At 31.4% G+C, this 72,089-nt stretch overlaps 3 protein-coding genes across 8 annotated transcripts; all 3 read right to left on the bottom strand.

Moving 5' to 3' along the window:
* Window positions 1–24,968: 24,968 nt before the first annotated feature.
* On the bottom strand, window positions 24,969–28,872 carry LOC107930619 (AP2-like ethylene-responsive transcription factor ANT). Its single transcript, XM_016862293.2, has 8 exons — window positions 27,823–28,872; window positions 27,142–27,736; window positions 26,969–27,051; window positions 26,780–26,788; window positions 26,605–26,693; window positions 26,395–26,519; window positions 26,215–26,291; window positions 24,969–25,948 (listed from the first exon to the last, which is right to left on the bottom strand). Exons 1-8 carry the CDS (start codon window positions 28,136–28,138, stop codon window positions 25,332–25,334), a joined length of 1,911 nt encoding a protein of 636 aa, XP_016717782.1. The 5' UTR covers window positions 28,139–28,872; the 3' UTR covers window positions 24,969–25,331.
* Window positions 28,873–52,201: 23,329 nt separating this feature from the next.
* LOC107930590 (uncharacterized) lies at window positions 52,202–56,322 on the bottom strand. Its single transcript, XM_016862256.2, has 5 exons — window positions 55,481–56,322; window positions 55,270–55,397; window positions 54,212–54,324; window positions 53,014–53,199; window positions 52,202–52,505 (listed from the first exon to the last, which is right to left on the bottom strand). The coding sequence occupies exons 1-5, from the start codon at window positions 55,864–55,866 to the stop codon at window positions 52,476–52,478; spliced, it is 843 nt and encodes a 280-aa protein (XP_016717745.1). The 5' UTR covers window positions 55,867–56,322; the 3' UTR covers window positions 52,202–52,475.
* Window positions 56,323–57,001: 679 nt separating this feature from the next.
* Window positions 57,002–59,314, bottom strand: LOC107930589 (RNA-binding protein 1). Of its 6 annotated transcripts, none has more exons than XM_041114852.1 (3): window positions 59,230–59,314; window positions 58,390–58,649; window positions 57,002–58,237 (listed from the first exon to the last, which is right to left on the bottom strand). In XM_041114852.1, the coding sequence occupies exons 2-3, from the start codon at window positions 58,609–58,611 to the stop codon at window positions 57,278–57,280; spliced, it is 1,182 nt and encodes a 393-aa protein (XP_040970786.1). In that variant the 5' UTR covers window positions 58,612–58,649; window positions 59,230–59,314; the 3' UTR covers window positions 57,002–57,277. The 6 variants fall into 6 exon arrangements, with proteins under 6 accessions (XP_040970786.1, XP_040970787.1, XP_016717743.2 ...); XM_041114853.1 differs by having other exon boundaries at window positions 58,390–58,646; window positions 59,157–59,310; XM_016862254.2 differs by having other exon boundaries at window positions 58,390–58,646; window positions 59,230–59,309.
* Window positions 59,315–72,089: the final 12,775 nt, after the last annotated feature.

The raw sequence follows: 72,089 nt of genomic DNA, 5'->3' as shown, positions 1-72,089 counted from the left end.
TATGATTGCCAAGTCCCGAGGCGAAGAAGAGCATGTAGTGAACCTCAAGAAGTTGTTCAAAAGGGTAAGAAAGTTTCAGCTAAAGCTTAATCCAGCCAAATGTACGTTTGGGGCTACCTCGGGAAAGTTGCTAGGCTTCATTGTCAGTGAAAGAGGTATCGAGGTTGATCCAGATAAAATAAAAGCCATTCAGGAGTTACCACCTTCGCGCATGCAAAAGGAAGTCAGAGGATTTTTAGGGAGGTTAAACTACATCGCCCGATTCATCGCTCAACTTACCAACCAATACGACCCAATCTTTCGGCCTTTGATAAGATAAAACAATATTTGTCTAGTCCTCCAGTGCTAGTACCGCCAACTCCAGGAAGTCCATTGATATTGTATTTGACCGTGTTTGAAAATTCAATGGGCTGCGTTCTGGGGCAACACGACGAGTCAGGAAAGAAAGAAAAGGCGATCTACTACCTCAGCAAAAAGTTCACTGAATATGAGGCAAAGTATCCGTCCATTGAAAAATACTGTTGTGCTCTGGTTTAGGTAGCTCAGAGACTCAGGCAATATATGTTGTATCGTACGACATGGTTAATCTCAAAGCTGAACCCAATAAAATACATGATGGAATCATCGGCACTCCTAGGAAGAATAGCACGATGGCAGATCCTCCTATCGGAATACGACATTGCCTATGTAAGTCAGAAGTCGATAAAGGGGAGTTCAATAGCTGACTTCTTAACAATCCGAACAATGGATGAATATGAGCCATTGAGATTTGATTTCCCAGATGAAGATTTGATGTGCATTACAGAAAAAGAGGGCGAGTCATCAAAAAAGAAGTCATGGAAGATAAGCTTTGATGGTGCATCGAACGCATTGGGGCATGGGATTTGAGCAGTCTTAGTATCGCCAGAAGGGAACCATTACCCACTCACTGCCAGGCTGAATTTCTTCTGTACCAATAACATAGTAGAATATGAGGCATGTGTCATGGGACTTCGTGCAGTTATTGAACGAAACGTCAAAACTTTAGACGCATACAGAGACTCAGCCTTGGTGATTTACCAAATCCGTGGAGATTGGGAAGTGAGAGATCCGAAACTGGTTAAATACAGTGATCTAATGGCAGAGTTGATTAAAGAATTCGAAGAAATAACTTTTAATTACCTCCCACGAGAAGAAAACCAATTGGCTGATGCCTTGGCCACTTTGGCTTCAATGTTCAAAGCAAACAGAGAAACAGAAATAATGCCTCTTCAAATGAGCATATATGAAGTCCCAGCACATTGTTTCAGCATTGAAAAAGAACCAGATGGACGACCATGGTTCCATGATGTCTTAGAATATATCAAGAATCAAAGGTATCCCGAACAAGCAAATGAGAACGATAAAAGGACAATTAGAAGAATGGCAGCTGGATTCGTTCTTGATGGGGATATCCTGTACAAAAGAGGAAAAGATCCGGTACTCTTGAGATGTGTAGATGTTGTTGAAGCCAGAAAAATACTTGAAGATGTCCACGAGGGAATTTGTGAGACACATGCCAATGGCTTCACTATGGCCAGGAAGATTATGAGACTCAGTTACTACTGGCTGACGATGGAAAGTGACTGCATTAGTTTTGCAAGAAAATGCCACAAATGTCAAATTTATGGCGATAAGATTCATGTAGCCCCTTCGCCCTTCATGTCATGGCTTCTCCATGGCCATTTTCTATGTGGGGCATGGATGTTATAGGGCCAATTTCCCCAAAAGCTTCTAATGGACACCGGTTAATTTTTGTGGTTATTGATTACTTCACAAAATAGATAGAAGCTGCTTCGTTTGCCAATGTGACAAAGACTGCAGTTTGCAGATTTTTGAAAAAGGAAATCATTTGTCGATATGGTTTGCCTGAAAGAATCATTTTAGATAACGCTTTGAATCTGAACAACAAGATGATGAATGAAGTGTGTGAGCAATTTCAAATAAAACATCATAACTCATCGCCCTATCGCCCGAAAATGAACGGAGCTGTTGAAGCGGCCAACAAGAATATTAAGAAGATTATTGGGAAAATGACCGAGACATATAAAGACTGGCACGAGAAGCTACCATTTGCTTTGTATGCATATCGCACATCTGTACGGACATCTACGGGAGCAACTCCTTTCTCTCTGGTCTATAGAATAGAGGTTGTGCTACCCATCGAAGTTGAAATCCCCTCTTTACTAGTTTTAATGGAGTCGAAACTAGAGGAAGCAGAATGGGTTCGAGCTCGATATGACCAGTTAAACCTCATCGAAGAAAAACGTTTAAAGGTAATTTGTCACGGACAGATATACCAGAAGAGAATGATCGCGGCCTATGACAAGAAAGTACGGCAAAGAGAATTCCACGAAGGAGAACTCGTACGGAGAAAGATTCTCCCAATACAGAAGGACTTAAGAGGAAAATGGGCACCAAATTGGGAAGGACCATACGTCGTAAAGAAGGCATTCTCGGGCAGAGCTTTGATTCTCACTGAGATGGATGGGAAGGAGTTACCGAATCCAATGAACTCAGATGCTGTGAAGAAATATTATGCTTAAAAAGAAAAAAAAAGATCAATGTGAAAACCCAAAAAGGGCATCTTGATTAACACAAAAGATTAGGATGAAAACCCGAAAGGGCATTCTAATGAAGCAAACCCGGGCTTAAAGAGCAAGGCGGTTGAACGGTGGGTTAAACAGCGAGACTACAATATTTGAAGCATTTTTCAGTAGCTCAAAATCCTCTACAGAAGCCATGCTCGAAAAGATTCTTGATAAGAAACGTGGAAGAGCTCGTGTGTTGAATATCTAGAGCATCTGTATCCATTGAATGCGATCCCTTTCTCTTTATGACATTTTTTCGTTATCATTGGTTAATTTTCTTTGTTTGCCACATTTGAAATAAATAAATGTGAGGTATCCTTTTGTCCCTACCTGACCATTTTCATGCATCTCATTATGTCGTTTATTTTCATGATAAATAGTGAAATGACATACTCTAAACAAAAGAAATGTTAAGCATTACCTGGATAAGAACTTGATAAGTACAAGAGCCTCAAAGTAAGGACAAAGTTCAACCAGGGGCAAGAGAGCGATAACTGAGAAACGCAGATTGTTCGTGAAGCCTGAGGACGGGTACTGGGCCTAAAGAGAAAGTCAAGAGCCGAAGTAATGAATACATGTCATCGCAAAAATCATGACGAAGAAGGACATACGACAAACATGCCTAAAGCTCATAGCATAATCATGTAGGCATAAAATCATTCAAGACAAACATGTGCATATCATGATAACGTCATGCATGACATATACAGATACTCCAGTAGAGCGAGAAGATGTGATGATAGTTGTACTGAATCAAAGGAAAAGACACCTGAGTTCCACCAGATAACAGGTTTTGGTATTTTGATATTTTTATTTCTATTTTCAAAATTCAACTTATATTACGAGAAATGAGTTGAGCCTTAAGACACGTTGAGGTAATTTTTATTTCTATTTTCAAAATTCAACTCATATTGCGAGAAATGAGTTGAGCCTCAAGACACGTTGAGATAATTTCAATTTCTGTTTTCAAAATTCAACTCAGATTGCGAGAAATGAGTTGAGCCTCAAGACATGCTGATGTATTTTCAATTTCTGTTTTTCAAAAAAAATCGACTCATATTGCGAGAGGTGAGTTGAGCCTCAGGACACGCTGAGGTAATTTCAATTTCTGTTTTCAAAATTCAACTCATATTGCGAGTAATGAGTTGAACCTCAAGACACGTTGAGGTATTTTAAATTTATGTTTTCAAAAATCAACTCATATTGCGAGAGGTGAGTTGAGCCTCGGTTCACATGCTGAGGTATTTTCAATTTCTATCTTTAAAAAAAAATCAACTCATAATGCGAGAGGTGAGTTGAGCCTTGGGGCACGCTGAGGTATTGGCAATTTTTTTTTCTTAATTTATGTTTCAAAATTCAACTCATATTGCGAGAAATAAGTTGAGCCTCAAGACACGTTGAGGTAATTTCAATTTCTGTTTTCAAAAAAATCAACTCATATTGCGAGAAATGAGTTGAGCCTCAAGACATGCTGAGGTATTTTCAATTTTTGTCTTTCAAAAAAATCAACTCATTGCGAGAGGTGAGTTGAGCCTCAGGACGCCTTAAGGTAATTTCAATTTATGTTTTCAAAAATCAACTCATATTGCGAGAGGTGAGTTGAGCCTCGGTTCACATGTTGAGGTATTTTCAATTTCTATCTTTCAAAAAAAAATCAACTCATAATACGAGAGGTGAGTTGAGCCTTGGGGCACGCTGAGGTATTGGCAATTTTTGTTTCTTAATTTATGTTTCAAAATTCAACTCATATTGCGAGAAATGAGTTGAGCCTCAAGACACGTTGAGGTAATTTCAATTTCTGTTTTCAAAAAAGTCAACTCATATTGCGAGAAATGAGTTGAGCCTCAAGACATGCTGAGGTATTTTCAATTTTTGTCTTTCAAAAGAATCAACTCATTGCGAGAGGTGAGTTGAGCCTCAGGACGCGCTGAGGTAATTTCAATTTCTGTTTTTCAAAATCAACTCATATTGCGAGAGGTGAGTTGAGCGTCAGGGCACGCTGAGGTATTTTCAATTTCTGCTTTCCAATTTTTGCCTTTCAAAAAAAAAAGAAAGAAAGAAAATCAACTCATATTGCGAGAGGTGAGTTGAGCCTTAGGACACGCTGAGGTAATTTCAATTCCTGTTTGTCAAAATCAACTCATATTGCGAGAGGTGAGCTGAGCCTCGGGTCACATGTCGAGGTATTTTCAAAGTATGCTTTTTCAATTTATTTTGTCAAAAAAATCAACTCATATCGTGAAAGGATCACATGCCGAGTAAAGAATAAAGATTGGAGCTGATTGAAGACACCAGAACTGTCTCCCTGAAGTTGCAGCGGAGTTAATCGAGGACATCAAATCTTGCCTTTCTGAAGTCGCAAAAGAAAAGACTACAAACCTTACCTCATTGAAGCGATAGAAGAACAGATTGAAGTTGTAGATCTCACCTTCCTGAAGATGCAGTGAAGCAAATCAAAGCTACAAATTTTATATCCTTGAAGTTACATTGGAATAGTTTAAAGCTACAAGGCATATATCAAAAGATGCAATAGATTGAACCAAAGCTACAAGATATGGTGGACTGAAAAGAGATTACATGAACAAGAGAAGCACCAAAGAAGTCAAGACTCGACGAGATTAGGCAAAATTGGCCTTTCTTTGTGTCTTTGCTCTATTCCTGTTATACGACAACGAGCAAGGAGGGGCAGCTGTTATAGGCCAATTTTGGGCCCATTCACATTAAACCCCATAAGCCCATTTACATTACAATACCCAGAGCCCAATAAGATAAACTCAATTACCCATTTACCCCTTTTAACTACCCAAACCCGAATGGCCCATTTACACCCAAATCGCTTGACCCATTTACAACTATTACCCCTAACCCTAAGCTAGCCCAACCAAAACCCTAGTCCCTAAATTCGGCTGACTCAGCCACTTGCCTCTCCTCAATCTCCCATGTTGTCTGCCACCAGCACCATCACACACTCCCACCGCACCTCCAAAGACAGAGGAAGGAAGCAAGCACGCAACAATAGTAAAAAATAATAGTAAAAGAACTTGTAAAGGCTATAAAAGCCGAAATGAGATCAATGTACAGGAGGCGGCGGCGGCTGGCGACGGTCCGGCGATCAGACCGGTGACCGATCCATGGCCGAAAGTTCTCCCTCTCCCTTCTCTCTTCCTTCTCTCCCTTTTTTTTTCTTTCTCTCCTCACCAAATGATTTTTTTTTGTTAATTTTGGCATTTATATAGCCTCCCAAAACGACGTCGTTTTGGGGGCTACCATTTAACCCTAAAACGACGTCGTTTTGATGCGACCCGGTCCAACCCTACCTGACCCGCCTCAGGATCCGCGTGTTTTTGGAAAAGGGGGAATTTGCGCGTACGGTCCTTCCGCGTTTTCAAGCTTTTGCAATCAAGTTTTTTTATTTTAAAATTTGCCCCATGAAGTTGTCGTGCTTTTCAATTTAGTCCCCACTGATATATTCTGTTTTGATGGGAAGGAATATTTGCTATTTTAGTCCTTCCAGGTTATGCGCGTGTAGCATTTTGATCCTTTTTCTTTATTTCTCTTTAAAATTACCCCAAAACTTTACTTTTGTTCAAAATTTAGTCCTTTTTTAGATTTTAGTTTATTTTCGTATTATCTTTGTTATTTTATTTCATTTTAAATGTTATTCAATTATCGTTATTATTATATTAGTGTATATTTTATTTACATACGTATATGTATTTATATCTACATAGTATTTTTTAAATTATTTTATTTTAATATTATTATATTATGTTTAGTTTTTTTGAATTTCTATATTATTATTATTATTATTGTTACTTATTATTATTACTGTTATGTACATATTATTTAAACTATACTTAATATTATTATTATTATCATTATTATTATTATTATATTTACTATTATTATTTATAAATATTAGTGTATATTTTATTTTAATATCATTATATTATGTTTATTTTTTTGAATTATTATTATTATTGTTACTTATTATTATTACTGTTATGTACATATTATTTATACTATACTTATTATTATTATTATTATTATTATTACATTTACTATTATTATTTATAAATATTAGTGTATATTTTTATTATATATGTTTATATATACTCTTTATGTATGGTATTTTTTAACATTATTATATTTACTATTATATTTATATATTTAATATATTATATTTTATTTTCCTTACCTCATTATTACGTCATACTTTCTTTTGTATTTTTACTATTATTGCTATTATTATTATTATTATTAATAGGTACTTTTAAAATTATTGTTTCTAATATGTAAATGCTATGTAAATACTTTTAATACCATATTATGTATGTATGTATTATTATATCTATTTTTATCCCTATTATATTGTTAATACTAGTATATACATTTTATTATACGAGTATATATATACTTTTATACATAGTATTATTTTCATATATCATTATATTTATTACTATACCTATTATTTTCACTGTCATCATTTATTATTTTATTTTAATATTATTATGTATATATTTTTCATATACGTCATGTACATACATTTTTCAATATTTATTTTTATATATATGTATATATTATATATATTTTAACATTACTAGTTATATATTTTTACTATCTTATATATATACTTCAAACACTATATATAGTATATTTCTAACACTATTACTATTTATATATATATATTTTACGTACATACTCTCAATATCTTTATTATGTATATATTCATTGTTTTTATTTCACGTTGGATGCTATTATTACCTTTAATATATCGCATGCATTGTTATTGTTTTAATATTTTTGTCATATTTATTATTTGTTTCAATGTATTTCTAACTCGTTTATTTTTTGTCTCCCGCCCATTTTATATCATTCTATTGTTCATTACTTTAAAGATTTTTATTCATATTTTTACTAATTTCAATAAATAAGGCAATGTTTAGCATTCTGGAACGTCGAAGAATTTTGCCCTAACTTACGGGGTTTCGGTTCTCTCGTTGGTTCTAAATAGCTAAATATCCTTTTGAGTTTTGAAATACACGGATTTCCAATATAAATTAAAAGACAACCTTGTGCTCGAGAATTCATGGTATTGTGTCCTAACTTACGGGATGTGATACTCCGATATCTCGAGATAAGGAAATCTTTAAACAAATCGATTTAAGCCAATTCAAGAATTTTAAAATCAGTATTAATAGAAAAGATCGTATTTCAAGTCCCTTCCCGATTTTTAATTTTCGACATTAAGACACTAACTAATCAATTCGGTACCAATTTTTGGGCGTGTCGAGGGTGCTAATCCTTTCTCGCACGTAACTGACTCCCGAACTCATTCTCTCAAGTTTCGTAGACCAAAGGCCCTGTTTTAGTAAACTAAAATTGATTTATTAAAACAAAGGTGATCCGATCACACCTAATAAAAGATCGGTGGCGACTCCCATTTTAATTTTCACTTTCAAACAAAGTCGATCCTCGTTTTCAAAAGAATGGTTTCGACAGGTATGTTTTTATTCTTGGTGGAGTTGCAGTATCTTAAAAATCCTCGTATGTATTGCCAGAACCACGATAGAATCAGAGTTTATGGCTCTTGATATAAAGCTAAAGAGGAAGTTGAATGGTGTTGGAATTTCTTAGAATATTCCATGTTAGCCAAAGCTAGTGCCAGCTATTTGTATCCATTGTGATAGTCAGCAAATTGAAAAAGCTTAAAACATCATATATAATGGTAAGTCTAGACATATTTATCACAAACTTAATACCACTAAATACTTGCTCTCCAATGGAGTTATTTCGTTGATTATGTAAAGTCAAAAGAAAATATGTAGATTCGCTATCTAAATATTTAACAAGAAAGCTTGTGTATAGTTCATTGAAGGGAATCGACTTAAAGCCTTTAAAAGACATAAAAAAGTGTTATGACGGTAACCCGACCTAGCTGACTAGAGGTATGATCTACGTTCAAAGAGAAAACTAAACTATATAGCACTTTTAGTAGCACTTGAAAATTATTATTTCCTATTTATTCCTACGGTGAAAAAAAACTGCTAACTTGAAAGAAATAATGATGAGTTATGTTATTAATGATCTTCAAGTAATATTTTATTATTTCAAATTATTTCTTATGTTAGGTGTGAAAATACCAAGAAAGGGGTAAATTGAAATTTTCAAAATTTCTTCAAACTTTCTAAATAATGGAGTTATGGGAAGAAAAGTTTGGACAATCAATTATCTACCTCCACTACCTTAGTTTTCCACCACTAATGATTTCTCAATTCACTAAATTTGAATTGATACATTTGAAAGAAAAATATATAATATTTATAGTCCCTATATTTTTTACAAGGATAAGATATAACCTTCTCCTAATTTTTATGACTTAACTAAAATCCTCTAGCTTTTACAAAAGCTCAACTAGAAACCTTTTACAATCCGCTTAAGGGGCATTTGGTGTGCGGAATATAACATTACAACCAAAATCTTATATTCTAAAATGAGATTGCGGTGTTTGGATTTTAACATTCTGGCCATCCAGTACATTACGACGATTTCATAATATAGAGTGTAATCTCATTATAACCTCTTTTTTAGGTAATTTAAGATTACGGGCAGAATCTGAATTTTAAGATAAAATTACCCTCTGTTTTTATTATATTTTAAGACAAAAACCAAAATATCTTTTTTTTCTTCTCTTCCTTCTCATAAGTTTGAAAACTAAAATCCTTAACCTTCTCCAAATTTTAACTCCACACTCTCCTAGAGATTCACCCTCGTCTCTAGTGAGGTAAATTTAATATTTTCAATTTCTAGTTGTGTCTTCATATTGCTTTGTGGTTTATTGCATTGAGATTTTTTTTTCATTTTTCAATATCTGTTGTAGGCTTCATGTTTGTCGTTTGTTGTAGATTTTTTTTCAATTTATGTTGTAGGCTGCAAGTTTGTTGAGTTTTTGTGTTGTTGGTTATTATGAGTTCTCTCGATTGTTAAGAATAATTATTTAAATAATTAAAGAGAGTATATAAAGAGATAGGTAGAAAGCGAAGACCTTGTAAAATAGCCATCGTTACTATCTCTTCACCATGTTGTATTGTTTGTAAGTTTCAATTAAATTTCAATTTTCAAATCCCAAATTGCTTTTGTTAAGAGTTTAATCTATTTTATTAAGAACAATTGCTAGCACATATTCGATTAATTGAATATCATTGTTAGAAAATGAAGTTTGGAGCTTATTTGCTTTGCTGTTTGTGATTTAAATTACCGTTTCGATAGAAAATTTCATTGAAGTCATAACTTTCAATCAAATTCCTTTTTTCTTGACAAGATTTTAGGTTTTTTTTTCTCCAGCAATTAGAATTATAGAATGACTGGCAATTTGGTGGACTTAACTTGCTCTTTAGCATTCTCTCAGTAGTTGACATAAATTATTTGGTTAATGAGTCTATATTTTATAACAAGGACAATATAGTAAAATTTGCTTTTAGGTAATTTTACTTTCCATAAACCAAACACTTGAATATTAAATTCCTAGGCAAATGAACTAAATAAAGTAATCTCACATTCTACTTATACTCTTACATTCCCATAATTCTATTACGGAATGCAATCTAAGATAACCAAACGCCTCTTTAAGGTTTTATACTTCAAAAACCTTAAGTATACTCTTTACAAACAAGGAGAAGATGAGCAAACTAACAATGAACCTCAAGTAGGTGTGTTTGCAAATGAGACTCTAAATACAAAGATTTGAGAGTAAGAAAAGATATTGCAGCAAGCTCTTAATGAAATATGTATAAGAGAAATGATGAAGAAAATGAAGAGTTGAAGTTAATTCCCTTGTGTTTTATGCTTGGATATTTCTCTTTTTTTTTTTGATGTGTCTTTGGCGTGTATTTATACTAAGGGAATGAGTTTGTAAATATTTATAGTCGTTGGGTAAGACTTAGAGTTATTGCATCACTCAATTTGTACATTAACTGCAGTTGCAGATGAACTTGAACTGATACTACTAAAAAACTATAGTCGTTGGAAGGCAATGGTATCGCCACAACTAGGCTAGTACCGATACAACTCCAGAAGTATCAATACTTTTAGGTTTGTTGTAACACTACTATCTAGGGTTTTACAGTTTTGCTTATGTATCGAAACTATGCCCCAAACTTGTTTAAAATGGATTTAAACACTTAAAACATTTTGGTATTTACTAAAGAATATATGGATAAATTCAAATCATTAGAAACATGTTTTTGAGTATTTTATAAGTCTTTGAAATGCTTTAAAACAGTTTGAACACTAAATGACTTAGTTAATATTGTTATACCAAAAACTTGAGACATCAAAATTAACATCTTGCTTGAAATATTTTTATTGTTATATTAAAATTAATAAAGATGAATAGATAAAGTCAATAACAAAATTATTGATTTTTGAAAAGTAATGCTAAACTAGCTTTTATTCAATTAACCAAAGGTTTTCGATAGAATAAGTTCAGTCAAGTTAGTTATAATGGCTACGATAGTTTTGTAATAGGTTAAAATAAATTATGTCACTCAATTATTAATTATAAATTAGCAGAATCAAATCAGTTGTCTTTAGCTATTTTTTAATATATAAAAAAATATTTTTTTTGAGACAATCAACTGGGTTTTATTTATTAATTCCAAAACAAAGCTCAAAAAAGCAAACGGGTTGTACAGTTAAAAGTGAACCTAACCATTAGGCCCAATAACCTAGCAAAAAGAGCATGCCTAGATTACCACATGGGAGCAAACAAGTTCAGTTTGGCAACCCAGCCCCCTTCCCCATATCTCTTTTATATAAAATTTTAATCAAAATCAAAATCTAAGCTTATTCGATTTAATTGACTTAACCGATCAAACCAAATATCGTGAAGTTGATTACATCGATTAAAACCTAAATGGTCAATTAGTAAGCTAAAGTATTATTCTAAACGATCAAATTACATTTTAAATTTTTTTAACCGAATCCACCGACTAAACTCTCCTACAAATAATTTTAGATAAAAAAAATTGATGAAATGGACTCAAAAAGTGGGATGATCATTTAAACCCAAAGTTTTGAAAATTGGACCAACAATGGACTTATGGAGTTATTCTTTACTATCTGAATTGGGCCAACAATGGGCTTGACCCAAGTGCATTGAAAAACAGATTAGGCCTCAACATAAAAGAGGAAAGTTAAATAGACTCAACCCAGTAAAATAAGAGTCCACCAAAGGAAAAAAAAGTACCGGGACCAACCGGTCGAGTGATAAAGAGTTTAGTTCTGTAACCTTTTTAACTCGATCCAGACGTTATGATCGAATTATGAAGATAAAATTAGTCAAAAAAATCAGAAAAAGTCAAAAATGGCTGAGCAAAACTGATACAAGAAGATAAACACATGAACTGCAAGAATTGCATGGATTCAGTAATATGATATAACATTAGGGTTGTACGGTGGAAAATGGAGACTAGACAAAGAGGAGATGTGTTAGAGTCGAAGAAAAGACAAATTTGCAGACAAAATACTCACGGCTTAGGCTTTTAGCAAATGGCATTGTACACCCTATCATATATCAATATCATGGTTTATTATATTGTGTTTTTAAATAATAATTATACTAGCAAAATTGGACTAAAGATACTCACGTTAGATTCTGGACGCTGACAGCTTTGAATGCATATAATAATCCAATATGTATATATATGATCTGAAACATATATATGATCTGAAACTGAGAGGGGCTATTTAGCTATGTATGCTTTTAGCCTTATGAGAAAATAAAAACAAAACTGGCTGCCACAATCTGTACGGAGCATCATCCTCAATCTTGTTCCCAAGCCATTCAATTCATTTTGTTATCATCATTCTCGATAATTTAATTTTTGTTTGGTATAATTCTAGTTTTAGTCCCTTTACTATGTTGATTTTGTAATTTAATCCTTCAAACCCTTTACCTGATATACTCTCGCATAAGGAGGCTTGAACTCACAATCTCTAAGAATATGCAATGTTGTAGGGGCTAGCTATGTTATTACTTAGTTGGGTAATTTTTCAGCTTTAATTTTTCATATTTCATCTTCTTTTTTTCTTTTTTTTATAATAAGGGGCGAAGTCAAGAATTTTATGTTGGGGGTTGGCATAAAATAGTAAAATTTGAGGGATGCAAAAGCTAAAACTTTTGTATTAAAGGGGATTAAATTAAAATATTAAATCTTTGGGAGGAAAAATGATAATTTTCATTTTTACCAAAGGGCTAAAGGACTTCAATTAAATTACTATTTTTTGAGAGGGACTAAAATTGCATTTTTTTCATTTAAATAAAGAATTAAAAATGCTATTATTAATTTGGGCAAACTCCACCCATGGCTACTAAATTGTCATTCAACTTCAAAAAGTTATAAAATGGTCATTAAACTATTCAAAAGTTTTCATGTAGTCACTAAGCTGTTAATTTTATTTTTTAAAGTCTAGTTAGTGAGCTCTAAGCGATGATTCAACAATCGGTACAATGGATCAATGCCTATCAACGAGTAAAAGAACATACTTTATATTCAAGTCGATATGATGGTTAGTGTCAGAAATCGAAGAAAGGTGTTTGAATTTTGATTCACAGTTTCATTATATTTAAAGTTGTTTCATAACTGTAGAACAGAAGTGAAATGAGAACTTTCGATTGATGTAGGCAATGCAAACGAACAAGGTCATGCAACAATGATTTCAACAACCTAGTGACAACTTCAATGAAAACTTTCGAATATTTCAGAGTCATTTTATAAATTTTTGGGCTCCAAGGTCCTACTCTTATCCCTGCACCTAGCTTCATACATGTTCAACACTTTTAACTATTGTTTTTTGAGAAAATATTTGGTGCACTACCCGTGAAGATTTTGGACTCCACAAGCGGGATCAGAGGTTGGCAATTGTTTTATAAGAGTAAATAAATATTTAAAAACTCATTCTTTTAAATATTAATATACTCTCCTTTTAAAAGCGGTAATTAATACGATTATCAATTTAGATATACTAATAAAATTGTAAAAATAAAACCATATTAAACTAAAGTAGAGCAATAAAATCTCAAATTTCAATAAAGGGAGTAAATCAAGAATTAAATTTTTTTTTTTAGCATACAATATTTTTTTATAGGATTACAATTACAAATAGAGTATTAAACGAAGATATGTCCAACCAGCTTCAAAGTAGAATCAATCCAATATAAAATACACTAAACAAATAATCGAAAACAATCGAGCCAAATCGAGAAGAACTAAAATATTTTTCTATTTTACGTGAAAATTAATTTTTTTCAAAGTTAATGATTATATTTTTTAACAATATCATGTCTAGATTCAATTTCAAATTGTCTTAATTAAGATATAATATATTTTACGATTGGATCAAATAGAGTGGATTTAAAAAAAAGGAAAGTTGTTTACCATACAAAAACCATCTCCATTTTCAAGTTTTCTTTTTTCAACAAAACCTAAAAGGAAACACCACCGATTGGAATGTGAAAAGGGGGAACATGTACGAATAGTAATGTCAGGTGCTCTTTAAGACTTTAACATGCATTACAAGCTAAAGAGACACAAGAATGGGGGTGGGACAGTGATACATGCAAGAGACAAAATTTACCTCTCAATGCAGAAAAAAAATTTAGAAGGCAAGTGAATGCAATGTATGAATGAAGATGATGACAAAAACTTGTATATATAGCAGTAAATGACCAGTATTCTGCTGAACCAGCAACCATGTCTGGCCCCTAGGGCCAACCCAATTGGCTAACCTTATCCCTTTATTTTTTTGCTGGTAAAAATATTATAGAGGTCTTTCTATTAAAATTTGAATTACATTTTGATCCTTTTTATTAAAAAAATAGATAAATTAGTCTTTATATATTATATCAAAGAACAAATTGGTCTTTCTGTTAAAAATTTTATTCATTTCTACTATTAAAAATTGGTATTTATACGTCAGTATAAGTGCATGTGGCACAACACGTGTAATTGCTCGATTATTCCATCAGCTATGTCGGTTTTTAGTAGTAGGAATAGAGCTAAAAGTATTATAGAGGCCCCTATACTATAAATCAGATTACATTTTACCCCATTTATTCAAAAATGGATAAATTGGCCCATGTACATTAAATCAAAGAGTAAACTAGCCATTTCTATTAAAAATTTCATCCATTTCTACTGTTAAAAATAAACATGACTGATGGAATAACCAAATAGTTACATGCAGCGTGCGTGTAAAATGGATGAAGAAACAAGTTTTTAACGGTAAAAATGGATGAAATTTTTAACAGATGAATTTGTTTGCTTTTTGATCTAACGTACGGGACTAATTTGCACATTTTTTTAATAGAGGGAGTAAAAGGCAATCCCACCCTCAGTACAAGAGCCTCCGTGTTATTTTTACCCAGATATAGATGAAATTTTTAGTAGAAATGACTAGTTTGCTCTTTGATTTAACATGCAAAGATTAATTTATTTATTTTTTTAACAAAGAAGACAAAATACAATCTAACTCTTAGTACAAGGACCTCCATGATACTTTTACTTTTTTTTGTTACATGTCTTTCTCTCATATATATATATATGGATTTTGGAACACACCCCAAATTTCAAAACTTAGAAAAAATGTTTAGCAAATGAATGCAGGAACTTAAAAGGGTAAACGTAAAAGGATATGCAAATTGGGACCCAAGGTGGAACAATAAATGGTGGCATCAATGTCACTATTCTTCAATATTTGTCATGTTAGGTGAAGTTTCATCTACCACTTCTGAAATTGGTCCTAAAATTTTATGTCCCTTTTAAATTTTTAGGTTTGTGAATCAAACATTTGATGCCATTAAAATCGGCAGTGTTGAAAGAATCTTTCAAAAGAATATTGTCCTTCATCCATGCACCTTGAGAGAAAGAAGACATGAGAAAAGTCAGAAACTCATTCAATTTTGGCTTTTTTCCCCTCCTATTTTGGGTCTAATTTTGGTTTAAGTCCCTCAATTATGCTGAAAATTTTGATTTAATCCCTCTACTTTAAATCCGTTGAATGATTTGGTTATTTCTTTTATAATTTTATGTAAATTTATTATTGGTGGAATATGATTGAGAAGAGAGGCAAAAACCCTTGGAACTTGACGGGTTGTGATCCACACCAGCCCTATAGGTGTGGGGTTTTTTATTTAAAAAAATCGATTTTTAAGAGGGATAGGTTGATTTTTCTATTAAAAATTTTGGGATTCAACTTAGGAAAAATTTGCTTTGCACCATCACGGTATATTTTTTTAAAACGATCCTCTTTTAATTTTATAACTATTTTTTACTATTTTAATTATAATTTATTAATTTTATACGAATTTATTTCATATATTTAAAATTTACTAAATATTTTCATATATATTTTTTAATTTTATAATATATATGTTTGGTCTAATTTCGTAAAAATCAATATATTATACGAAAATTATCTAAAATTTCAAAATAGAATGGGGAAATATCATTGAAGCCATTTTAGGTTCGGGGCAAAATTTTTAAATAAAATCAAGTTTGACACAAGATAGGAAATATAAAAATCGAGTCTAGGTCGGGGCGAGAAATAAACTATCCTAACCCTTTGCCATCCCGATGATGGATTAGATTTTCATGATTACGTATCCGAAAATATTTATTAGGAAAAGAGTTTCATGTCAATCATTTTTTAACAATACCAATTAATGAGAATCTTATCGGTTTACATTTGGGGTAAGGGATGGAAATAACACAATTTAAATTCATATTAAACGGGTATCTGACAAGAGCTTTAACCAACACTCCATATAAGTCAAGACATGAGGTTATTAATTTAAACCTACTAATAACATCGTAAAAGTAAACAGGAAAACCCTAAACCAAAATGGAAGAATTCAAGATAGTGAGAGACTAAAACCATAATTAAACCTTTTATTTTAGGATTGAAACTTGGTGGCATAATATCAGTCCAAATTGGTCACATGAAAAATGTTAGAACTGAAAAAAGGAAAAGTCGAAATCAGATGCTGGACGAAAGGAGCCACTAGACTTTTAAGGTCTCCCTATACGAAACAAGCCTCCTCCATTCACAACATCCCATTATCCTTTCCCTTTCAAATTTTTTGGACAAATTTACATGCACATCCTCAAACAATATAGCTTCATACTCTTAGCTGTTTCTCATGTACGTACCCTAAAATTTAAAGGACCATTTCTTGTCTCATCAATCTCTCTCTCACTATATATATAAATCATATTATAAGAGGTTTATTTATAGCTTTAATGACTTTGAAATTTGGGATTCATATTAATTTTATTATCGTTTAATATATTATTCGGTACTCGAGTTTGACATTTTTATTTAATGTAGTATTTATATTTGATAAAAGTTATTTTTTTTGGTGCTCAGAGGTAACGGTGTTAATTTTTTTAGTATTTAAGCCGGGTTTTAATATTAATTTGATGAAAGGTAATTGCTAATATTATTAAGTTCAAGTTTTTCATGATTTTCTTAATAGATTAAATTTAGTGTTAATTGTGAAATTGTTTGATTGTGCGTTTACTTTTTCAAATTTAGTCCGGTGATAAGATTTAATTTAGGTTTTAGGGTTGATTTGATAAAAGTTAATTGCTGATATTATTAGTTAACCTGAAATTTGAAATATGAAAAGTATAGTAGCTAAATTCCTATAAATAAAAGTATAAAAATTAAATTCTCAATTTTTAAAGAGTACAAAACTTATGACATATTTTAACTTTATATTTATTGATATCTTTATATATATTACATGCATATTATGTGAGCTTTAATCATAGTTTTAATCACTTTGTTAATTGGAATTTGGGATTCAATGTTAATTTTGCTTTTTCTTATTAATAAATCTAAAATGGTAATATTGTTACCTATCCTTAAAGTGATGATGTGAAACGATTAAAATTATGTGAAAATCCAATCAATCTTATTCAATTATAATAAATTTGCATGTTCGCCCAATGCTTATCAATTTAATAGTAGTAACGAGTTATATTATAAATTTGGGTTCATATTAACAAATATTGGGTGCAATGGTAAGGCATATCATACTTCTAATAAGATAACAAAAATTTAAACCTTGAAGACGACATTTTGAGAGGGACAACCATAAACCTTCAACGTGAATTATAAAACAAACTTAAAAGATGCCAAAAAAGCGAATTTATTAATAACATTAGAAAAATCAAATTATATTAAATTAAATATATAAAGATTAAACCTTAATTTTTTTTTGGTTTCCTAAGGTATCCACTAAAACAAGCCCAATGACTAATATTTTGTGTTCTGTAGGCTCATTAAAAGGGTAACAATTGGCCACAAGTTTTAAAGCTGCTTTATACTCAGAGCGAAGATCTAACTTTCGACCACTGGTTAAGGTAGGAGAAATCATTGCCATCTCACTTATCCGGTGGTTATCAAACCTTAAATTTTATCATAGTAAAGGCATTGATATCATAATCTAACCCTATAACTAACAATAAAGTTCAACTTTGTTTATGTATAAAAAAAAAGATAAATATTAAAATTATACATAAATTTTAGTTTGATATGCAAATGTAAATATAAAATAATGAGGCTTTGACTTAATGGTTAAGACAAAGATCTTGAGTCTTTGAGACTCAAGTTCAACTCTCACTTTGTACGTGTGTCATGTGTGGGTTTTGTTTAGTTTTTTTTTTATCTTGTTCGATTATTTCTAATTCTTCTAAGCTGATTTTACATTATAATTTATTAGACATATTTTTGCACGTGTATTGGATTGATAATTGTAATATTCTAAAAAAACAAATTGAAAACTATTTTCTATTTATTTTTATTTTTTCCTTAACCCTATAATTTTTGTTTTACTATTTAGGACAATATTCTATGGATTAGGTTTCATCAGCCATTGGTTCAAACACCAAAACTTCTTTGAATCTGCCGGCTTCATGCAATCAAACTCGAGAGATGGTATGGTATGAAGCAAAATCTACATTGGAATTTTTATTTTTGGGACTAATTCTATTTAGATAAGATGATTTTAGATAAAACCTTTATAATAGTGATGATTTCATGATTCGATTTCAACTTAAATGCTTAGAAAATTTGATCAATGTAGTTGTTTCATATCAATTTTAGTCGGAATGCACCATTCAAATAATAAATCAATGCAATCAATATTTATTTTGTTCTGATTAAAAGTCCAATCCAAACACATCACATCGACCTATTTTGTCCCATTTCTATCATACTTGGAATAGATTTTAAAAAAAAAATTAAAATTTCTAACCTTTTACCGAAACATTATGCATCGGCTGCTATATGAATATTTCTATTTGATATTTGCAAATATTTTTTTATACATACATTAAATATTTTTTAAAAGATATAGATAAATTCAAAATGTTATAATGAAATAGATTGATACAATACAAATCAATTCTGGTAAAAGGACGGTGAGTCCAGCAAGAGGTGAATTGCTTCCTCCGCTCAAATGAAAAATTATCTTTTACTTCCCTAATAAATGATAGAATTTAAAGTTATTATATGATAAAATTATACATTAACCCTCTAAAAAATAAAAAGATTCTTATTTGATCATTTCAAAAATAATAAAGTCATAAATTATTACACGATAAAGTTACACTATAACCTTAAAAAAATATATTATAATTCAATTCCAACACTTAAAAAGAAATTTTAAATCTGTCGCTAAGTCCATCTATGCATTTTGCTTACGATAACATATAATAAAGGTATAATTACTTAAACACTTTTTAAATAGCCAGTAGTTATAATGTGATGAAATCTTTTATCTTATAATTCACCGTCATCGATATTTTTAACCTTTACTAAAAATATAATACATTGCCCATCCAAAAACACTACTAGTAAACAAGAAAATCGAAGGCACATGAAGATCGGAAATCATTCAAAAACATAAAAATGAATGATGATAATAAGCAAAATGGGGTGAATCCAGGTCGTGTGCAACTAAGATTAATCCATTATTATTACTTTTCCAATGTAGTGTCCTACGACTACCCTCAAAGCCACAAGCTTTGTTTTCACCACTCCCAAGCTGTCATCAACAATCACCCCTTTGTAATCATATTTGTTGACTGAACTTAAAGGCGGGTTTTTGTCTTTTTGAAATCTTTCACCCGATAATGCTTATATATTCACTATTTTGCATTAAAAATAAAAATAAAACTTTCCTCCACAAAGAATATCAATCTTTTTGACCATCAATCTCCTTTACTGTCACTTTCTTATTCATTTAAAATTCCATACTCACATTCAAATCCAAATCAAATTTAAAATTTAATTAAAATATTTATTCTGTATGTCATAAAAAGTTTCAGTTCGATTCTGATAACAATAATATTTTAATTTATATTTTATAATCGTTCAAATACTTCGATTTAAATCGATTTTCGATTTTTGTTATTCGGAACCAAAATCTTACACAAACAGTGAACTTTTCTTAGGTTTGTTATAAATCCTTTTATAATAAGCCTCTTTATTTCTTGTCTAATCAAACCTTTTGATTTAATTCCTCTTAGACATGTAATTTTTCAACCCTTTTCTTCAAAAAAGTAAAGGAAGATTATATTTTCCTTGTGATGCAATGGGTATAGGGCATGCTTTTGGCCAAAAATCCAAATGTAAATCACGAAAAATTATTGACAATATCTTCAAACCAACTGGCAATAACCAAACCCTACTTTCTTACAACGTGATTCCTTTCTATGGTTGGTATTTATTTCGACATTATTGAGGTTCTTTATTTTTTTCATTTTTTTAAACAAAACACAATGCTGATGAATTATTCAACAATCTCTGACTTCAATCATAAGTATATGTTATAATATATCAAATAAGGTGGAGATAACATGATGTGGTTTACATTTCAACAATTTAAGTAGGGTGGCGATTGGATACATCGTTAATCATTTTAGACAAGATGTGGTTGGTTTACGTTAGAGGTGGCGATTAATACATGGGACCTACATGGTTGTGTGATTGAGGATTGGCTGTAAGGGGTTATTCTCGAAGAATTTTTCGAGGAGTGTTTTCAAGGGGTGGAGGTATAACAATAATCAAAAGATATTTTGAATAATCACATTCAGTAATTATGTTAATATAGAAACTAAGGTGACTTTCACTACGTATATTGTAACTAAATCCAACAATGATCGCGTGTATTAACACAATTAAATGACATAAAATAAGTTAGGATGTATTGCATGAAAATTACATGCAATGTGATCTAAACAGGGGCGAAACTAGCGGGGGCAGGCATGGGCCCCGCCCCCCTAAAATGGGAAATTTTTATTTAAGCTCTTTAGATTTTTTTAAAATTTTAAATTAGTAAAGGTAAAATTGCACTTTGGCCCCCCTAAAATTATAAAAATTCAATTTAATTTTTTAAAAATTATAAATATATAGACTATAAAAAATTAAAATTTCCTTCGGCCCCCCCAAAAATTTTTTTCTGGCTTCGCCCCTGGATCTAAACATATATATTTGTAACGATTCTCTTTAAACCTTAATGAGATCAAAACATACCAAAATTAAAGTGTGAATAAACCAAAAGAAAGTTTATTTCTTTAGAAAATAACCTTAATGTGTGTGAAAAGTGAAATAACTTAAATGAGTATATAACAAAAAAAAATTTGAAATCTCCCACTAAAGTTGAATATCCTCAAATAATATAATACATATACAAGTATTGCACTTATAAAAGACATTCAATGGTGATCCTTTAATAGGTGGTTCCTCAATCATAGAGTCCACCCATACCAATATGTTCTATAGACAACCATTCACTCTAACAACAAGGATTTTTTTTTCTTCTTCTTCAGAGTATTCGCACACTCAGCTTAGATGTGTCTAAATTCTTGACATTCTTAGCATTGGATTCCTCCTCCTCTTTCTCACCTTATTTGAAAGCTACTCCTTTGGCTTTAATCTTTGGAAAGCTCTTGGTGAAACTTTTTGAATCTTCTAGACTGCTTTTTGAAAGCTTTGTTGAAGTTCTGTGTAAGCAAAACAAATTGTTCTTAAAAATCTTCAATCACAGTGGACCCTGTATTAGTCACTGCATCTGTCACTTGCAAAACAATACTGTTTTCACATTTGGATCTACTACGTCTAGATTCATCAAGGTTCAATTCAAACACCTATAAGGATCTAATAAGTTCATCAATCATCATACAATTTATATCATTGGCTTCCTCAATGGCAATAAAAACCTCTTAGGCATGGATCTCAAGACTTTTCTAACCAATTTAGAGTTAGAAGATTTCATCTCCAAGTGCAAATGTCTGGTTGGAAAAATTACAAAGTTTAGAATAATAGTCACCTATTGTTTCATTGTCCTACATCCTAAGAGTTTCGAACTTTGTAGTCAACATTTCCATCTTTGACTACTTCACTGTATTGGTGCCTTCATGAGCAATCTCAAGGATATCTCATGCCTCCGTGACAATGGTGCACTTCGAGATTCTCTTGAACTCCTAACCGTCCACTCCACAAAATATAGCATTAAGTGCTTTGGAATTGTCAATTGCAAGTCAATTTTCATCAGTACTCCATGCCTAGATTTGGGAGTTCTTGCTTCAATCTCAATAACTGGTGATACCAATAAGTACCGCATGTCAAGCTCTTTCATACTACCTTCCAATAAGCGTAGTTGGAAGCATTCAACATAGAGGGATGTGGCACTGAAGACCCTTCCATTTCTAGTGATTACTAACATTCGGAAACACCACTAGCTAAGTTAAGTAGGAAGATCTGATACCAATTGTTGGAATCTACAATCAATAATTGCAAAGAAAATAACTTGTGCAAATGGAAGTGTCAACTGCAGTGCCCACTGAAGATGGAACTGCGACAAGAAAAAAGAAAAACACAAATGAGTTGTTTATGCATCTAGTTTTTCTACATCTGCGAGGCCTAGATCACTCACCTCTAATAAACTTGTTTAAACTCTCAATGCACTCTCAAATAACAGGTTCCTCAATTAACAAATAAGTGCTACAAATTTTCGATACAAAATCTCTACAAGTCTCTTAAAATATATAAGAGTTATGAGACTTGATAAAATATTAGATCAATTATAATAAACTCTCCTATAAAATTGCAACATAAATAACATATACAATATAATAATAAAGTCCAAGATAAAGTAGAATAATTTGAGATAAGTCTTCAATGCAATCACGATTCAATCTTATATTTCAATGGATTTGATTGCTTGACTCGATCTGATTCAATCTTTAAGATATGTTGCTTCAAATGAACTATTCTTCATAGATGGACTATCATATTCCACAATATTAGCACAATTCACAGCCCAAAGATTTTGTTGCAAAAGATTGTCATTGCTCTCATAATTGCCGCCACAATTACCTCTTTCAAGGTTAAATAAGGCTTTCATATTTTGAGCGTAAATCCAGCTTCACAAAATAACCTTTAATCCATCCTGATTTGCACATGTTAGAGATTGTGTCACTCGAATCCCGTCACTTGTTGAAGATATAAATACAGTGGCACAAGTTAAATCTGTATAGAATTATTCTTCTTCTACTTAACTTTGATTAGAACAAAATTTTTCAACCCTTAAATAGATGTAATCGATTTTTCTCTTGTATCATTTGGTTTTGAACATAAGTGAATTTCTCCTCCCTTGCCCGTGGTATTTTCCGAAAGGGTTTTTCACGTAAAATCCTGTGTTCTTATTTTTCCTTTTCTTATTGCTTCGCGATCATTCTATCGTCATTATCGGCATCAATTATAACATCTTAAATCTCATCAAATCAAATACCCTCAATATAAGGATACAAAGAATTGAGACAAATTGGATTACATATCTCTATATATGATAGATCACATTAAAATTCATTAAAAATAATCCTATTTGATCTTCTCTGATTAGAATCACGAGATTGGTTGTACAAAATTGATAAAAACATACAAGCAAATAACTAAGATATTTTGATCAAATATGCCAATAAGTAAGTCAAGTTATATGATTTACTCAGTGCTAAGTGCAATGGGCATTACTTGAGTCACTACGTCCAAAACTTGTCTCAACAAGATTCATCTTCATATGTTTTTGGCTTATCACCTTCTTTAAGTGGAATTTGGCAATGAATGAAGACATGGGATAAATTTGAGTCAAACTACAAAGAAGGTTTATGTGTACAAAAAAAAAAACCCTTACATAACATAATATTATTGGATAATGGGACCCTGTCCTACAAGATTAAAGGACCTACCTAATAATTTTCCCTTTTTTATCAAATGAATTGATGATTTCTTTTTTATCATATAAGTGTAAATAGATAGATTGGAACAAGTTAACGACAGTTTGAAGTGGATAATTTCTTGCATGTTGTCTGAACTATAAACTTTTAGTAGTTAAAATAATAAATGTGGATAGAGTTCTTCAAAAATCCAGCTTTTACGGCACATATTCCTCATTGTCAACCTATCAAAATTCTTTTAACAAATCTAAAATTTTAAGATTGCTATCCACCTCAGACATGCAAACAAAGTAGCAGAAAATGTGGGATATGATATAAATCTCTCAATTTAGGCACATTCCATGCCATCATCTCTTTTTCCATAGTCCACACCAAGATATGGGATCCCTTTTTATAAATCTTTAGTTTACATCATATGGAATTAAGAAGAAAAAGTTAAAGCACCTTTACATACTTAATATAAATCAATTTTTAGAGTCTAAACTTGGCAACTATTCCTACATCGAGGCTTGAATTTTTTTTATCCAAATTAGACCCTAAATTTAGTAAATATTCTCAAATTGGGACCTTAAATTTTTTTATCTAAGTTAAGTCTTAAACTTGACAATTATTCCCATGTTAGAGCTTGAACTTTTTTTTCAAGTTAGTCATTGAAAACCAGGCCCCAATATGAAAATAATTGCCAAGTTCAAAGACGACAAAACAAATTTAAGTCTCAAGGTAAAAACAATCTTCTAATTCAAGTTTTAACGTGAAAATAATTGTCAAGTTCAAAATTTAAACAAAAAAAATTATATCCGATGTGATAAAAATTGTAAATTTCAGACCTCAAATAATAATTTACTTGCAGACAAAGTCATAACTAATTATGAGCATTAAATCTTATAATATGAAGCTTTGCTATGGTGTTTCCTTTTGAGAATATCTTGCACTCTTTATTGACATAATGGTGTTAATGCAAAGACTTAGTGTTCAAAAATAAGCTCAACTTTTTGCATTATTGGGAAACATTGAGCTGGTTTTGTACTTGGCAGCAACTATGAATAAAAAAAAGTAGAAAAGTAGATTCAATTATATAACAACCATTGAAACATTGAATTACATCATTTCGTGGAATATAATCATTAAGGCCCCCATATCAACTTAATCCCATACTTTCCCTCCATTTTGTAAAATCTTCATATTCTAATATGAAGCCAAAAGATTACAGCTTGAGAAAAAAAAAAGGAAAAAAAGTTTCCTACAATTAGGTCCCCCACCATTGTCTTTTCATTGATCCCAAATTCCCTCCCATTAACTGCACTTTTAGTAGACATAATCAAGACTTTGCCTTTTTTCCACTAACTCCCACTGGTTTTCTTCATGCAAAACTTTCATGTGTTTCTTTCAGTAATAGGAGTAAAAAAAAAAGGGGTTTCTAAGTGTCATTCCAAGCAGCAAAAAGGGGTAAGTGAGCCATTGAAATGGCAGTAGCTGGCCTTAGCTGAGTTGCTGTTGATGATGGGAACCAATTAACACCATTAGTAGGAGTAATGAACTTAGATGCCAAGGGTGGTTTCGCGAAAACCATTGTCGAGCCTGTTTTATCAGGGCTACCATCTCTTGAGTTGCTTACGCTGGTTACCAACGACAATGGGTTGGAATAGCGAGTCCCTAGCTTACACGATTCATCCACCATTGCTTGTGTAGAACTCACTAAATCAACTCCAATTAGATCTTGTAAAGCCATGGAGAAACTTGGGTTTCGATAGTTTCCGGTATTTGTAGTCTTCGGTTCAAGAGACTCAGCAGCACAAACAGTCAGTTGTTGCTGTGAAACATGGCCATGTTGAATGGTCTCTCCGTTGGTTTCGATAGTATCATTGTTAGAATCCATCTCTTTGTTTCGCCTAGCTAGCTCACCGGCAAGTAGGGTACTACTGGCCATAATCCTTTCAACATCATATCTTGTAATGTCGAAGTTGGTCACCGCATTAACACCTCGAAACTTTATAGCAGCAATATCATATGCTTCAGCTGCTTCCTCTTGAGTGCCTAAAATGAAGATTGAACCATTAATAAACAAAAAATAAATAAAAAAATCAAGCTTTTGATTAAGAATTTTTCCCCCTCTTGGGTGCCTAAAAAAAACAGCCTTTAAAAAAGTTCATTGAGACTGAAATCAGAATATTGTACAGTTTTTAAAGCAAACTGTCATCATATCAGCCTTACAAAAAAGCATACCACTATATATGCCATAAAAATAAACACTTTAAAAAGTTCTTTAGGTCATGCAAGAGATTCAAATAAAAAGAACTTACTAAATGTTCCAAGATAAAGATCCTTGTTTCCTGCAACTCTTCCAATGCGAGCTTGCCATCTTCCATGCTGATGATGTCTATATATATACATATATATACATGCATATATAAAAGAATCAATATATGAAATCTTACAAAAATAATATAAAAAAAAGGGTTGATGAGTTTCAATATACTAACCTTGTTACTCCTCTGTAAATTGAAGCCCCTCTAGAAAATCCACTACTTTTCCTTCTTAGATGAGCAACATATTCTTGGCGGTTCATGTTCTTCATTTCCTCTAATTCTTCTCTATAATTTTCAAGCTGGAAAAGACCCAAAATCAATAGAATCTCAATTAATCATATGGTATTCTTTGTTAAAAAGATCAAACAAAAGTTGTTGCCTTACTGGGAAATTTATATGAGTGGAGGGACCCCAATATTTAAGAGCAGCAAGATCATAAGCTCTAGCAGCTTTCTCTTCCATGTCATAACCCCCTGAGGATTCATTTGAAAAACTAGAGATTAACAAAGATTTAAAACAAGATTTATTAATTTCAGTACTGATTAAAGATAAAGCTTACCAAGATAAACTGAAAATTTGCATGAGTTGATCGAAATGGCATCCATGAGAAGCACCAACATGACAACAAGGAATTAATGAACACAAGTCAGGTCATTAAAGACAGATGGACCATGAATTGCAGTCAAAAGAAGGAATACTTCCAAATGGATACTGTATTTTTTGGCTTTTTGCTTTTGAGGACACTAACCTTGCCTTCCTTTCCTTGTTTGCCCTTCTTTCTTGCAACTGTTATCCCATAGATGAGCTTCATATCTACCTGTCCATCTATGTCTGGTGGGAAAAAAATACATTTCAAAATATAATAATGTGAGAAAAAACAGTAAACAAACTGTGGAAAAACAAGAACATGAATGAACAGACCTTGTAACACCTCTATACTGAGATGTTCTTTGTCCAAATGTGTCAATGGACTTCCTATGAACAGTTTGCTTTTGACTCACTTTACCAGGCCCCCTCTTCTTTGTTTCAATGGCCACACATTCAGTAGTGGCAGTAGGTGAGATCTGTCTTTGAGCTGTAACACAACTTGAATGAGAACCAGGACTCATTGATAAGCTTAATGACTGTAAATCCCCACAACCTATTGCAGGTACTGAACCTGCTCCATCATCATCTATACTAGTTGTCATTTGTTGTTCAAGTGAACTATGAGTGGAGTACTGTTGCCTAGCTACCCAATTTTTAAAACATGGCATTGTATCACAGTCTGCAAGTTGACCATCCTTAGCTTCTTCTTCCAACGATGGTGATTGATACATGCCTTGTAAAGCCAGACCTGAATAGTATGGATGTGTTTGAACAGCAAAGTTGGTTTCATGGTCTGCATTTTGTTGATAGTACATACTATCTAAGCTTAAAGCCATTGTTTCCCTTTCATGGCTTCCATATTGATGAGTTTCCATTGTTACACCACCTAGAAAGTCCTCTAGTTTTGGAGATGAAGTTGGTACAATCCCTTGATATAAAAAAAAGGGTTTTAATATAAAGTACAAAACAATCTGAAAATGCCAAAAGAAAACACAGAAAAATGAAGATATATACCTTCAGATTGTGATCTACTGAGAGCTTCCATGATACAAAGAGAACCGTCTGATTTAAGAGGCATAACAGATAAAGGAGGAGCATGAAAGCCTTCACTTTCACCAACACCAAAACAAATACCAGAACCATAGAAGCTTGTAGGAACAACATTAACAGCAGTACCAGCCGCTGAAGCTTGACTATGATGATGAAAATGATGATGATGATCATGACGGTGATGAGGATCATTAGTTACCTCCATTTTCATATGAGGTGAAAGGGAAAACCCCAAACAGTTATTATTACTACCACTGCCATTGTCACTCATAGTCTTCATCTTATTTCTAACTTTTTTCTTTCTTTCACACACTTATATATCACTTATATATATTTACAACCCCCCAAGCTGCAAAGCAAAACTCAATCATTGAAGGTGAAATTTAAAAAAAAAAACTAATCATACCCCAAATCTGTTTTTGCTTGTTTCCCCATCTGAGAAAACTTGGGTCTTTTGTTGTCTAGTAAACAGAAAAGAAAAACTCACATTTTTTAAAATTGAATCCCTTCTCTTTCCTTCTCTCACTTTGTCTCTCTTTTAAAACTAAACAAAAGGAACTAAAATTTCAAGCAAAGCAATGTTGGAAGAGAAGAGGGTGGGGTGTCCCTTTTATTCCATAGGGATCTGTGTATATATATATATGAGAAAGACGACCACGTCCCCTTACCTTTGTTTTCTTTTTGTTTTTTGTTTTTTCAAAACACAACACCACACACACACACTCTTAATAAACCCTACAAAAAACCCAGAAACAAACAGAAGAAACCCAAAAACGTTGTTTGCTTCAGTTTTTTTTAATGAAAAAACAAGAAAAACCCAGAAATAATTTAATTATAAACTTAATGAGAGAAGCTTTAAAATATTAGAGGAGGGAAGTGAGATAGAGGAGAGAGGAGAGGGGTCTGGGATTTTGCTTTAATATTTTACAGTTCACAGAGGGGGGTGATAGATTTGACGTGCAGGACACTGTCTATCCAGTCACTTCATGTTCACAGTACTGTAAACAACCTGCAAATTCAAAAGAGGATCCAATTTAAAATCTATATATGTTTTTCCTTTTCTTTCGTAACTTATTAAATAATGGTAAAACTATCACCCAGCTCTGTAATAATAATCTAATCTTAGTACACATTGTCTTTTATATTAATTATTTTTCTTATTCATATTGTTTAAAAATGGCATGAACGGTGAAATAATTAGATATTAACAGTGATGTATGTATAGCTTATATTGATATATAAAAATTAATTTTTAATAGTTAAAATAGATAAAAATTTTAATAAAATTATTAATTTACTCTTTAATCTAATATAAATAGATAGGTAAAATATATTTTGACTCTTAATATAAAAGTCTCTAAAATACTTTCACCCTAAGATGATATATTCGTTCCCAACTTTCATTTAAAAATATTTGGTAAAAACATCTCTCCAATCTCTATCGATTTCTAAATTGAGCAAATTGATTCCTTTCAAAAAAAACAAAGCAATCTAATATGGTGAATTTTTTAAGTTAGCAACTAAGGATATTTAATCACAGACATTATTGTCTTCTGTCAATTGTACATAATTTTTATTGGTATAATAATAAATTTAGTTGTTGATATTTATATATTTTGTCAAATTGGTCTTAATTCTAAAAAGATCTACAAATTTAGCCTCAATATTTACACAATTACACAAATGTTGCAGGCTAAATTTCTTAAATTAGGAAAATTTATCAGAATGTATAAACTTTGAATGCTAAATTTGTTATTATACCAATTAAAATTATGTACAATTGACAAAAAAATATTAATATCGTAATTGATTGTCCTTTAGTTACTCACTTTTGAAATTAACATGAATTAAATTACTCTAATTTTTTTAAAAGAAATCAATTTACTTACCATCGAAATTGAAAAAAAAAGAGGAATATATTTTGTTTAAATAAGTTGAAATTTTAAGTAATGTTATGTTTTAACCTAAATTATTAAAAGAAATTTTAATTTGAAATTAAATAAAATAGTCTAAAGTCTTGAGATTAAGCTGAAAATATTTTCTAAATGAAGAATAAGTATAATTTTTTTTTTATAATAATAGTTTCATCATTTAAATGACATAATTTATAGTTTGTAGTTTTAGACTTTGAATTCATTTTAACAATAACTAATGTGACATTAAATTAAATTAAAATAATTAATAACAAGTGAAATGGCGTGATTTAATGGTGATTAATGTAGACTAAATTGTAAATAATTTAAACACCCCAATTATGTACCAAAAACAAATAGAATCTAAAATAATATGGAAGTAAAAGTAAAATCAGTTTTTTTTATCTCTTTTTATTTTTTAAAATTGTTGTTTAGTATTTTAATTTAATTTAAGGTTTCGCTAATCACTATTAAGCCATACTATTTTAGTAACAATAAAATTTTCGTGTCATAATTAAAATGTCAACTTTTCAAAAGTTTAAACACCAATGTATTACTTTTAATAGTAGAAGAATTAAGATGAATTCTATGAGATAGTAAAGATGTTCATCGTTCTAGGTGCGACCTGAATTTAAGTTGCGTTAGTCACGTTATTGTTGTGACTTTACCCTCCTCTTATAATTCACCAAAAAAAAATATATTAAATTAAAGCATACTTAATATTAGCGATAGTAATAACATTAAATTATGTCAAATTATTAAATAGGGAAAAATACTTAAACCCCTAAAATTTAATGAAAAATTCATTTATCTCATGTAATTACTCATTTATATCTCTTTTAAGGTTTAATAAAATCTATTAACTCATTTCAATCATTTTTAATTAAAACCATAAAAAATTATTTATTTATAAAAATTTTAATTATCATTAAATTAAATTATAAATTATATATATTCTAATATAAGGTATGTAAGTTAAAAAAATCCAAACAAATATAATTAAAATTAATTATTATAAAGCACTATCGGATTAATAATCAAAAACGTATTCATACTTAACCCAAATTACTATTAACATTTAGAAGTCTCAAATATATTTGGATATTTCTAACTGTGACCACTAATAGGTCACAGCCTACCACCCGCCGTAAGATCTTTTATTTTGATAAATGAAAGGTGTATTTGAGTGGGTCCTCTGACGTGACCTCTGCTGAATTTGTGCTTTATTCATCTGACAGTAATGAACTTGGCGGTGATGCTAGGGTGACAGGGAAACACCAACTTTTATTTTTATTTTTTAATTACATAATTTATTTTATTTTATTTTATCAACGAGCAAGAGATAAGAAAATTAGTTTGTCTTCCGAGTAAAAATAAATAAAAGAAAATTTAAATAAATATTATTATAAATTTTGATAATATTTTTTTATATAATACTTAAAATTACTCATAATCTCTTTTTAATTCATAAATAAGACTTGACCTCATGTCTTTCTATATTAATAATAGTTTTCATATTAATCGAGTTAAGTGTTATTTTATTTTTTATTAAAATTATATTCAACTGTTATATATTATATTAATATTATCTCATGTTAATGCCATTTTACGTTTATCTTTTATTTTGAAACTTAATTAATGACTTAATAATGAACACGTTTTATAGGTAAAAAGGAGCAAATAAAAATATTTATGAAAGGATTTTAATTTATTATAAATTTAATTAAAATCTTTTTTTAATTTTTTATTGAAGAAAATTGATAGTCAATACCTGCTTCAGACCAAAAGTGAGATGTGGGACTCTAATCAACTTGAAATATTCCTGAAATGATGAGCAAAGGGACCCCATTTTTTATTAAAATATTAAATTAAATAATAATAAAACTTTAACTAATGTTCTACATTTCTAATGAAACTCTAATCCTTTCTTTCATCTAAAAATGATTTTGTAGATTGTACTCTTAAAAGAACTTAGTCCAAAATCCTATAAATACTACATCTCCTATGTTTTTTTTTTTGGTAAATCCTGCTATTGTTCTTATACTTTGTAAAAGTTGTAAATTTAGTTTTTATACTTTTTGAATCCGTCAATTTTAGTATTTATATTATTTTAATTTTTGAAAATTTAGTCCTGGCCCCAACAATAGTAGCTAAATTTGTTTGGTTAAACTCAATTATTGGTATTTTACTATACATATAATTGTAGGTTTGGTCCATATTATCTAATTGGATCATTATAAGAACTTTTTTTTTTAATTTTAAAATTTCAATATTGATGCAAATAAATGTTGTTCATCCATTAATTGAATTTTTAGTGAGTATTATGTAGAAACAACAAGCTGACATGACATTACATATATATTAATATTTTTTTGTGCATCATATTTTGAAAATACCAGAACTCAACTTAATGAATTAATAATGATTGTTTGGTGAGGACTAAAATTTTAAAATTTGAAAAGTACATTGACTATAAGTGATCAAATTATAGTACAAAGACTAACGTCACAACTTTCACAAAGTATAAAGACTAATAGAAAATTCTAACCTTTCCTTTTTCAAGCCCAAGATATTACAATATACATATAATCTAATTTACTTCTAAAATTACTTCTAAACTTGAAATTAAAAATATTAAAATAACCTCCTCCATTTTAATATTGCAAAGCACACACATACGTGCGCGCACACACCACAATGGATCAAGAGAGAGTGTTTCATGGTTAGGAAAAATAAGAAGCTAGGCTTGCCAGATGTGAAAATCAACAATCACTTAACGGATGCTAGTTTCTATATCATTAGTCAAATGACCAACTTGAACTTAGTGTTAAAGTTTGTTCCTATTCTTGACAAACGCTGGAGATCAAAAATGGGCTTATACATATCCAGTCAATGCTGACACTGTAAATGAGAAGTAATTTATGCTTTTGAAATAACTCGTTGAATTGCTAAGCACAAACCCTGTGGAGAAATCAGCTGTGGACAGGAAACTAGTGAAATTTACATGGTTGTAGAGACAATACGATGAACTCCCACAAGATATAATACCATTTCAAATCACTCAAAATGTTAGAGCTTTCACTATTCAAATGATTGCAGAAATGTTGATGCCAGATAAGGTTAGCAATTTAACTCATAACATATATCTCCAATTATTAGTGGACTTCAAAACTACTAAAAACATATAGTTTGAAGATAGTTAGAACTTTTGCCTTCCTAAGATTTTTCATAAGGTGCACAAATGGATGTGAATGAAATAAATGGTTGCTTTCAACTTCTATAAGCGTAATAATGATATGAGTTATTTTCATTAGTGCCCATCATTTTCGCACCACATATATTTCTTCTTATAAGGTAAAAATATAAGCATGCTTAATATATTGTGTTATAGAACTTATTACACTAATAATATATGAAAACAATACTTACATTTAATATTCTAACAAATAAAGCTTTAGTAGTTTAGACTATACAACTCATACAAATGACTTGACTTGGTTACAATAAAAATAGATAAATATGCAAAAGATCTAATAAATTGTTGGTATTTTCACATTTAATTCATATAATTATCACTAACAATGAATTTAACTATATTTACATCAAATGCTTAAGCTATGTGCAAATGCCTTGCTAGGTTGATAATGTTATGGTGGTTCTACTACAAAAACCTTCACACACAATTTCATGTCTAAAATAAGTACGACGTTTATATGTTTTTATATTGTTAAGTGGTATCATATCAATTGAGTTTTACAATAGTTCAAGATCATCTAACACATTCCATCAGATTCAATAAAACATCGATAAACTTAATGAGTTTGATTTGCATTATGAAGTAATCATTATTGGAATAATATTCTTAGCAAATGGATCAACTTTTGGGTCACTTTTATTTAATATAAAGTTGTGAATGTTGAGAATAAATGAAATTTTCATACCAACAAATGCTTACAATAACTAGTAAAATGTAAACAAACTATCATATCTTATTAAGCCATACAACATCTTTAGAGAATGATGAGCATCTACGAGCTACTAAAGGAAACCTAGGAAAGCACATGCCTAAGCTACCCAACCTAACGAATGAAGAAATCTACAATAGTGTACCAAAGTTGCCCAACCTCCCCAAGTAGGCAAACTTGTATGTTGGAGAATTTATGGTTCTAGCTATAATAGTTGTTGCAACTTGAAGTGTGACAGAATTAGACCATAACTTGCCTTATTTGAGTTGGCAATCTATTGAGACAAAACCTATCTTGTTGATATTGTGGAAGTTGCTTAGGCCCATTTTTTATGTTAACTTATGCGAAATCAAATCTCAAAATGATCGGATCCAAATGTTTCAATGCAATTCGAGTTCCCTATTTTATCTAGTTCAGACCGTGATGACTTGAAGATATTTTAAAGATCTCAGCACTTACCTTAGTATTTATTAAGATAATTGTGGTCCTTTATGTAAGGTTACTTGTGAGAAACTTTTATTATAATTTGTATGTATCATAGCAAGCTTAAAACTCCTATATATGATAGTCTTGTACTTATTACTACCTACAAGGGAGTTAGAACTTATCATTTGTTTACTAAGGAACTTGTTTAGAGTGCATTTTGTAAGTAAACTCAACTGAGTCACTTGATTCATAACTAAATTTCAGGGAGAAAGTATTAGTGGTGAGTGATCTAGATTTGTGTATGAGTATGAGGTTACTACGTGGTGAGTTGTATGACTTAAATCATTACTACGTGGTAGATTAGCTCTCTAAGGAAAGCCTCGCAAATGTAGGAGGAATTTGAATTGCGTACCCAAATTTTTGGGACTATTAGTTTTGAAAGGGGTTGAGTATTTGATTTTAGTACTCCATGTAGCCTATTATGGATTGCCTAATCTAGTTGAGCCATTCGAGTTTCTAAATCCTTCAATCCAACATTAGTTATATGTATAAATTGTTAAAAAGGTTTTGTAGTGACAAATGTTTTCTCTACTACTCGTGGTTGTTATGGTTGTTACCTTTAATGTTGGTTCCAAGGGAAACTTGGTGATCTAAATGGTATAACTTGAGAAATATTGCCTTGATTAGTACCCTAACCAAAATTTTGATGATCTCTTAATCTTGAATTTTAGGTGTTCACAAATAGGTTAGGTTGTTATCATCCCAGATTTCCAACACATCTGACCAATTATGTCTCAGTTGTGCACTGCCAAGAATTATGATTATCTCCACACTATTCATAAATAGCATAGACAATCTACTTTTGTTAACCCCAATTTTCTCATGCAAATATCGTTTCAAAGTAGCCATTTTGGCAATGAAGGCTATCAACACATTAATCTCTACTATTCCAACAGTTTTCTTTTAGCTCGCAACTATTTTACTTGAAACCCATTGCAAATTATTTTCTGTCGTGTCTTTAATTATCATAAAAGTTCTTCAGGTGACTTACTCAATAGTGCTCCATTAACCACTTCATCCATATTATCTCTAATTGATTCATTTATCCTAGTGTAAGATGTTTGCATTAACAAGTTATTCTGGAACTTGATGGCGAGGACATTTTTTCTTGCATGTCCTTGAACCATTCTCACATCTCATGTAAATTTTTCTTATTATACTGCTAGGAACTAGTGATGCCATTCTACGATTTAACTGTCTTATCTCAAGAGAATGACTTAACTAAGAATTTTCCCACAACTTGATTTTAATTTGTAATTGATTCATCTGGTAGCCTATATAATCAATCCACAACTCTTTTGGACAAAGAAAATGATAATTTCTTAAATTTAATAATCTCTTTAAAAACACCATTTCCATGCCCGTGTTTCTAGAAATAAACATCAATCGTTTATTTAATTGATGAAATTTTGAGTCACCCTACAATGTGCCTTGTAGAGGAATACCAAAACTGTAAACCTTCAACTAAATGTCTCGACTAAATCAAACTACTAATACATGCAATATATTGTATTGCCATATTTGTTTGCTAACAACATTCCTTCTATCATGTAGAGTATGTAAGCCTTGTACATCGATCGATTTGTTCAACACTCATATTCGAGGAGATTGATCAATTTTTTCAACCATGTGAAGTTAACATGGCACCCTTCGAAATCATTGTATTCCTCAAGAATTGCGCCTAAAAAATTATGGAGTAACAAGAATAAATCTATATACTTTCTCCTATTATTGCTTTTCCATTTACTAAAAGGTTCATTATTAGAGTTACACCTTTCAGTGTTATTATCACTTCACCCTATGAAAAATGGAAAGCATGTGTCTTAGACGTCCATCTTTTAGCAAACAACTTTAACACTGTACCGAAGTGGATCGTTTTAGATTTTATATATAAACGAGCCCTCTGTAAATGGTCTTTGATTTGGTCATCTAGTGCATTAAAAATCATACCATAAGGGGCTTCAAATTTCTATATTAAGCCTAATAATAATTGTGGAAATTACTTTACTATAGTTTAAACAAAATTTTATAAAAAAAATAATTGTGACTAAATTTAATGCTAACAAATTTTATTGATATCTTGAGTAATTTTATGTGTTCATTATGCAACCTCAATAAATACAGTAAAAGCAAGGGAATCAAGGTTAAAGTAAAAGAGATTAAAAATTTTAAGGTTTTGTGTGAAAAAAAAATAGGAGTATGGTATTTATAACACTTTTACTCTACATTAATTGACATAAATTCCACACGAATATTAAAATATTGTAGACCTCAACACTCATGAGTATCAAAATAATCCTTAAAAAATACATTTTTAATAAATAATATAATAATGAAATTTCCTTAAAAAATATTTTAATAAAATTATAGTACAAAATTAGATACATGCTTTTCATTTCCTCAAGGGATACATGCATTCCTTTGGTATTTCACATTTGAAAATTCTGTATTATTTATACAAAAATTTAAATTAATACTTGTAACTAAAACAAATAAGGGTGAATTATATTGGTAGCCACCCAATTATTATTAAGTTTTTTTTATTACTCAACTATGAAAAGTTATAAAACGGTCTCCTAATTATTTGACGGTTACTTTTTAGTTACCCGATGTTAAATGGTTAATGTAAAAATGATGTGGCAACTTTTAAAATTGGCTTATAAAAAATTTAGCTCCCAATGTTTACACCTCGTGTTAATTTAGTCTTAAATTTAAAAAAAAATTAAAATTCAATGTTTACACATGACCTAAATTTATCCTATTTTTTCCTTCTAAAAATATAATTTAGGGTAAACTACACCACTAGCTGCTAAATTATGGCTAAGTTTTTATTTTGGTCAATTAACTAAAAAAGTTACAATTGGTCACTGAACTATTCAAAAGTTTTTATTTAAATCATTGGGTTATTAAAATCGATGCTATAAGGCTTTCTCTATTCGCACCTCATGCACCAATTGAAATCTCTCTTTGCCATTCTCTTCTACAGTTCAATTTTTTTTAAGAAACAGTTTTGGAATTCACGAATCAATTAGCCAAATTTCAAAGATCTTTTCCCTGATTTCCAAAACTGATCGTCAGATTGAATTAGATTTAGGGTATGTTCTTCTACTCATTGATGTGTATTGATCCACCAAATCAATCACTGAATCATCGTTTGGAGATCGCTAGTGGAACTTTGGAATAAAACTTAACAACCCAATAACTTGAGTAAAAGCTTTTGAATAGTCCAATGACTTGTGTCACGCCCCAAAAATTTGTTTTCTACTTTTGTAAATTTTTAACACAATTGTGTATTTGCTTTAGTGGTTAAATATTCTAAGTGTGTGTGAAAGGTCCCAAGTTCAAGCCTTTCATTTGGCAAAATTTGCTATTTTTCTGATATAAGCCATAACCTTGTTCAGTAGGTTTAAGTTTAAATATTTGTGGTATCATATTAAAATTAGCTTGCTGGTCTAGTGGTGGAATGGAGTGTTAGATTGTTGAAGGTTTTGTGTTCGAATCTTAGCGTGGACAAAAGGAGTTCTTTTTGCTCAATTTTCGTGTAGAGTTGTGCTGGAGATAGTTTCTGGGTAGTAGTTGGTTAGTGGGATTGTGGGAGATATTTGAGGGATATGGGTAGGAGTTATCAAATATTATTTTATTTTTTTCTCGAAAATTTTGGCTTTTCTCTTCTTCCAAAATTCTAATGCCATTTTCCCCATCTCTGCCAAATTTTGTTCCTCATTCGTCTTCATTTTTCTTATTGATCTCTTTTCTGTGTTGCCTTCTCTTATTCAACATGTGGCTGTGATAGTTGGTAAGTGGAAGTATTTTCTTTTCAATCGGATAGGTAATATTTTGCTTAACTGGTTTGAAGCCTGTGGAATCATTTGTTAATAGGGAACTTATGTTTTGACCACAGCGAATCCGGAGGAGCGGAGGTCTCATCGTGTTGTCTCGTAATCGAGCCATTCGGAGTTTTGGGGGTAAGTGTTAAATGCTTAATTTGAGTTGGTAAGTTTCGAATTTTGGTTTAATCAAATCTTAAGGCTGATTCTGGGTTTGGTTCTATCAATTATTAGGTAATGGTTATCTCGGGAGTGTTTTTGCACCAAGACGTTACTAAGTGTGTACCCGAAATGCAGAAAATGAGGTTCAGCGAAAAGTCGAAAAAGCTTGCTGTCGAGACCACACGGGTGTGTGGTCTCCCGTATGGTAGGCCGTGTAACGGAACACGAGCGTGCGACTGACGAGCCAGGTTGTGCGCGTATGACACAGTCGTGTGATGGCTAGGTAGGTTGTGTGTGACACATGGGCTATACTGATTTAGGCTGTGTAGGCCACACGGGCGTGTGGTTTCTGAAATGCTGCTTAAGGTTGCACAGGTTACCAAAGTCAACTGTAAACCTACTATAGGGTCGGTAAACATTACTTAGACCCCTATTGAGTGAACTGTCTGTATGATATCTGAACTGAGCATGTGTGTTGATATGAATGTATAGATTGAAATTGCATAATAGCATGACATCTTTTGTATGTTGCATTGCATTGGGGTAGGTTATTGATGATATTTGAAGAAGTGTCTGAAAGGCTATTAAGTCTGTTACCTGGCAGCTCCGCTGTAAATTTCTGATTATGTGCCGTATTTCGGTACAGCATGGTGTGTAGGGATAGGTTGGTTGATTTAATCCCTACATGGGTAGGGATGGACGAAGATGGTGTGTAGAGGCTGGTGGGTAGGATTCTGATTTCTATTATTGCATATTGTATCTGAGATGGGTCCAGCCCCTGATTTATATCTAAAATTGTATCTGATTGGGCTAATGCCCAAACTGAATCTGTAATGAGCTCAGGTCCAGACTATCTTTGACTATATTCTGATGTGTATTTGTATGCATATTTTTTGTGGAGATTACACACTGAATTTGCGAAAACTCACCATTTTTCTGTTAATCTATACAGGTAATCCCCAATTTTAGATAGATCAGTGCAGCGGAGGACTCGACGGTGACTATCATTGTTTTGTACTACTTTGACTCAATTTTTGAATTTATGTTATTTTGGGTATTTGTTGTGTAAATTTTTGGACTTTGGACTGTTTCGGTTTTAAACTTTGGACTTTTAACTGCTTTACGGTTTTAGTACAACTAGAACAGTAAAAACTTGATTTTGCTTAAAACAACATTTTCTTTCAACACAAATGGTTTTCTAAAAATAAACGTTTTCAGAGTTTTCGCTAAAAAGATACTATTTTAGACATAAATAAAGAACGTGTAATTTACTCAGAATTAAGATAAATGCTAATTAATTGGAACGGTTTCAACTCGACAAACTCAATTTCAAATCCCATTCCATATGGCTTCGTCAGATTCAGCCATAACGCCTAGGCCGAGTTTGGGGTGTTACAAGTTGAATGAAAACTTTAGATTAGTTTAGTGACCAAATTGTAACTTTTTAAAGTTAACTAACCAAAACGAAGACTTACCCATAGTTTATTACAAATGGTGTAGTTTATCCTATAATTTAATACACAATGTGTAAATTAGAAATAAAAACAAATATATATTAAATTTTATTTATTATTAAACTAGACAATCCTCGTATACATTGTTTTCCTTATACTTCAAATGACTAAGAACTTGATATCTCTTAATGATAATTAATTTGCTTTTTTGTTAGCTTGAGCTAACAACCATTGATGAAGAAAATCAAAGGTTAATTTTTTTTTAAGTTGTTAGATTGACAATTGGGTTGAATTAACGAAACGAGTATTTTTATTTTCAAGCAATTGGATTTGTTTTTTTTTAATTATAAAAGGCCATAAAAGGCAATTCATTCAACTAAGAAATATCATTCAGTATAAGCAAATGTATAGAGGGTAGATAATCCAAGCTAAACGAGAGCTCATGCTCACAATCCAAACCAAAATGACTAAGGAAATCTACCATCCTATTGTATAGCAATGAAACTTAAATATAAACAAACCAAACAAAGCTCTGGCCTCATTTAAAAAATGGCCTAAAATAGAAAATTCTAACAAATCAAATTCTAACTTATTTATCACAATTGCACAATCACTTTCAAGTACAATGTTACAGAAGCTTGAAGATTATGCCAATTTCAACCCAGAAGTTGTAATACCCCTAACCCATATCCGTCACCAGAACAGAGTTACGGAGCATTACTGGAGTTTACAGATTTAAAAAAAGTTTACACATATCATTTACTATTCATAACCAAAATCAAACATATCCAATCATAATGTCCATTGAATGGGCCCTCGAGACCCAATTTATGCTTTGAAACAAGTCGGGACTAAATCGAGCACTCCAAGAATTTTTTTTGCAAAATCTCAAAATTTTCTTAGGTGCAGGGGGCACACAGCCAAGTGACATGCCCGTGTCCCAGGCATTGTGGGCATTCGATGTGAAGCACACGGTCGTGTCCCAACTCGTGTCCATGCCTGTATAACTCTCTAACTTGGGTCACACGGCCAGTCACACGCCCGTGTCCTAGGCCGTGTGGACAATTTAATTTTAAAAAATTAGGTGAAAGGATTATACGGCCATGTCACACGCCCATGTGTTAGGCCGTGTGACACACACGACTAAGACATACGTCCATGTCTCTACCTGTGTGAGCAATTCGAAGCATTCTATTTCTCAAATTTTAAGATGCAAGGGACACACGGCCAAACCACACGCCCGTGCGCATGGCCTTGTGTCACACACATCTGTGTCTTTGCCCGTGTGGACAAAATAAGGTCATTTTCAAGCCTTATTTCTCACCCAAATTGCCTTCCACCTACAAAAACACTTAAACATGTTCACCAACCAATTCAAACCATTCAAATCAAGCCAAATCCATGTATTAAGTATAACGAAATATCGCCTATATGTATATTGGACTTAATGTGCTAACTCAATTTAACCATCACTATAATGATATGCTTTGCATTACTTAACCATTTTAAACACATACCAAGCATGATAAAGCTACACATAATTATATATATTTACTTCAAAATATAACTATTACAAGCCATTCCAATGGCTAGTTCCAACCAAAATATTTATTCTTTATGCTTAACTTAGCTTATATATGCCATTATACCAAAAGTTAGCTTTCTTTATATACCAAGAAGTCCAAGGGATAGTATGATGTGTCTCCGACTAAGTTTCAACCTTCACGAGCTTCCGAGTACTATAAAACAGAGGAAGTAAAACAGAGTAAGTATATTATGCTTAGTAAGTTCATATAACGGAAAATGAACTTACCAATTATTTACATTTAAGATAATCATACAAAATTCATCCAAATAAATTTGACAATTTTCCTAATCACATATAATCTCAAGAAATTTGTTAGTCATGTATTACATGTAAACATCAAGAATCAAGGATGACTAATCATGTAATAACTTTCATATACATATGCTTTTCATATCATATTTTCATATAACATGTGCATTTCCATGACAAATCATCTTAAGCTCAGTTTAACCATGACAGAACCTTACTTGTTGAATTTATTTGAAATATTGATGGATACATATGTAGTACACTAGAAGTGTACAAAACAGTAATCCGTCAACTTATATTCAGGGGTACCCATTAGGGCACATAATTAGGAAGCACTCTCTCAAGCCATATAATAGGAAGCTCATGTAAGCCATATAACAGGAAGCTTATCCGAGCTATAACAGAAAATTCATAAGAGTTTAAAACAGGAAGCTCATTGAGCTTAACAGGTAACTCCAAAGAGTTATTATTAGGGAGCTTCAGATAGCCATATAACAGGAAGTTCAAGCGGGCCACATCAGGAAACTCATAAAGAGTCTATATCGGGACGCTCATAAAGAGTTGTGGTATGTTCACATTATATGTAGGATCCATACCGATTACATAACAGGACTCTCACAAAGAGCTGCGGTATGTCCGCAATACATGTAGGATTAATACAGATCGAGATGCTCATAGGAACCATGTAACGGGAAACTCGAAAGGGCTTATAACAGGATGCTCTTTCGAGTTATGTTGTGTTCGTAACATATGCAGGATCACAACCAATACGAGAAATATTGTATCCATCGAGTTTCATTTATTCAAACGGGACTTATTACTTATCGGGCATTATCGGACATGTGATCAATTTCATACATAAGATAAGACATTTATACAATTCACACATATACAACTTTCAATTCAAACATATTAATATACATGATTTAGTTACATGAACTTACCTCGTCACTTGCTCGTATGCGGAAATCTACTAATCTGATACTTTTTCTTTTCCTCGATCTAACTCTTTATTTGATCTTCCCGGATCTAATTAAGCTTGCTTAATGTCTTCTCTATTAGCTAGGGTTTCCATAAAAGTAAATTGGGGAAGATGATGAAATAAGATGATATTAGATTTTTATCATCTTTAATTATTTCAATTTCCAATTTAGTCATTTTCTTTTCTTGAATTTCCATGGATGAGTTATTATAATTACCTACTAACTCCATTTAATGGTCTAATTGCCATATAAGGACCTCAATATCTAAATTCCATAGCTATTTATTACCTATACTACTAGAACTCAACTTTTGCATTTTATACAATTTGGTCCTTTCTATAATTAAACATGAAATCAGTAAAACTTTCTTATCGAAATTTACAAACGTCTTTCCTATCATAATGCAGACCATGGAATAATATTAAAATAAATTTTCTTTCTGACTCGGATTTGTAGTCCCAAAACCACTATTCTGATTTCACTGAAAACGAGCTGTTACAGAAGTAGTGGCCCGAATCTCCTCCCAAGCTGGATCATCATAATCAAGCACATAACTTGCTAGACCCCCATGCACCATCCCATCCTCGTCTCGCACCATCACCCCAACACTCACCCAATTATTGTTGGAGATAAATGAAACATCAACATTAACCTTCAATATCCTCCTGGGGGTAGTACCCAACGTATAAATCTTGGCTGGTGTGATAGTAATGGATGACAAATAAAATTATGGAGCCTAAAATCTGCATGTAACTTTCTTGCCAGAGATAGTATAAGCTAAAGGGATGAGAAAACATCGTGTATCACAACATTATTACGTTCATTCCATAAATTCCAAAGCAACACTAATAAGCATGTAAAGGCCTCATTATCAAAAAACTGCATAGTTTTCTCAAGCCGATCAATTCCATAAGTTGACTCATTATTAAGATGAGCATTATGAATACCGACTAAAATAAGGGTGTGATGAGATACCCGATAATCATCTAGCGCTTGTAAGATAGATTCAGTAGGCTCCTACATAAACTACAATTGGCATCATTTATAAACGTGGTTAAGGCAATCTTGATAGCTGTAGGCAACAGAGCATCGCCGACTTACCAAGCAAACAACCTAATTTTTGGAAGAGTTTTAAGTTTCCATATAGCCCATTAAAAGAATCGGTGAAGCCTCAAACCAATAGACCTAAACAAAAGCCAACTATAATTGAACTTTGTAAAGTAGCAACCCTATGGCAAATGACCCCAAATAAGCATATCAGATGGCCCGTAAGATGCAAATAAGAAAGATAAAACAATGTTTGACTATTCCTTCGAGAACAAGCAATTGAATTTGCTATTCTTTTTTCAATTTTTGGGTTTTTTATTTATTGTTGTTGTTCATTTTTTTTATTGAATTAAACGTAGAGATAATGTTGAAAAGGGTCATAAAGAAAAGCAAAATTGAAAAAAGGTTCAAATTACACAATATTTAAATTTAAGGGTTTAATTTTTTAGATTAAAGACTAAGTTGGCACAATGTATAAATGTTGAGGGTTAAAGGTTATTACCATGCCGAATTTAAAAACTACTATGTCAACTTTATGTTAGTCATTTAACACTTGGCGACCAAAAAAAGTAAATCAAATAGTTAGGTGACCATTTTATAAGCTTTTGTAATTGGGTGACCAAAAATAAACTCACCAATAGTTGGGTGGCTGCTAGTGTAGTTTACCCAACAAACAATAACTTGCAAATTAAGTAGGTAAAAGTGCTATAACAATCCTTAAACTATACTTCAGATTGCATTTTGGTCATTCTACAGAAAAATAAGTAGACTAGTCCATGTACATTAAATGAATGAGCAAAATGCTCCCTCCGTTAAAACTGTGCCACTAAATGCTAGTTTTGGTGTTTTATATATAAGGTATAATAACAAATTTATCCATTGATCTTTACACTTTTATTCAGTTTGACCTCGACTCTTTTATTTGGAGCAAATTGACCCTTTTTCTTTCATTGTTGGTATGACATTATTTTAATTTGTATATCATATTAGTAACTAATTTAAAAATTATTAAAAAAATCATAAAGTAAACATTACAACTCAAAAATTATGTAAAAATCTCAAAATTTAAAAAAATAAAAATTCAAAAAATTATAAAAGTTTTTCAAAATTCAATAAAAATATCTATTTTAAAAAATTGCAAAAGAATTTTAATTTTTTCCAAAAATTATGAATTTTTTAAATCTTTAAGATTTTATTATTCTTTTTAAATTTTATAATTATCGTATAAGGTACTGTATTTGTTTTAACAATCTCATTATATGTTCTAATTATATCTGCTCTTTTTGATACAATATCTAGAATTATTTATAGTCTCACCCCAACCCATAAATAAGAATATAATGCACTTAAGTAGATTCGATCTCATATCCTCTTGCATTGACAATAAAACCCATGCCAATCAAGATAAGACTCAACATAAGTACTGTAGTTATTCCACTAAGCTTGTGAGTTTGCTTGGAAATTTATGAAATTGTTGCATTTGTCCATGTAATAATTAAAGGATCAAGTGGCATGGCTTCCTTTGAAGCTTGTTTAGGAGAAAATGGTGGTGGTTCATAGACAGCCACACATTTCTGCTTCCCAAATTGGACGTATAAACCAAGCGGTACTTCAGAAGGTGAAAACACTTAATATTTACACAGCTAGTAGTTTAAACTTTGGATTTGTGGAACTAAAGTACGTAAATTCCACTATATTTGTCTTCATGTAATTTAAAATTGTTAAAATTTTATCTTTTTAAGTAGAAATTAGGACAACTTTTTTTCTTATATGAACATAAAATTCTTCTTCTACTTTTAGTTGGATTGGACTTGAATAGAAAAAAAAAATTATATGATTTTTGGAAAAATTTAAATATTTAAACTTCTAAAATATTAAAAATTCCTTTTAAATATTTAAATTTTTTTTATTTAAAATGTGAAAATCCTTTATAATTTCTTTTATTATTTTTACATTGTTTTAATATTTTTTATGTTTTTAAATTATTTATTGATGTGATATATAAAACAAAATAATGCTACATCAATAATAAAATGTTAGAGCCAATTCGCTCCAAATAAAATAGTAAGACCAAATTAAATAAAGATATAAATGTTGAGGACTAAATTTATTATTATATCACATATGTATAACACATAAAATAGGCATTTAACAACATAATTTTAATAGAGGAACCATTTTACTTCATCTAATATATAAGAATCAATTTACATACTTTTTCAGTAAGAAAATTAAAATGTAATCTAAAATAAAATACAGGGACTTCTATGATATATTTGCCAAACCTCCAAAGTTTTTATGAAATAGAATGTGTTTTCGTCATTGATACCAAACCATTTCCTTAATTGCACAAGCTATAGTAGTAGTCTTTTAATTAAGGTCAATGATGTTATACTTATCATGAATTAGGCAAAATTAAACAAAATTATCCATCAACTTTAGGGTTTTCTTGTTGCTGAATTTTAATTAATGGGTTACTTTTTTTTCCCCTTTTTGATGGTCAACCTTTCCTTTTGAATTTCTTGGAGTGGCTAAAGAAAAGCAAAGCAACTCTTTTATCTTTTTAAAGCTTTGAGTTGGATAGTAGCAATGAATTTTATGCATTTCAAGTAAATTTTTGAAATTTTAGTTTGTGGGTTGAAAAATTAGTATGAAAAAAATCAAGATTTTTAGAAATTAGATTGATAGTTTACTGGTCAATCAGTTTGTCTAGCTTAATTAAATAAATTATTTTTAAAAAATAAAAATAAAAAACTTAATTTAACTATCGATTTAATCGGCTCAATCAACTGTTCAAAACGATTCGTGAATCAATTGGTCCAACCTCTAATTCAATTTTATTTTGTTTCATTTAATTTTATCTAGGTTTGTTATTTACTAAGGTTAATTTTTAAAAAATAAAAAATAAAAAGCAGCAAAGAGAAAGTGGGGGATATTTTCATGCATGGGAGATGTGCATGAAGAAGGGGTAATCATGGAGACAGATATTCAAATGTAAATCATTTTGGTTTGAAACCCTTCAATGAAAGACTGAGTTGTTTGAGTTGTGAGCACAGAGGTGGGAGGGAAAGATGAGTGATTGATTCTTTTGATTATATTGCAATCATGAGTGAATACATCAACACCCACACATCGCCATGAAAAAAATATATAAAGCACTGAACTTTTTTTTTATTTTTTATTTTTTTGTGTAAACGTTGATGAATTAATGAATGGCTTTGGGCCCTTTGGCAAAGAGCTGCCTCCACTCTCTCTTATAAATTCTCTTTCATTTTCCACCAACCTTTTCAGTGAGAAGCAATTGTGCTAGGGTTGTTGGTAGTTGCTGTTCCGGTAAACTACACTCAAAGCCATTCAATTTTAAAAAAATTACAAAATAGTTATTGAATTATTTAAAAATTTTTATTTAAGTCACTAAGTTGTTAAATTTTTCTTTTAAAGTTTGACTAGCGAGCTCTAAATGACAATTTGGTGAGGAGAACAAACCTTGATCCAATTTGATTTGACGACCAGTGCTAGGGATCGAATAAGAAAATGGTTTGGATTTTGGTTTGCAGATTCGTGACAATAAAGTTGTTTCATAAAAAAAACTACAGAAAAAAAGTGGAATGAGAACTTTTGATTGGTGTGGCAATAGAAACAAAGGTTATACATCAGCAATTTTAACATATCAATAACTCAAATAAAAACTTTTGAATAGTTCGATAACTATGTAACTTTCTGAAGTTAAGTGACTAAAACGTTAATTTATTAATATTTTAATAACTATAGGTGTAATTTACCCTTAATGTATTAAAAAAGTTTTTTTGGTGGTTTGTATTGCGTATTTAAATATGCAATAGGTATAGCTGTGGAACAAATACCAATCTGCTAGGAAAATAGAAAAAAAAATGGAGAAGCAAAAGCCAAAACCTATATTTGCAATCTATATTGTTCTTCACTATTTGCAGTACTTTGAACAGTAACTGTGATCTAGTAACTATATATATATATAGTGAAATGGAAGAAATAAGCAAATATTTGACTGCAACACAATTATACAGGCATATATTGAAGTCCATTATTGAACAGTAGACAACTAGAAGAAACACATGTTAATCTTCTCCATTATCAAAGGCTTAATTTAAGTGAAATGGTTGAGAAAATTGTAAATGTAATGTAATATATAAATATATGTATATATATTTAAGGGAAACAATCAACAAAAAAAGCAAACAATAAGAGGAACCAATTTTGTCCCATTGTTGAATATGCATGCAGGGTTTGTATTTTAGTCAGAGATGTGGACCTTACAATCTGCAGTAAAAGGGGAAAAAAAAAGAGAAAAAGAAATCACTGTTTCAAAAGACAAAAACAGTAGAAAACAGTTTGCATTAGAAAATGTTTTTATCCTCAGTGGGAGTCAGTCCATTTTTTATTGTGTTTCCAAAGGACAATATGGACTTTGTGACATAGAATTTGAAACTGAGGAAACAATTAAACTCCTATATCTATTTGTATTCGATAGTTATATTAAATTTCGAGTCAAATTTTTAAATAAAAAGTGTTTTTGTATTCGATAGTTATATTAAATTTTGAGTCAAATTTTTAAATAAAGAGTGAGGTTAAAGTTTTTTAATAAGTGTTTTCTATTGTCATAAGATTTGAATCTGAAATTTTAAAAGACGTTACACTTTTTACCACTCAAGGTATAAAAAAATCGATAGTTAAATGTTTTTTTAAAGGTGATATAAAGAAATTTAATTAAATTAATTTCTCTATTATTAAATAGATTAAATTAATTAATTTAATAATAAAGAGAGTAATTTGATCCCATATGACTTTTCAAAAACTTTTAACTTTTTGAAAAGTTATGATAAAAAATAAAAAGAAAACTAAAAATTTATCAAAACATAAAACCCAATTAGTCAAAGAAATAAAAGACCACAATTATAATATCAAGTTACTAAAATAGATGTACTAAGTAATAATCATAACCAAATCATGTGGTTCTAATTCTCTGCAGAACCAGCTTTCAGCAAAATCCATGGGCAAAGATTTGTTCTAAAGCAACCATCAATTAGAAACAATAAAATGCAATAAACATGAGTTTTCCCTCAGCTTAGTTCCTATAGAATAGAGATAATGCATAGAGAATATTACTGCGGACTCAAAGACAAGACAAGGCAAGCCAAGTAGCATTTGAAAATATTTGGTAAATTACGATGAATTAGATCAAATAATTGTCATCCGTTTAAAATGTTAATGTTGACATGGGTTCTTAAGAAAATTTCATATTAGCAGTTAAAAAGGAGTAGTTAACTATTTGGATTCGAATCAAATTGTAAGAGTAGAGACCAAAGGACTGAACCCACAATTTAAATATAGTAGAATGACCAAAACATAATTTGACCAAAATGTTTAAAACAAGAACAAGATATGGAAGACAGGCTGCTTCCAGCTTTGAGCTTTTTGCTTGGTTGTTGTTCGTCCATGTAGGATCATTAGGGAAAAAAAGAAAACCCTTCTAGAGACAAACCAAAATCCCAAGGATAATTGGAGAAATTCATGCATTTACTAATGGTTTAACTTATTGAACTAGTGCTGCTAAAACCCTGTCTGAGGAAGAGGTTGTGTAGCTGAGACTTTGAGACTTAAATGTGGGGAAAGGGAGTTATGAGAATCACGTGAGAACACACAAAATCCAAACAAAATCTAATGAAAGATCCACAACAAGAGCCAATAGCCAATAAGAGGGGCCAACAGAGGAAAAAGGAAAGTGAGATTAAGAGATAGATGGATTGATATACCCCAAATTTTCACAAGGACAGCAACAGCTGTGACTCAGTAACTCGCTAGCTGTTTATTTTAGCTGCTAAATATCCTATACCTCTATCTCTCTCTCATATGTATCCTTCTATAAGGCTTAACTAAGAGGACCCTTTTGCAAACCTGACAATTTAAAGTTGTTTTTAAACCCTTACCTTCCTGGACACTTTTCCCTATTTGTCACTTACTTTATAGCTTCCCTTTGAAAAAAACCAGTGGTGACATATCAAAGATCTAAGTCCATATGTCATGTCGTAATCAACTTAGATTCTCTCTCCTTCTTTTCTTTGTTTCCTCAGGAGAGGTTTTGAGAGATAAGCAAGTTGAGGGACAGCTTGGCATTGATGTATATTTAAAAATAGACCACTAGCTCCTTCTTTTTGTCAACCTAGCTTTTACCTAAACAAACCAAAAGAAACTTCATCATTTATAATCCTCAATCAAGCAAAACAAATCAATTAAACAAGCCATATCCTAAAGACATCCTCTCTATGCTCTATTAATTGCCAAAAGAGTGAAAAAAGAAGGGGAGGGGTAATTAATAACTTTTGGTATGGAAGAATTCCAAAATAAAAAACAAGAGAAATAAAGAATGGTGGATGGGGAATGGGGGATGTGGGGCTTACTTTTTCAGCAGTAACTTCTCCAAGATACCCCATAAGTCCCACATGTGCCTTTAATGTTGTTATTTTGAATGGTATATGGGTTTTGAAATGTTAACTTATTTCCTTTACTCTCTCTTTCTGCTTGTTAATGGCAGAAAACCTATGAAGGATGTTTCTTTTTATAGTAATGTTGGTTTTTTAAGACCAAACATGTTTTTGACTTGCAAGGAATGTGAAGAAAAGGAAAGCATCCTCCCCTTTTTTTCATAGTATTTCAAAACTTCTTCACGTGATCACAGTTAATTGTCAATTAAAGCTAAGAGCTCTCTCTTTTGTCCATTGCTATTAGTTTTTTCCACTTCTTTCCCTCCCTCCCCCCCCCCATCTTCTCCAACTTATTTGTTGGATTTTGGATTTGGTACCCTTTCCTTTTTGTCTAACACCCTATGTTTAATAGCCACCAGAGCTTCGGCTGGGTGTAAAGTCGAGCTTTTGACGTGCAAGCTTTCTCAACATGTTTTTTCATCCATAAGATAAAGAACTCAAAACCATACTAAAAAAATATCAAACTTATTACCCCTCGTTCACTAGATAAAAGTATTATATAAGTCTCTATATTAAAAGTTATATTTCATTTTACATTCATTTACTAAATAAATAAATAAACTAGTTCATGTTTGTTAAATTTAAAAGTAAACTGATTATTTATACTAAAAATTTCATCATTTCTACTATTAAAAACTAATGGAATAATCGGATAATTACATATACCATTTTATGTATACCTTATACTAACATACATAAACCAATTTTTAAAAGAAAATAGATAAAATTCTTAAAAAAAAAACCATTTTTTTCGTTGATCCAACAAGCACAGTTGCCCTTTTTTTTAAGGAAACTTGCATTGAAGATGAAAGTGCATTTCTTGTATTAAAAAAGGGGTTAATACAACTTAATACAGTGTACTTAAGTGGATGGCAATGGAGATAGTGGAGGGTCAAAAGTCATAACACCGAACGATGATGTGATAAGCTGATGGGTTAACCAAATAGAACATCAAGAAATGAATTATGGTCAAAGAAAAATACCCAAAGAGGGTCTGGAGCCGGGCCATTAGTTGCCTAGAGAGAAAAAACAAAAGAAAATCAATGAAAAAACCCACTGTTTTTGGTCATGTATAACATATTCTAATGTTGATGGGACTCCTCATGGAGCAAAGTATCCAAATAAGACGGCCTTTTCATTGTGACGGCTTATCTTTTAAAGATGTTAGAGACTCCACTCACTGGCTCCACTATTGTATTTACCACCATAGCCGATGAAATGATCCCTATCCAACCCCATATTGCCTATATACCATTTGCTACCTGAAAAGGGCCTTGTCAAATCCATCAAAGTTGCTAATGCCTATGTGCTGAAGAATCTCCCTTTGAAACACATGGTGGGTACGTATCTTTCCTCATGCAGACAAAGCCTCTTTTTTTACTCTTAATTTACAGGATCCAACTGGATCACGTAACACACGATGTTTTGGTTTGTTTATAATTCCCCTTATTAGTGGTTTCATTACACAACAAAAACTTTTAACTGGCATTTGTAAGAGATGTCAATGAATGTCCCACCAAGACATGTAGTTATAAATCCTTATGAATGTCTCAATGATCTGAATCAGCATGGAACCTACAACATTAAACAAAAAGATAAAGCCCTCTAACAATATCCTCAAAGGCTTCATATTTTGAACCATCATGGCATTAAGAAACAAGACACAGTGTGTAGTATAGTTAAATCCCTACCAGTAACTCAAAACAATCGAATACCACAAACATTCAACTTAAAAAGCCCCACCCTATATGTATCCAGCAATGCAGGCACTGGACTTGGGGCTATAAGCAGATTTTCAATGCAATTCCTATACTATCATGCATATATAAAGCATGCAATCAGAGAAACATTCTTCAGCATTTCACAGTAATAACAATCTTCTATTGGAGAAGTAAAATGAAAAAAAGGTGGAAAACATCAATATGACTTTCGGTGGTAGACAAATCTGCATTGTACAACTAAAACAACAAAGAATGACCTAAAGTTTTTTTTGTTTTGTTTGTACTTTTTGCACAACTAAAAGAAGGCTACTTGCTTGTATCTCTCACTCAACAAACAACAATAATAGCATCTACCATTCCCTTGTGATAAAGAATAGTAGCATCACCATCCAACTTGGTTATTTCTTATTGCTTGTCAACTGCGGGGATGGAAAGATAAATCATATTGCTACATTCATTTAAAAGAAAAGCCGATTTACAAATGATAATGCAAGTGCAAGGTAGCAGTTCTGGGAGTTAGTACACTCTCCATTAATAGAACTATTATTACACTTTTAACGACGATTACCACAGATATTCACAGGACTGTATCATCGTGCTACAATGTTGAAGCTTTGAACTACATCAGATTAGTACAAAATGTATACATGAAGATTGTAAAAATTGATGACTTACAGGATCAACCTCATGGTGGTTGTCGGGTATCACCATCTTCGTATCAATGATGTGAGCAACTGCAAAATTAAAATAGTAATCACATCTCAGTTTAGAATGTGTTTTTCATGTATGAGCAGAAGAGTACTACCAACTCAAAGGTACATATGGTAAATTCAAATTGTAAAAGTATTGCACTTAAGACCATACTAAAGGAGTATATCCTTGAAATTTAGATAACAGGAGTTGAAACCATTTTGTCTTTCAGTTCATAATCAAAGAAGACTAATGAGAAAGAAGGTCTCATTTCAGTTTGGATTTGATTTTTAGGTTTTTCCTTTTCAAAACAAAATATATATCGCCTTGGTTCAGTATTTTCCTGAAACCCAAAACGAACAAAGAAAAAAGATGGAAAGCTCTAGAATGACATATGTCCCATCATATAGGAGATCATTGCTAATTTTAAGGTTATTTATCAGTTTCTGAACCAAAGTAGATAACCAAATGTGTTACAAAGATCTTGCAAGCATAAGATCAAAGCTTAAAATTGTTTCATGAACATGGCGAATAACGAAAAAGTTCACATACCTCAAATAGTTCAAATGGGCTGCCACGTCGATATACATCATTCTTCTTTTTTGTATCATCAGGGAAAATGCTTACTATTAGTGCTCTCCATCCAATAAGCAAAACAGAAGTGCTTCCCATTGTTACCAAAACAAATGCATATGGCGGAACATGGCCTGATGTTGCAGCTCGTATAATCAATCCCAACTGTCAAAAGAGAAAATAGTAACAAAACATGATTTACATAAATAAGTTGTCACTTTCCAGCTAGATTTACACAATGCAACTAGAAAAGAAAGACAAGAGGGGGGGGGGAATTCAACTTAAAAGTAACTAGTAAACCGTAATCTGCCAATATGTTGACTGTGTGTCTATAGTTAACTCTGAAAGGAGACAATAAAGAAAAGCTCCATTAGGCATACTTTGGTGAAGTATGATCGACAATCCCAGCTAAGAATTAAGATTAATATATATATGTGGTTCTATATATGTGGCTCACTAGACAAGCAAGTCATAAACAATATGATAGAAAATATAAATTCTAAGGCAATAAAGAAATGCTTCGAAAGGAGTCAATAAAGAAAAAGCTTCAAAAGGTATACTTTGATGACAGAGTATGATTAACAATCCTGGCTATGATAAAAAAATTATATGAGGTACACTAGATCAGCAAGTCAAACAATATGATAGAACATATAAATTCTAAGGCAATAAAGAAAATGCTTCAAAAAGTATACTTTAATGAAGGAGTATGATTAACAATCCAGGCTATGATAAAAAATTATATGAGGATCACTAGACCAGAAAGTCATAAATAACATGACAAACATAAAAATTCTAAGGCAATAAAAAAAAGCTTTGAAAGGAGACGATAAAGAAAAAGCTTCACTGGGTATACTTTGATGAAGAATTATGATTTACAATCATGGCTAAGATAAAATATTATATGAGGATCACTAGAGCAGCAAGCCAAAGAACAACATGATGAAACATATTCTAAGGCTCTCTAAGAAGTATTATAAGTACAACATTGAACCTTTAACTGAAAGAATAATTGTAAAGTTCATGTAGCCACACCTCTCATCATAGTAGAGATCCCAAGTTCAAATCACCCTCTCCCAATGTTAAACAGAAAAATGAACCCAAATTTATGCTAATTGTTATGAACTTATGGTGATATGAATGGTTGAAATTTGGAAAACAATACATGGAAACTTACAGGAATTCCCAAACCCCAAGATTTGGCAGCAGCAATAAGGGCTTGGGATAGACCATTGGCTCCTCGTCCATCCTCACTATAGCCCCCAAGGAAGTATGCACTCAAAAACCATCCTATCAATCCACAATTCCACTTTTACATAAGTTATATAATGAAAATCTTATTATTATTTTTCTTTGAGGTGAATTGCACTAAACATTCTCAAAATATGACCCAAATTCTAAATTGGATCTTAAACTTCAAAATATTCTAATTGAGGCCTCAATGTATCTGTACCATACCAATCACGTCCTTCCATCAGTCTCGCTATTAGCTTGAGTGTAAATCAGTAAGTGTCAACTCAAGTCTAACATGAAGCATATTTAGACATCAAATTATAAATGTGTACCCACAACATGTATAACTTGTATTTGATGTGTTAAAAAAATAAGCTTCTTAAATTTGTTTCAATATTGTTTGTCTTCTTAATACGTACTTATTTACAATTAGATCTTACATGTTTTACATATGTCACATGTCAAGTATGAACCGACAATTAAAACCTAAATGGTAATTAGTCTTTGATTAATACAATATGTGTAAAAGTATCATAGAGGCCCTTGTACTAGGAGATGGATTGCATTTTACCCCCTCAACTCAAAAAATGAGCAAATTAGTCTTTATACATTAGATCAAAGAGCAAATCGGTCCTTCTTATAAAAATTATATCGATTTCTAATATAAAAAATTGGTCCTTATATGCTAAAATGATATACATTTAATATGCCATCTATAACGTTCAGGCTTTTCAATACGGTAAAAATAAATTAAAATTTTAACAATAGAAATAAATGAATATTTTACAGAAAGGACCAATTTGGCAATTTGGATCCTAGTACAAGGGCCTCCATACCTACAATATAACTTTTTATACAATGTGTAGGAATACTCATGATACCTTTGATCAAGCCTGAACCCATTTCCTCTTGCAAGGGCAAGATTGCCAAAGGCAACCGAGCTAACACTCAATTGGCCCAATATGATTAAATTACAGTGAAATGTAAAAGTTAAAAGAATACCAGCCAAGAAAGGGTCAGCTGTACGTATTGTATCCATTGCAAAAATGGGGAGACCATGGTTATATCTTCCGATTGCAGAAAACAAAAGCAAAGCCAACACATCCCCACCAGCAAGCAAAGCCACTCGACTGTCACATAACAATCCAAACAATTAAAAGAATAAAAAAATAAATTTTAAAAATAAAAGGAAAAAGAAAAAGCTTTTAGTTACCCCCATTTGGAAAGATGAGAAGAAGAAGAACTGGGTTTTTCGAACTGGATAACACCTTCCAAAGGGACATCATCTTGACCAACGAAAACGGTGTCGTCGCTATTGTTGAAAGGAGGAGGAGGAGGGGAAGATTGTTTAGGGGCAGAGTCTAGGCCTCCTTCAGCCTTGGCGAGAGTGATTTGAAGGGGTTTTCGTGGATTTCTTGAAGGGATGAATTTGGGTCTTTTATGGATTGAGGAATTGGAAATTGAAGGTTTAATTGGGACAGTGAATTTGAGTGAACATTTTTTAGCCGACAATGCTCCGCTTGGACAGCTTATCAGAAACATGTTTGAGCTTCTTTCGGTTTTGTGTTGGGTTCTTTTTTGGATTCCCAAAAAGGGCATTTATTACAAAAAAAAATCAAGGGAAAATGCTGGCGTTGATATTTTCTCACCACTTTCTGGAGAGCTGAAATTAAAGAAATAATTTTTCTGTTTTTTTCTCGGTTTTTTTTCGTTTTATCTCAGCCGTCTGTTTGATTGGTCCAAACCCATCAAAGGAAATCTATATAGATCCCTCCAAGCCAGAAGCTTGATTTAGCATTTGGAAAAGGTTTTTTTTTTTTTTAACAAATGGCAGCATTACTTTCCAGAGCTAGAAATCCAAATTCAACCAATGGGATAATAATGATAAGGTACTGGGAATGGATTGATTAGGAATGTTATACAAATGGAATTGTTATTATAGTTTCTTTAAGCCTACTATGACAGTATTTTGTTGGAAACTTCTTAACTGAAGACCTTTCATAAGGCACCTCTCGACTGAAGATTTTTCGTTGGGAACCCCTCGTGAAAATTCATAGGCTAACAGCCTTCGTTAAGAACCCCTCGACTGATAACCTGTATGACGACCAGACTCACTCATCATAACAAGGGATAACAATGTCAATACAAAATAACTTGGGACAGCTTAGGACGCAAACAAGATTACACAAGACATACCATGACACCAGTCATATTCGTTTGGCATCTAACCTCCAACCTCCCAATGCGACCCATCACGTGGCACTACGAAACAATAAGTGACTGACTATATAACCCAATAGCACAAAGGAGACGGAGATGGATACTAGAACACAGGCTTCTCCACCTTTCTCCTTTCTCTTTCCTTTTTATCTTCTCTTTCATCTTTGATGGCTCTTCACTCCTACCTTTTGTTGACACTTGGTCTCATTAAGGAACATTTCAAGTTCCAATTGTTTTTGTGGCTAAATCGGATTCCAGTTGTTTTATTTTGGATTTTGATAATTTTAGGTTCCAATTTTAAGTTCCCATTTTGAGTTAGATTTGGGTTATTTCATTTACCTAAGTAATTTTGGACCAAAAACATTTTGATTATGAGTAATTTCAAGTCATTTTGAGTCGGATCACCTAACAATAAGGCCCAAGAAGGGTTGAAAAAGCCGACCAATATCAAAACCATGTATTTTATATTTGAATTAGTTTTTTAAATTTAGCCAACCAATAAAAACCAGTTGAATAAAAAAAACATAGCTTCATTATTAACATTGCCTGACAGAGTAGTGAAACTGCACAAAGAGAAATTAGAATTACATGATACCCTGATTTCTGTACGGACAAATCATCATAATCTAAACACAATATATATATATGAGCACTGCCGGGCATGGTTATGGCACAACATTACGTCTAAAAGTGGAAATGGACCAAATCATGGTTAAACTTTTCCTAAGCCTGTTTAGTTAAAAAAATTCACTAACCCTTCAAAGTTCGAACCCCCAAATGTGCCGAGTGATCATCTTGAAGCATCAACATATAAAGGCTCAAGTTCTCCGTCATGATGTTTCTGATCCTGTTCGCTAGAAGCACCGGCGTTGCATTCCTTTAAACCCTCACCATCATAGTTTGCTCCTTCGGTCTGAGGTGGCATGGCATTTGTAGGTGGATCTCGAGAGTCATCATTAACTTGATTTGATTTTCCATCAACTGCGTTCCCAGTAATCCCATTGAACCCACCAGTCACTGTACCCACTAGACCAACCCCATTGTTCATGCAAGGGGGATAGGCAGATGCAGTTCCATAAGGTGGCGGGCAAAGTCTTGGTCCAAGCATTACAGGGGCATAAAAAGAACCCCTCGGAGTAACTGGAGGGACACCATAACCTATCCTACCATATCCAACGGTTGGGTACCCATTGCCATAAACACCACTTCCGTAAACATATCCATCAATGGTATTATACCCAATAAGAGGAGCATAACCAGGGAACATACCATATCCAGGACTACCGGGAACGTAATCAAAAGGCTGAAAACCATTATATGGTGATACCGGTACAACACCAGCCTTCATGTTATAACCATTGTTACCACCATTATTCCCTTCTTTTGGCACTGCACGTTTGACTTCCACAAGCCTATTACTCAACTCATGAAAACTCTTCTGCATAACATTCTCCACAGCCTCTTCCGATTCGAAAGTAACAAACCCGAATCCTCTAGGCCTGTTAGTCAAGCTGTCATGCATCACAACTACGTCGGTTATTCTACCGAATCTTTCAAAGTAATTCTTAAACTCTTCCTCGGTTAGACTAGCGGATAAACCCCCTACGAAGATCTTTTTAGTCCTAAAGTGATTATTGCTATCAACAGGTTCACTACCACCATTCCTACTCGGCTGTTCATTCGAATTGTGGTGCTGTTGTCGCTGAATTTGGTTTTGTTCGCTTCGGGGTATTGCCTTTTTCACTTCTACCTAAAAAACCCAAGCAATAACCATAATCAAACAACCCAAAAAAAACATAGATGCCTTGCTATCCTATCTCTAAACAAATTAAAAACTTTACTCTAAATCAATTAACAGATTACAGAGATATAAATTAACTGAAAGATAAGCTTTGAACTGACCGTTCTACCAAGAATTACATGGGTAGCTTGAAGAGCTTTATCAGCTGAAGAAGGTTCAGAGAACAACACAAAGCCGAAACCACGAGGGCTTTTGGTGTTCTTGTCTTTAGCTACGACAGAGCTAACGACGTTGCCGTATTTGCTGAAATGATCCGTGAGAATAGCTTCACTTGTCTCCCGAGATATCCCTCCCACAAACAGTTTGGCTTGATCAGATTCCATACTCTTTTGCTCCAATCTTAACCCTAAAACCCCAGCTACTGAAACCAAAAAAGTAAAAATAAAAATCCCCCAATTTGAACAAAAACACACGAATTACATTAATTTGCACAAGAAAAAAGAAATTGCGGTAAAAACAATAGACACCCTAACCCTAAAAACACGAATTACATCAATTTGCAAAAAAAGGGGTAAGAACAGCTCTAAAACCCTAGAAATATTATACCACTGGAATTGAAAACAAAGAGTCTTAGAAACCCTAAACCTAACAGAAATTAAAAAAATTCCCCAAATCGACGGTCACCTGTAACCCTAATTCAACCCTAGAAGTATTATACCACTGGAATTGAAAATAAAGAGACTTAGAAACCTTAAACCCAGCAGAAATTTAAAAAATTCCCCCAAATCCACAGTCACATGTAACCCTAAGTTAACAGAATACTAAAAACTCTGACCTAATATTTTTAGGGTTTATAGCAATAAACCCTAAAAAAATTTGTGCAAGAGACAACGAACAGCGAAAAAACAAAATGTTTAACTTTTTTAACCTGAACAAATGGGAAAAAAAAACAGTAAGGTTTGTAACGCGTGACGAAAGTCGAAACAGGTGAAAAATCTAACCTTTGTTTGAAAAGAAAAAGAAAATGGGTTGAAAAATTTGGGGAACACGAAAACCTAATTTAATGGGCTTTAAGTTTACACAATCCAAGTTGAAGTTGGACTAGTTTTTAAGGGTTTTACGAAGGGGTGTATGCTTCTATGGATTTCAATTTAGGGTTAATTTAATAATAAGTCCTTAAATTATTCTTTTTGTTTAATTTTGGTACTTAGTCTTTTTTTTTTGTCTAATCAGGTACTTAAACTGTAATTTTGTAACCCTTATGGGCGTTGACTTCATCTTTGTTAAAACAAAACACTTCCGCCAATGATGAATTGGCACGTAATTAAAATTTTATTTTCCTTTACTTTGGTTAAAATTTGACAAAAAAAGTTGTAATATTAAATGAATTTAATAATACAATTATAATTTATTATATGATTAAATATAAATATGTATGTTTAATAATATTAAAAATTATAAGTATGTATGTTTAAAAATATTAATAAAGGCGTTGATTGAGTCTTAGCTCGATTAACATAGGTATTGCTGCCAATACAAGAGGACATAGGTTCGAGTGTACTGAAACGCATTATCCTCATATTTATGAGTTGGGGAGGAGCTATGAGTAATTTTAGGTATTATTTAAAAAAATATGATTAGAATATTCATGTAAGGCTTAATCGCAAGCATCAGATATATATATGGCATGTCCGCTATTTTTATCAAAATGTTGGCACATTATAGGATCATATATCGGTAATTATTGCTTCACAATATTGAGAGATTTCGGTGGCAAGTATAAATTATATTAATATTGTAACACTCTGAAAATGTCGAGATTATAAATTCCTTGGTAATCTTCATTTACTTACAATAAACGTATTCTTTCATGAAAATTATTTTATTTTTAAAAGTTTTTAAATTTTAAATAATAATTTTACATACTGTAAAACCATTGTAGTCCAACACTATGTATTATAAAAAATTTAAAACACTATATTAATATTGTATAACATTAAAAAAATGTTTATAACCTCAATAGTAATTCAAGAAAATTTTCATTTGCTTTTTTAATTATTATGTTTTCAAATTTTATTTTTTTTAAAAAAATTGTTTTAAATTAATTTTAATTTTATTGTTTAAAAATTATAATTATTTATACTATGTCACTAATCAGAATCTATTGTTAAATTTAACCTAATTATTTAGAAATAGAACTTAATTAGAAGTACTTAGAACACTCTTATTAATTAGCTAGGACTCTTCATCATGGCTTTAGGGTCCATAACATCTTTTACGAACCCTTACCTCCTAAGAGGTTGAGAGTCGTTTGATAAGAGCCTTCGTGTGACAGGCAATTGATGATTAACGTTGACTTGACTTGGAGAGCTAGCGAGCGACTTGTAGCATTTGGTGCGATTGTTCGAGACTCAGAAGAGATGGTGCGCGCGGGTATGCGCACAAACTGGTGTGTGCCTTCGGTGCTTCTTCCACCGAGGCCTTAGCCATTAATTGTTGATACTCTTTAAGATGGCCCGCGAGTTGGGTTTTAGTCATATTATTATTGAGTTGGACTGTTCATGGTCGAATTCTTGAGGAGGCCATTTATTTGCGTGTTTGTTCTAGTTTTCCTTCATTTATATATATTTATACAGCAAGGAAGAAAAAATCTACACAAGCATGTTGCTTTTAAGGATTTGACAATGATATACACTATAAAGAGAAAAACAAAAACAAAAAAAAAATTAAAATTGGTTTAAAATAGGTTTCCCTCCCAAACAATGACAAAAATGAAATTATAATAAAAATTTTAAAATTATTTCCAAAAAAAAACAAAAAGAAAGATAAAAATATGAATATACAGCTCAAATCCAGGAGGCAGTGATGGTAACTCGCAATAAGGACACAAATATCAGTGTTTGTGGACCCTTTTGCAATTTCGTACCTTTTTTTTCGAAAAGTTTGGTATGAAATTTTAAGTCAAAGTATTATGGAGATATTTGTATTACGAGTTTATCTTTTTTATTTAAAAAATTAATAAATTAATTTTTGTACGTTAGATTAATGAGTAAGTTGATTAGTTCTTTTAAAAAATTTATTCATTTTTACTGACAGAATAATCAGACAGTTATATGTGATATGTCACATAGACCTCATTTTGATACACATAGACCGATTTTTAACAGTAGAAATGGATGGAATTTTTAATGAAATGGCTAGTTTACTCTTTAATCTAATGTACATAGACTAATTTGTCCAATTTTCAAGTAGAAGGGGCAAAACGCAATCCTACTTCTAATACAATGGCCTCCATAGTACTTTTGCCCATTACGTGAAAATGCAATGATATAATATAAGTTAGGGTAAAGTACATCAGTGATCACTTAACTAATCGTAAATTTTTATTTTGGTAATTCAATTTCAAATAGTTACAATTAGGTTACTTAATTATTAGGATTATGGGTTTTGGTCACTAAATAGTTAAATGGCTAAATGAAGAATGGCATTGTTGTTTTCTAATTAGCGTAATAAGAAATTTAGCATTCAACATTTACAGATTATGTTTAAAAAAAATCATTAATGTTTACACATCATCTCAATTTGATATTGATTACAAAAAAATTAAAAAATTCATAATAATTTTCAAAAAAAACTTTAAAACAATAAAAAATTATAATTATTCAAAAAATTCAAAAAATATATAAAAGAATTTTTTTTTTCTCAAAAAAAAATCTCTTTATAAAATGATTAGATTTGGTGATGGACAAGGGTACTTTTAAATATGCTATGTTTCTTTTTACCCTTCACAAAATTGAAATTTAGTTTTTATATTTTTATTTTTAAGAATTTAGTCCCTTTACTTTTTAAAATTTAAAATTTAGATCTAATTGTTATCATTACTATTTTTTTTATTAAATTTGTTGGTGTGATATTTTGAAATAATAATAAAAAGCTCACTTGATAGCAATGTCACTAAAAAAAATGATGTTATAATGAACCTGAATTTAACAAAATAACTTTACCAGTGTAAACAATTGGACTTGAATTCTGAAAACTGAAAAGTAAAGGGACTAAATTCCTAAAAATAAAAATATGATGATTAAATTCTAAATCTATGAATAGTATAAATACTTATGACATATTTTAACCTTCGTATAACCCATGTTCGAGATTTCGAAGATCGTTAACCTGCCATGATTAAGACCTTTACTACTGATAGCACATTCACTTCAAAGTCCATCACCTTCTTCTTCTTCTTCTTCTTCTTCTTCTTCTTCTTCTTCTTCTTTTCCTTCTTCTTTTTCCTCAACCACCAAACTATGATTCTTATTATAAACTGGCCTTCTAACTTTAAAACATCCAAATTACTTTCTCAAACTATTAATGTTATGTAACACCCCTAACCCGTATCCGCCGTTAAAACAGGGTTTCAGAGCATTACTAGAATTTGCAGATCACTTAAAAAAATTTCAATTAAATACTTACCGATTCAATGCATCATATAAATACATATATTACCATTCAATCAATAGCTTGACTCTTGTTTAAGCATCAAACAACAACATTGTTAGTATACTAGTATGTATTTCATATAAATTCAACATTGATATACTTATTTTCTCGACATGTCACACTTGAGTTTAATAATTGTCTCAACTTACATAATTTCCTTGTATCAACATATCAAAGATAATCATATATGTATATGTCATGAAACATATCATTCTCTTACCGTTTCTTCATAAGTATATATCATTCATTTCATTATATCAATATTTCATGCTCCATCATTTTCATATATTTTATGTATATTTATTCCGGTACTAGTTTACATCAAACTTAACATAAATTATATTCCATGTACCTATACTTATTTCGTTTATCTATCTTCATAATTATTTCATACAACTATTTTGTACATATATTTCCATATGACCAGTTCTTGTAAAGATTTCACACAACCATTTCATATAACCATTCGTCATCTGATACATATTACCTGAATATCAATTGTTCAACAGATGTCATAGCGTCTCCCATCCACGGTCTTATTTATCTTTGACATGATGCCGTATTGTCTTTCAACTATGGTCTTACTCATTTCCTGTCATGTTGCCATGGTATCTTTCAACCATGGTCTTATTCATTTCCCGTCATGTTGCCATGGTATCTTCAACCATGGTCTTGTTCATTTCATGTCACGTTACCATGGTATCTTTCAACCATGGTCTTACACATTTCATATCATGTTGCCATGGTATCTTTCAACCATGGTCTTACACATTTCATTTCATAAAGCACACTCCAGCGAACCTCATCCTTACAGCGGGATTACCAGTCCAGGCTAATCCACTGCAACGACAATTACTCTAATGAGCTTGGATCTGAATTACCAGTCCAGGCTAAATTTAGACCTTAATTCGGATTACCCGTCCGGGATCTGAATTACCAGTCCGGGCTAAATCCATTTTACTCGTATTCTTCGGGAGGGCTATATCAGGATAGGATCACCCGTCCGGGCTAGATCCTTTTTACCGTCAATTCTTTTTCGCTCAACTGGGATTTCTTCCCCTTTTTATCAAATATATCAATGTTTCATCAATTTTCATACAATGAATATTTAAATCATATTCACATCAATAACATACATTTCAAGTATTTAAGAATATAATTCAAGTTACACGAAAATACCTGGCGAAATTGCAGAAATATCAAGATTAGGAACATTTTGGTAAATTTTTCCTTTTCCCCGATTTTCACCCAATCTTGATCCAAATTAATAATTTCATTCAATTTATTAATTTAATCAATAAAATAATTCATGTCCTTCATTTTGGTCATTTTTGACATTTTTGCAAAATTACCCCTATAGTTCTTCTTTTATTCAATTTAGTCCCTAAGTTTAAAACATACAAATTATCCATTTTAAATGTAAACCTGTTAAAGGTGGCAACAAACAGCAGTATGTATGTTACCCGGATGAAACACTTCTCTCAATTTCTCATCCCTTTGCTTCTGTTCGTTTGGTTGCAACTCTCAAGTCCTTGAATCTCAAACTTACTTCATGTTTTATCTGGAATTATTGCTTTGTTGCTCTAGCTTCAACAAGAGCTTCATATTTCATCCGAATAACTTGGTTCTGTTTTTCTTCCTGTGTGAAAAACCCATCAAAAGCCTTGCTAGCTGAAAATTCATATATTATTCAATTTCTAATTCGATTTCCACAATTTTTGGTGATTTTTCAAAGTTAGACCACTACTGCTATCCAAAACTGTTTTAGTGCAAAATATTAATTATCATGTTTATAACATATTTATTTTCTTTTCCTACACTATTTCTCATTACTTTCTCTTATTTTCTCTTCACTAACATATCAAGAACATAGGACCACATGTAAAGAAACACTACATTAACATCAATCCCATGCTTTTTCAATAATATCAAACTTAAAAATATATTGAAATCATGTTGTTTTATTGATTTCAATCTTCATCTTGATTTTCTCACTCCTTCAGCTTCCATTTCTTGAATCCAACTTGATATTCTAACTTCCTCTAGTCTCCTTAACATTTTTCTCTCTTGGTAGCTATGGAAATTCTTTTGATTTTTGGGTGAAAATGGTAAATTTTTTGGTAGAAGGACCAAATTGTAAAGAAATCAAAACTTTCTTTCTTTCTCTCTTCCTCTCATGTTAGTGCATGGGAAAGATGATGAAAATTCTTCATCTTTCCTTCTCCTTTATACTAAATAAATAATAATAAAATATCTCATTAAAATAATATTTATCTAATTAAATAATTATAAAATATCATTAACATCATCATTACTTTCTAGATTTCTCTCTCTTCCAATTGACCATTTTGCCCTTTATTATCTTTTAAAATTTCATCCTTTAGTCATCATTTAATTTGGTAAAATTACAATTTAGTCCCTCATAGTTCTTCACCTATTCAATTTGGTCCTAATTCATCCATTTTCCTTAGTTTCTAGATCATTCCACCCTTAAAATATTTACACTATTGGTCCTTCAATTTTTTCATATTTACATTTTAACCCTCAATTTTTGAGTATTTACTCTTGTGCAACAAAAATTTTCTCACTTTTACAATTTAGTCCTTTCTTGAATTAATATATCATAATATACTTCCCAATATTGACATAACTCAAAATTTCCCTTTTTGTCACCTTATTTCCTTATTTTACTATATCAAGGATAATATCTTACTGTAAAAATTTTCGGAGTATTACATGTTATATCAATAAGATTATTTCGTTGCTAAAATCGTTAATTTAACTGTTAAATGAGACATCAAATCTCATGTGACATAAATTAAAATGAAAATTAAAAAAAAACAAATATTATAAAAAATAGATATTATAAAAATTTTGATTTTGAGGTTTTTGAAGTTGATACAAAAACTACTATTCATTATCTTTCTTCTTTTTTTTTGCTTTATTTTTACTTTTAATTTTAAAAGTTATGTGGCAACATTTTACTTTTTTTAAAATTTTTCATTTTAAATTATGTCACGTAAAATTTTACATGTCATTTAATAAAAGAACCTGATTGATATTTTTGAGGTTGTAATTAAAATATTTTGAAATTTGAACATCAATTTAAAATAAATATCATAATTTAGAGATATACTGTGTAATTAATTATATAACTATAAAGTCAAATTTTGAATTAAAATTAAGTGGGACAAAAAATACTATTAAAACAGAAAATAAATAAATGGAGTGAAGTGGAGGGTGTCTCTGTGTCGGCAATGAGGGAGGCGAACCTCTCAAATGCCAACATCAAAACTTTTGCCCACTTCCAATTCCTCTACTTTTTTTGAATAAAAAAATTGCAGGCAATTAATAAGCCAAAGGAAATATTTTTGTTTTTACTTTAATTTTAAGCAAATATTTTTATACAATATGCTGTAACATGGCCCATTTTGATACGATGTTTCAACGTCCTATTTCTAGAAAATCTTTCACAAAGTTGCTAATGTACATATGGGTATTTATGATTTATTATTTATATAGTACAAATTCATAAAAAATATTAAATTTCATGTGTTAATTTGATGGTCAGGATGTTTATTATTTTAGGTGTAATTTGGGTTTGAGTTGAGTTAGTTGAGTCCCTGTTAAGGCTTTTGTCATTCTCTTGTATTTCTCCAAAAAAATCATAAAATATACTCAAGACTTTTAATATATATTGACATTTTTTTAACCTTAGAAATTTGAGGAGGGAATGAATGTTTAAAAGTAGTAGGTATACATTTTGTTAATTATGATTTGAATTTGAAAATTTAACTAGATTAATTGGTAAATTTAGATTGATTTGAACTCAAAATGATACGAATTTGAAATGATTCAATGTCTAAAAAATTCGAATATTTTAAACTCAAATTAATTTAATCCAAAATCAATTTGACTCGTCCAGTTGACAAATCTAAATATATATTACTAATATAGTAAGAACTACCATATATCAAAACAAATAATTTTCTCTATTTGAGGATGGATGGAAAGGGCAACCAGACAGATAAAGGCATGTTTAGGTGCATTTAGGGTCACAATTGCATTACTTGTGTAATGTTGTTTTCTGCATTTTTTAACATGTGTCTCGAGACATCAAAAACATGTCTCTAGATCTCAAGAACAAAAAATTGAATTTCTTGTTTTTTTGGGTACATGTCTCGAGACATGGTTCCATTGTCTTAAGACAAAAACATCAAAGCTAAATTAGTGAGAATTTGTTCCAGGGTCTCGAGACATGGTTCCATTATCTTGGGACTTCAAACTTCAAAGCTAAAATCATGAAACAGATGGGGCATGTCTTAAGACATGGCTTCACTGTTTCGAGACATATCCTTGCTTTTTGCTAGTTTGACCCATGATTTGTAATTTGACTCCATGTTTGACCCCATATTAATATATGTGAACTTACATTTATAACATACCTAAATTATATTGGCCATATTGGTTTTATCTTTAGCTTCGATGATATATTTAAGTGTTTGTTTGAGTTGCTTTGGTGACGAATGTAACTTCTTCCATTCGATTGGTGTCTGAGTTAAGTGTAGGGTGTCACACTTCAAGGTTTGGAGTTTTTACAACATCCACATCATGTAACAGTCCGATTTAGACCCTAATCGGAACGGTAGTTTCGGGACCACGAATCCGAGTAAAAAATATTTAAATATTATTTTTCGTGTTTATTATATGTGAATTTACATGTGTGAAAGTTTCGTATAAATATTTGATTGTTTGTGTGCTTAATTAAATAAAAAGGGTTTAATCGCATAAAATGAAAACTTGATAGTTTAATGTATAAGGGCTGGATTGTTATTGTCTTTTAAAATGGAAGTACTTATGTTGTAATTATGCCATTGGCTATATGAGTGGACGGTTGTAGGCATGATTTATATGGTTTTATAATTAAAATTTTAAGGTTAAAATTGTAAAATAATAAAAGACATATATGATATATTATTACATAAAATAAAAAAGAAAGCCATGCATTTTAGCTCATATTGTGACCAAAACTAAAAAGAAAGAAAAATAACTAAAGCTTGGTATATTCGGCCATTGTTGGTTCAATTTTAAGGTATGTTTTGTTTCAGTTTTTGATAATTTTTACGTTTTTGTGATCGTTGCTTTGAATACTACCAGACTCATGCTCGAATTTTTTATTTCAGTGAATATTTTGTGTTATGCCATTGATGAATATTTGTGTTTTGTGATGTTTGATGATGAAATATCAAAAATATGTTTTAGATTAACATGTTTTGTATTGGAGTTTTTGATGGTTTTGAGTTATTAGGACTAAATTGCAAAAATAATAAATTGAGGGATTAAAATGTGAAATAGATGAAATATATGGACTAGTATGTTTATATGGAAAATTCGGCCCAACTATATTGTTGTGAGATTTTGTGTATTTTGTGTTTTATACAATTAGGACTAATTTGTAAAAAGTATGAAATATCAGGGGTAAAATGGTAATTTGCCTATTTATGTGTTGTTGGATTAAATTGAACGAAATTGTGTTTAAATGAGTTTAATTTGAAATTATATAGATCAAGAACAAAGGAAATCAAACTTGGATCGGGGAAAAACAAAAATAGTCGAATAGCCGATTTGTAACGTCCGTCGATATCTGAGGTAAGTCTTTAAGCAATTAAGCATGGTTTATTTTGAACATAGAATGTTTTATTGTGATGATTCGAATTTTATAATCTATTAGTATAGTAGTCGAATGTGATGTATCATTGAATTATTGTGGTTGAGTTTCATTCAACTGATTTAAAACCTCTGAAAATGTGTATGTGTTACATGGAATATTATATGATTCGATATATGAAATGTTGTGGAATGGTTCTATATTTGTGATATTCGGGCTTTGAGCCTAGCAAGCCTTGTGCTGTTGACTTTGATCAGGCTTTGTGCCTAGCAGGCTTAATGCCGGTGAATAAATATCAGACCTTGGGTCTAACAGGCCTTGTGCCGGTGTGTGATTCAGGCTTATACCTAGCAGGTTTTATACCGGTGGTTTGTTTACAAGTCTGTGATTATAAGAGTTCAAATTATTGTGGATATTGAGCAAGTGAAATTGAGATAAATTACCTTGTTTATGTTCGGCCACATAGGTAAGTACATGTAAGCTTATATTGAACTTGTATATTAGGCTGCTTGTGAGGTTATATTGAATTTGAATATTCGATTACATGTGAGTTTATATTGAATTTGTGTATTCGGTCATATGTGAGGTTAACTTGAATGTGCATATTCGGCTATATGTGATGTTCTATTGAATTTGAACTATAGGTTACATGTGATGTTTTATTTAACTTTTATATATTCGGCCAAATGTGAGTCCATTAAGAATTTTGTGTATTCGGCCATACATGTAGGTGCTAATGTGATAACATATTTGTTCTTGTATAATCGGCTATATAGGAAATATATATATATGGTGATATGTATTCGACTTTGAACATTCAGCTACGGTATCTTAATGTGTTAATGTGTAATATTATTGATATAATTCAGTTAGTTGAATGTTTTGGTTATTCATTGAGTTGTTTATTGTGCTTAAAGCTTACTAAGCTAAGTTAGCTTACTCTGTGTGTTTGTTTATTTTGTTTTATAGATTTTGGTTGTAAGTCATGAGCTCAGGGATCGTTATCGAAGTCATCCACACTATCGTCAACTTTCGGTACTATTAAAAGTTTAATTTCGAACTTATGGCATGTATAGGCTAATATGTATTTTGTTCAACTTTGAATATGTATATATATTAAGCCATGCGAATATGGCTTATCTTTAGAGTTTGGATATGGCTATGTTTGGCAATGGTTTATCTCATTTTGATTATAATGATATGTGAAGTGAATGAAAAGTAAATGTTAATGGTATTATATGTGTTGGTAATAGCTTGAAATGATAAGTGGAATTGGCTGTGGTTGGTCGCTTGGTTTTGATATGTTTAAATATAAATAAAAATGGTTTGATGATTTGATTTTGATGTATGTTTATTCATTTATAAACGTAAGCTCAGGTGTTAGCATGTTTAATGTATACTAGAAATGCATGATATGAGGCATGCCTATATTCGAATATGCAAAGATTAGAGTAGTTCGGTTTGCGTGAAAAAAGAAAATGTATAAGTACTATAATTAGTTTTGAGTTTACTAATGGTAAATTATTGAGATTTTATTGTTTAATAATGTTGTAAGTGAGACATTGATAAATGGCCATTTGAATAGTGATTTTATGCAATAGTACACCATGAGCATTATATGCATTTTGCAAAATTGATAATTATGTGTACGTATATACATGTACTTTTATTGTTAATTCGAATGATGGTTTGGGTATATAATGAAAGTATATGTGTATGTTTATATTTGTTAATGAAAATGTGATTATTTGAAAGGTATAGTTTCGGTTAAATTTTGAGGTATGATTCGTAAATGCAATATGATAAATAAAACATGTTTAATATTTAATTAGCCATGTGCTTTATATATTTATGAGTATGAATTGTATGAATATGTGAATGTTTGGAATTTTATTTTTGCTCAGTAATGCCTCGTAACCCTAATCTGGCGACGAGTACGGATTAAGGGTGTTACACATAAACTATTGGAGGCTTCCCACCAATTAGTATTGAGTGTCAAGTTCTCTCATGCATGGACTTAATAAATTCTCTTATCATTGCCTTTTAGTAGGCATAATTTGTCATCCAACATAGGGGGTCTCGAGATTGATGTACCATCCATCTCTTTAGCAAATCAACAACATGATCACTTAATTCGTCAAGTGACTATCTCTGATACCAAATAGAGTTTGTTGATTTTGCCTTCTAAATGCAAGTTTAGTTGCAGTTGACTTTATTGACTAAAAAAAGTAAAAACCTAATATGGACAAAAAAATTGGTTACACTATCTGAAAACTTTCTATGTTTATGGAGCCTTGCCTATATAGTAATTCACTATAAATCTTTAGTACAACATGTGATTTAAGTTCATCTCACTCAGCAAATTGCAACCTTGTTCTTATACATTAACTAGATCACTCTCTCCACTAAGTCTTTTCCCTTAAAAACTAAATCACAATTGAATAAAGAGAACAATTTATTTACAACAACAAGACACTAAAATAAGTTCCTCACAATGAATAAGATAAATGTTTTCAATGTCATACCAAAAACAACGAACAATCATTTCATAAATAGACATATATTGGATTGTCAAAACTATAAATAGCGCGAACTTCAATCTTCTTGAATTGTACTTGAATATGTCTTCAATATGGAATAAAATAACTAATATCTTCAAGGAATAATCTTTTAGAAATATTGAATCTCTTCAATTAAGGAAACCCGAGCACATTGAAAATTTTTAAAGAGTCATTACTTGACTTGATTTTCTTCAAGTTTTACTTCAACGAATAGCTACTATATGCTTTAAATAGTCCAAATTTTTTTGGTCAAAAAATGCCAACACATATATGGCAAGTTATGTAGTAATCCAAATACAATTCAAGTTACAACTAGTGATCAATTTGGACAGTGTAATAATACTCTAGAACGACATATTTTTATGTGCTAATTGCATGTTTATTTCGAGTATGACCCTACTAATTTGAGCTATTTATGGTCTTTTATCTTTCAGGGACTAAATTGGAGGCAAAAGGAGATTTAAATGCAAAAAGTGTAAATTTGAAGATAAAATGGGCCAACATGCGACATAGGGAAAAAAGTGGTGTCAAAAATGTAAGTATAGAAGACATAAGGGCAAAAGTGCAAAAGAAGAGATTTTATAGCACAAGACTCTATTTAATGTTTAATTATATTAGGATAATTATTAAGGATTATTATTTAGATTTAATTTTATGATTTATTTTCATTTATCTTTAATTATCTTTAAATATCTTTATTTATTTGTATTTATCTTTTAGAATTTAATTAGGAATAGGCTAGGTTTCTTAATACTATAAATAGGGGATGGTGTGACACAATTTGCAAATCTCTTTTTCTGTAAACACTCTCTCCCCCATAAATTTAATCTATTTGTTCTTTCCATATTTTTTCAATAAAAATTCGCTTTTCATTATATTTATTTCTTTTTCCCAAAAAGGGTTAATGAGGTTTAGAATCTATACTTGGCCTTCTCGACAAATATTCATCGTTTTTTCGCATTACAGGGTTGACGCTTCTGTCATGTCCCTTAAAAGGTGATCTTTTCAACGTGTGCAAAGGCAGTCGCTTTGTATGTTTTGAGAAGGTTGCACAGTCGGTTCATTAGCTTACTGCGTCAGAGGTTAGCGAGCCCAAGAGACAAATGGCGTGGGATTTGCCATTGAGAAGTGATGGTCT

The sequence above is a fragment of the Gossypium hirsutum genome, chromosome A06 (assembly GCF_007990345.1).
Source record: "Gossypium hirsutum isolate 1008001.06 chromosome A06, Gossypium_hirsutum_v2.1, whole genome shotgun sequence".
NCBI lineage: Eukaryota > Viridiplantae > Streptophyta > Magnoliopsida > Malvales > Malvaceae > Gossypium > Gossypium hirsutum.
Note: the sequence above shows the minus strand (reverse complement) of the source record. Positions and strands in the feature narration are given on the sequence as shown.

Excerpts from the sequence above, each read along its gene's own strand:
- LOC107930619 (XM_016862293.2), bottom strand. The coding sequence starts at position 28,138 with ATGAAGACTATGAGTGACAATGGCAGTGGTAGTAATAATAACTGTTTG. Across the intron at positions 26,292-26,394 it reads ATTTACAGAGGAGTAACAAG|ACATCATCAGCATGGAAGAT; the intron begins GTTAGTATATTG and ends GTATATATATAG. Across the intron at positions 25,949-26,214 it reads TCTTTATCTTGGAACATTTA|GCACTCAAGAGGAAGCAGCT; the intron begins GTAAGTTCTTTT and ends TCTTCATTTTAG.
- LOC107930590 (XM_016862256.2), bottom strand. The coding sequence starts at position 55,866 with ATGCCCTTTTTGGGAATCCAAAAAAGAACCCAACACAAAACCGAAAGA. Across the intron at positions 54,325-55,269 it reads AGCTGACCCTTTCTTGGCTG|GATGGTTTTTGAGTGCATAC; the intron begins GTATTCTTTTAA and ends GTGGATTGATAG. Across the intron at positions 53,200-54,211 it reads CTTGGGGTTTGGGAATTCCT|TTGGGATTGATTATACGAGC; the intron begins GTAAGTTTCCAT and ends CTCTTTTGACAG.
- LOC107930589 (XM_041114852.1), bottom strand. The coding sequence starts at position 58,611 with ATGGAATCTGATCAAGCCAAACTGTTTGTGGGAGGGATATCTCGGGAG. Across the intron at positions 58,238-58,389 it reads ATGTAATTCTTGGTAGAACG|GTAGAAGTGAAAAAGGCAAT; the intron begins GTCAGTTCAAAG and ends TGGGTTTTTTAG.